Below are 72,089 nucleotides of genomic sequence, written 5' to 3'. Positions count from 1 at the left end.
AATAATGGTAGACCCTAACTATCAACCTCCTACTGTATGGCATCTGCACAAAGCCTGATATAATTTGGGACAGATGCCAAAAATTGAAATATTGCTGTTATACACTGAGAAAATTGTTGGTGTTACAGTGTTGTAACATATCGTTTCTGAGGGATATAAAGTCTGAAAAACAAATGGATGTTAGCATTTACTGATTGCAATCACCAGAGTATGCTACTGATTTGCCAAGGACAACACCTGTCTGGGGAACAGACCAAACATAACAGGCAAACCTCTGGCCATTATATGGATTGCCCTACATTTGAGAGCTATGCAGACACAGAACTTTGTCAGACTGAAACCCATGCAGAAGTAGCATGTTCAGGCAAACCCTGTTAAACAAGCATTATTCAAAACATATAATAGCAATACTCACATTCTACCCCTAAGTCTTGAATCTTCTCCACCATTTAGTTGGCTTGTCTCCACAGGTCTTGTTCTAAGAGGTATTAGCTCACACACCTCCAGGATGTCTTCCTCACAGGTAAGGGAAAGGGCCAACACCCACATGGAGTACTCAATTATAGGAGTGTGTTGCCATGACATTCATTATTGGAATAACTACACAGCTGCATGCAGTCATCAACTGGGGAACACCAATTAGTGCTCAGGCTATCACATGCTCATGAGCATTACCTACAAAAGACAAGCTGCCATCTATTCAAACCACCTCTGTCATAGACAGTCCAGTGCAAAGCTGAAGTAGTGTGAAAAAAAATGATATACCTGTGAAAAATCCAGAAAAAAAAGAAAAAAAGAAAAAGGGTATGTGAAACAAGTAAGCATGTAATTGAATGCAGTAGGTCGTCTGTAATAATGGAAAATAGGGGTTTGAAAGCATATGTCTTAACAAGACTTGCTGTACTGATGTACTGCTGAACAACACAGATGGCCAGAGCATGTAGCTCTGTCTGTAGTGACTAGGCCAGCTACTGGGATGTTGTACATATCCATATGTTACCTGTGCATATAACTATGATGCACATTTTGTCTTGCAAATATAAGACAACTATACAGAGTATGTACAGAGTAAAATACTGGTGCAGATGTGTGTGTTTAACTGCATGTTATATACAGAACTTATATCATTCAACTGTCCAGTGTTCTGCAAACTCACCATATGTATACATCTGTCAAATCCTTACCAAATCTGTGAAGACAGACATTACAACATTCCCATTCATTGTCCTCTAGCTTTTCCCATTCAGGATTGCTACAGTGGGTCACCTGTTGCCATTTCTGCCTGTCCTCTGAATCTTGATCTCTCACACCAAACACCTGCATGTCCTCTCTCACCACATCCAGAAACCTTATCTGAGGCCTTCCTCTCTTCCTCTTACCTGGCAGCTACATCCTTACCATCCTTTTCCCAATATACTCAGCACCCCTCCTCAGCACATGTTCAAACTGATGTAATGCTGCCTCTCCAACTTTGTCTCACATCCGTCCAACATGGCCTGAGCCTGTCATATACACATTTCTAATCCTTTGCACCTGTGTCACACTCAATGCAAATCATAACATCTGTAACTCTGCCATGTGCAGCTCTGACTTCTCCCTTTTTGTCAATGCCTGTCTCCTGCCGATATAACATAGGTGGTCTCACTACCCTCTTGTAGACCTTACACAGCACATTTACTTGTACTCGTCTGTCACATATCACTCCTGACACTCTTCTCCACCCTCTCCATCCTGCCTGTATTCTCTTCTTCACCTGTCCTCCATAGTCCTCATTACTCTGAAATGTTGATTCAAACATTTGAACACATCCACCTTTGCCAACTGTACCCCATACATCCTCAACATTCTGCTGTCCTCCCTGTCAGTCACACACAGATATTCTGTTGCTGACCTTCATTCCTCTCCTCTCAAGAGTATATGTCCACCTCTTTAGGGTCTCCAAAAGTCATTCCTTACTCTCAGTACAGATCACAATGTCATCTGCAAACAACATAGTCAGCAGGGACTTCCGTATGAACTTGTCTGTCAACCTGTCCATCACCATTGCAGATCAGAAAGGGCTCACAGCTGATCCCTGATGTCATTCCACCTCCACCTTAAACACATCCATCAATCCCAATGCAGACCTTAATGCTGTCACACCACCCTTGTGCATATCCTGTACCACTCTTACATATATCTCTTCCACTCATGACTTCATCATACACTACCACAACTCCTGTCTAGGCACCCTGTCACATGCTTTCTCTAAGTCTAGAGAGACACAGAGCAACTCCTGACCTAGCCTGTATTCAACCAGTAACAGTCTCAGAGCAAGCATCACATTGGTAGTGCCCTTTCCACGTGTGAAACCATACTGCTGACTAGTACTCCTCACCTCCCTGCATAACCTAGCTTCCACTACTCTTACCCATAACTTCATGCTGTGACTGGTCAATGTTATCCCTTTATAGCTATCACAGCTCTGCACATCAACCTCATTCTTAACACCATTCTTAACACCATCCCTAAGCACTTTTTCTCCACTCCTCATGCAACCTAACACTTCCCAAGATATCAGTAAGCAGTCTGGCTAATACACCACTGCTATTTCCCCTAAACAACCCCATGCTTCCACATATGTGTAATGTGGACTGACAGACTTGCCAGTATTCATCCTCTCCATAGTTTTCCTAACATCCTCCTTGTAAAGCCATTGCACTTCCTGATTCACCATACCCACATCATCCAAACCTTTCTCTCATTTCTTCATTCATCAGCCTCTCAAAGTACACTGTCCATGTCCTCAACACACTCTCCTCAATTGTGAGTACATATACCTCATTATTCTTTATCACCCTTATCTGCTGCACATATTTCCTAGCTCAGTGCATCTGTTCAGCCAATTGGTACAATTCCTATCATCATTCCTTAGTGTCCAGCCTGTCACAGAACTCTTCATATGCCCATCCTCAGCCTTTGCCACCACTCTCTTTGCCATGCATATCATCTCCTCGTACTCCGGCCTACTTTCTTCATCTCTCTGACAAACCCACTCTTTCTTCCCCAAACTCTGTCTCTTAATACTGTCTGGTACTTCCTTAGTCCACCAACAGGTGTCCTTGTACTGCTTCCTCCATCCACATGTCAACCCAAGCACCAGTCTAGCTGTCTCCCTTACCAGCTCTGCTGTACTTAACCAGATATTTGTTAGATTGTCACTGCCTCCCAGTGCCTGTCTCAACTTTCCCCTGAACTCCACCTCAGAAGCACACTTTTCCAATTCACACCATTTGATCCTTGGTGCTGTCCCCGCACTCCTCATCTTGATCACCAACATCTTCTCACATACCAACATTCTCTGCTGCCTAAATACACTTTCCCCATCACCACTTTACAGTCTCCAATCTCCTTCAAGCTGTTCCTCCTACATTGATATATTCCACCTGTGTGCATCTTACTCCTCTCTTTTATGTCATCCTATGCTCCTCCTTCATGTTATAGTGCATATTCACCACAGCCATGTCCATTCTTTTTACAAAATTCACTACCATCTCACCGTCTTCACTCCTTTTAACACCATATATACATTCCCCATCCCCTCTGTGCCCTTCACCAACATGCCCATTGACATCTGCTTCAATGATCAGTCTGTCACCCTTGGGTACAGTCACTATATCATCCAACTGATATAATATTTCTCTTTCTCAGCCATCGCACAACCATCTTGCATAGCATATGCACTAACAACAGCCATCATTACACTATCAGCTTACAACTTTAGAAACATCACTCTATCAAACACTTATGTCATCCTCCAAAACCACTCTTGGCATACATTTTCCTTCAGCAGAAGCCCTACCCTCTTCCACCTCCAGTCCACACCTTGATAGCACAATTGTGACCTGCCTACCATACACCCAGCCATGATTCCCTTCCATGTGGTCTCTTGCACACACACAATATATCAACCATCCCCTGGTCATCATATCATCTAGCCTGGTCCCTATACCATGCATGCTACCAACATTAACAATTCTTACCCTCAATACCACCCTCCTAGCCTTTCCCCTCTCTTCCTGCCATATGACTGTTGAGCATACTCCAGGGGATGCCTGTCAGTGCAAAGGCTACTGTGCTATTGAATGACTCAAGTATGTTACAACAATATTGAGACACTGTCACTGATTTTGTCCCATTGCACCCATTTATGCATGGTATCTTACAGATGTCCTGCTGTAACAGGTTGAGAGGGATGACTGCACTGGTTCCCATCAGCATCTTGAATGCCAACAATATCAAATCCGATATTGTCACCTCGAGAATGCCAAAAGTGCAGAACGTCGAATGGGTAAATGGAAATCTTCATAAGGGGAGATTTCTGTTTACCTCAATATAGTGCGACCTCAGAGTTGGTATATTTAAGTAGTGGGGGTGTGGGGGGTCCGTGGGGGGGGGGCTTGCTCCCTGCCTACACCCTTTAGTACAGTTTGATCATGTCAGTTCAACATTTAGTGATTTGAACTATTCATTTTTCGAAATGCTGATATCGACCTGACTGCACAGCATGAGTATGAATTTAGTGTGTCATACTGACATAGAACAGACATGTATGCGAGGCATTAGCTATGCACATGTCAGTGTAAGTAGGTGTATGTGTCCACCTCATGAAAACAGACATGAGATGCAAAATGTCAGTTAAAACAGCTGTACATGTTGTACGCATGTGTAAACTAAGTTACTGTGCACCCAAAAGAGTGACATTTCTACAGCTACTTGTTGTTTCATTGCCCTGACACAGCCATGGTTAGTTCAGTAAGCATGATTATCATGGCTAAATTGGAGAGGTGTCCAACTATGTTATGACTTTGTGGCTATGCCCACTACAAGTTCAGTTGTGTTTTGGCAATACCCCAGGCATGTGGAGGGCATGCAAGTTACCATGTACACAACTATAACTAATAGCCATATTGCTTTATGTGCAAGTTAACTTGTGGTGGGGTTAATTGTATTGCATCACAGTGGTCAACACAGGGGCCTATCTGAAGAGAATGTAACATTCCTGTAGCATACCTTACAACCTGTCAGTACAAGATGTCTGGACAGACACCAGCAAAATGTGTTGGACAAACAGACTAAGGTAGGGACATGCGTGAAACATTACTGCTATATAGTGGATATAAAATCCATGCACACACCTGTTAAGATGTAATTTGTTTCTGAAATATACTGATTGAGACCGCAATATGTCAGCCCCCACCATTCCCAACCTTTAATGTAACCCATGACATCAACAATTCACTTATAAAACCATGCATCAGGACTCATGTATTGCACCTACAAGCCTGGACAAATGTGAGGGTAGCAGACATTGTATCAGTATGCTGTTTCAGTCAGGTATGATACCTGATGCTGCCATATGTGTCAGTACACTCACTGTGGCCTACTTGGCAACTATATCACATACATGGGCATTGTTAAGGCAGACAGAGCACTAATAGGTTCCAAACATCTGGATTTTCCAGACACAACTGTAGAGAGGACTGGTATGGCCTGTACAATGGTTTCACATGCTGCATGTGAGGCAGATGCCATTACCACTTTATATAAAGTAATGACATCAGGAGGTGGTCACCTGCCATGTATGGGACACACATACAAATGGTATCAGCCACACAAGATATCACAGACACACACACACACACACACACACACACACACACACACACACACACACACACACACACACACACACCAGTATTCAGATTAGAACTCCTAACTATCTATTTGTCTACTATAGTGTTGCGCAGTTATCAGTCGCATCACGAAGCTTACACAATTTCACCTCATCCAAAGGTACTTGTAAGGTGAATGACATCAACAAGACTACTAAATTAGGATAAGTATAGTGTTACACAACTCAGAATGGTATAACCTTCACAGTACATGATTCTCACACAAACAGTTGCCAGTACTGAGGTTAGAACTCCTGCCTATCTAGTCATTTGTATTATGGCATTACACAGTTAGCGCATCTGCCACACAACTTACACAAGCTAACCTTGTCCAAAGGTACCTCTAAGGTGAATGACAACAACAGCATTAGTAAAGTACGGTGGAGGAAGTATAATGGGTGGAACATAAATCAAAATGGTATAAGTCACATAGTATTTGATTTGCACACACACACACACACACACACACACACACACACACACACACACACACACACACACACACACACACACACACAGTTGCCAGCATTGGCATCAGAACTCCTGCTTATCTAGCTATTTTTACTATAGTGTTACGCAGATGCGCCACAGAGCTTATACAATTTCACTTACTCCTAAGGTAATTCTAAGGTGAATGACATCAACAGGACTTCTAAATTGGATTGAGGGAAACTGTAAAGGGTGGGACACAAGTCAAAAATGATATAACCCACACAGTACATGATTCTCACACACACTTGCCAGTATTAGGACGAGAACTCCTACCTATTTAGTTATATCTACTATAGTGTTACCACAGATACAGCATGTGCTACATCATTTACTGGACTTGCAGCTGGCCAAAGGTGCTGATAACATGCACAGCTGAGGTAAAGTATTACAGGTGGCAGGAAGTCTGCCTTCAGTTTCTACCATAGATCTTGCTAATTCTTTCTGTCTTGCACTTCATAGCTTTGCACTTCAACAGGTTATTGTGTCAATAAGTGTAACACACCTGGGAGCCATCAGAAGTACTCATTCATCATGAAATTAGCCCCAGCACTTACTACTTATGACCACCACTCCTGGCATAATTGAAGTACAGTTTTCTGTGCTTTCACCCATTAACCTGGTGCACTTGTCCATTTTGATGCACTGTTGCAACTGTCTAATGTACACAGACAACCCTCTCCTCTAAACTCCAAACACTCAGACCAGTGAGAGTTACCCCTATATCACCAAATGTGGAAATATGCACTCTCCAGGAAAGACTGGACTAGCTGGTCAAGAGGATGAGATCAACACCTACAATACACTATGTGGACCACATAGCTCATCACAACATCCACTATGACAGCCCTGACATACACTGAAAAGCCACACACGCACCTTCACAGAGGCACTCAATGGACATTTACACAAACAGCACAGACCAGCAAGACAGAGACATGCTCAGACACCATGACCTAACACATGCCAAGGGACACATATGTCACCTACACATTGTGCCCCTCAACCTAAGCTCCTAAGGCTGACCACCTTGCACAATATAATGATCATGGGTGACTCAGTACTGCAGCACACAGATGTCCCACTCACTATGTTGATTATGGAGGAGGTAACAGCCAACTGTCTATCACGTGCCAGCATCCAATATATGACACACCCAGTCAGGCCACTCCACAACAGCTACAAGTATCACTCCGTCATCCTCCATGTGGGTATGATTGACCTGAAACACATCTCTCTGGGCTACATGACAAGAGACATAGTTGAACACTCGGATTATGTGGTCCAGGCAGGTGTGTCAGTAGCCCTGTGCAATATACTGCCATCACCCAGACTGATGCTGCAGTACTATCAACAGATATTGACTGCAACACTGACTTACATGTTGTGTGTCATTCTCAGGGGATCCAGTATCTCTCTGCTTGGGATAACATGATTGATAGACCTCAATGCCTTGCCAGAGTTTGCCAGAGATGTTCTAAATCTGTCAGCCCTGGGTTTCCAGGTACAGGGTAAATGTCTTGCCACCCCAATAGTGCCTTATTAGGCAGTGTTCCAAATCAAATTACCACTGTAACAGCTAGCCATGTATGCAATCTGAGGGTCATGCTGCACAACAGTAGACATCTAACTGTCAAGATGCAGTCACTCAAAGCACTCCTCAGACTGCAGGGTATTGACAGTTGTGCTGTAATGGAGAGGTGGTTCACAGGTGCAGACAGCAGCACTGCAGTAACAGGCTATGATGCATTCCACAGCTGTCAGTGTTAAAACATGAACCACACCTCCACAGGTGGTGGTGTCTCCATATCCATTATGGATATGCACAGCTCCAGACTAGTATCCCAGCATACTGTATCAGAGGTACTTCCTGTAAAACTGACTTTAGGGAATAGTGCAGTCCACACCATAGCTGCTATTGGTCCCCAGCTAGGTCCCTAGACTGTCAATGCACATTCCTCAACACCCTGGCATCTCCTGGCAAAAGTAGTCAAGCACCAGTACACTGGCCCAACACTTCATGACATTCATCAGTTCCAATAGCCTGGACCGGCTCATAGTGACCCTCAGTAGAGGATGCAACAACCTTGACCTGTATTGATTACTTACATATGGGACTGTTGGCTCAACCACAGTTGTCAATCCCTACCTGGTGAGATCCAAACATGATGTAATCAGCATGGAGCCGAACATCTCATCCACCTCCCCATAAAGGTAACCACCTTACAAAACCTCTCCAATCTTGACATTGCAGTCATAAAAACAGAGGTGGATGACTTCACTGCACCCATGTCAATGGGAAATAGCTGCATGACTGTTGCATCATTCACATATGCACTGCAGAAACATGTACATGGATGTATGGTGCTAGTCATAGCCAACAGAACACAGACACTGTCTTCCAAACACTGGAAGCCATTGTAATGGTCCCCTGGCATTACTAAAGAGTACAACAGAAGGAGGACACTGCTGCAGAAAATGGTGGTGTCCCAAGACTGGTGAACCCACTTATTAGCCTCAAACACAACTTGGAATCCCTCATGGAATCACCTACAGGCAGCTTTGAAGGCATATTTGCAACAGACACTGACAACAATCACAAAAGCCTTTGATAGTTATATCAACAACCTCCACAGCAATAACCAGAAGTGCTGTGAGTTACTGCACAATGCCGATTCCTATCCTGACACAATAGATTCTGGCCAGAGTCTTGCCAACACAGTTAATACCAGCTTTACCCCTCTCTTCCCCCCCAAAGGGGACAATCACAATGGTAGATGAATGCCAGACACCCAGCATTACTACAGGACAGGTTAGACCTGCATTGTCCACAGGCAGGATACAGCTTCCAAGGGACCCCAACATATCTGTGGCTGTGGTCTACATGACATACAAGGAGACCAGGCACCACATCTGTGTGCCCTGGTCAGTCACAGCCTCACCTCAGGCTTTGTCCTTCCAAAATGGCACACTACTACAGTCATCCCTCTCCATAAAGGAGTAGCATCTATACACCCTGGGGATTATTGGGCCCTTAGCCTGACAAGTCTACTATGTACGGGTATGGGCGCATCATCAGGGGCCTGATTGACCAAGATATGCATGATCTCCTAACTCTGGACCCCACATAGTTTGGCTTTGTGAATGGAATATCATGCCTGCTCAACCTGGTTGATGTCTTTGAGTGAGTCACCAGGGCTGTGTATGACAGTAAGGCACTAAACCAGCTGGGTCAGACATGGCTTTGTAAGTCAAGCACAGATATCTGCTAATTAGGTGATATGACACAGAGAATAGCTTGGGTCTGCTAAGTCTGTCTGTGTAGGATGTGTGTTTAATGTCTAGGAACCTCTTTGTGAGGTGCTTCTGTGGCTTCTCCAGCTGTAGCAGGTGTCTAGTGAGGTCATGACAAATGGGCCATAATACTTGAGGAGTGGTCTAATGAGGGAATAGCAGACAGAGATCATTACCTCTGTCTTACTGGATGCAAAACCCTTGGTAATGCAATGTGCCATATAGAAGGACTTCCTGACCACAGTGGAAATGTGGTGCTTGAAGGAGAAGTTGCTGTCAACCTGTGTCCCCAGAGCTCTTATAATGCCTACAGTGTTCATCAAGCTCTCATTGATGTGGAACTTACTGGGAACTGAGTGCTTTACCAAAGGGGCTGATGATGCATTTTGTGGTGTTTATGGACATGGTATCCATACCACTCATTGGTCTTAGTGAGGCCATTCTGTAGGATGTCTGCATCACTTGTGGAGTTCATGATAGCTCCCAGCTTGCAGTCCTCTGTGAACTTGTTCAGCCAGAGTTCCTCTGTGTTGGGCTGGACTCCTGATACATAGATGCTAGACAGGATACTATCCAGTCCTGATCCCTGTGGGACCCCACTCATGACTGCTTGCCAGTCTGACTTGGAGTTTGCCACTGTCACACTGTGTGTTCTGTTAACCACTTTGCAAACCACCCACTGATATAGGGGTTGATGCCTAGTTTATTGTGTTTACCAATAATTCCTGACTGAGAAATGGTATCCAACGCCTTGGCCAGATTGAGGTAGGCTGTATGCAGTGCCTTAAATGCTACAGTTAAATCCATCCATACCACACACTGTAGAGATCTCTACCTCAGTGCTGCAATCACCACAACATGCTGGTGAGATATGTCCTTCACCAAGAGACTACACATGCCCTGGAATACACTTCCCATACATGTCATGCAGAGCACCTAGCTGACCCTGTTCCAAAGAAATCTTGATGACTGGATGGGTAATAGACAGTTCAACCCAAGGATCACTTCAGTGGCTATACTTGATACTGGCACTAGGATGTAACACCGGGTGGCACAATGGCAGGGCTCTTCTATGTGTTAGGCTTGTTAAGGCTCCTGGGCCATTATCTACTACACACTTGTAAACCTATAATGGGAATGACATCAGCAGGACTGATAAAGTAGTCCAGTGGCTATTTAACCTATCAAAATACTTTGTCCTGCAAACAAACACACATACACACACTTGCCAGATGTAAAAGTAGAACCTCTACCTAACTAGTGATTTGTACCATAATGTTACACAGTTACGGCACACACTACAGAGCTTACTGGGTTGAGAGTTGGCCAAATGTGGTGATATGGGGAATGACATCAGCAGGGCTGATAAATGTAGGGCAGTGGGTGTGAAATGTTTCAAAATACTTCTACTTACAAGCATACATACCCACACACACATTTGCCGGATACAAGAGTAGAACCCCTGCCAAACTAGTCATTTGTACTATAGTGTTAAGTATTTATCATGCACTACTGAGCTTACAGGACTGACAGCTGGCCAAGGTTGCTGATAAGGGACTGACATCATCTGGACTGATAAGGTTGGGCACTGTGAAGTGTCGTGGGTGGGAATTACATAACACTGTATCACCTATAAACAAACACACAACTCCCTCAGTCTTGCACACACAACTGTCACACACATACTTCTACATTTGCCAGGAGTGAACTTAGAACTCCTATTTAACTAGTTATTTGTGCTACCATGTAATGCAGTTATCGGACACACCACAGAGGTTATGAAGCTAAAGCCTGAGAGAAGGCACTTCTAAGATGACTGATATCTGCAGGACTGCTAATGTGGGGAAAAGGGAGGTGTACTCGGTTTGAATGGACCCAAAAGCTTTTAGTTGTGAACACACACACACACACACACACACACACACACACACACACACACACACAGACAGACACACACACACACACACACACACACACACACACACACACACACACACACACACACACACACACACTTTACGTTTGACAGAAATGAGATTAGAACTCCTTTCTAACTAGTTATTTGGACTATCATGTTATGCAGTTAGTGCACATGCCACAGAGTTTATGGGGCTGAGGCCTGATGGAAGGCACTTCTAAGATGATTGATATCTGCAGGACTACTAAAGTATGGAAAGGGGAAGTGTACTGGCTTTGAATGGACCCAAAAGCTTTTAGTTGTGAACACACATTATTGTACTATAGTATTATGCAGTTATCTCAAACACCACAAAGCTTATGGGGCTGGGCTTAAAAGTGACTTCTATGGTGACAGGCATCTTCAGGACTGCTAAGGTGGGGTAATGGAAAGTACACGGGGTGGGGAAGGCCTGTTGATTCCTAGATCTGACTGACATTTCTCTAAGTGTATGAGCATGCCCACTGTGTCCTTTTATAGTACATGTGGGACTCCATTCCAGGGATGGATGTACTCCAGTCTAGTTTGTTTTGTGCTACAGCCATACCTCTCAACCTGTTTTTTCAGGATCTCTGGAGATAGCCTATCAAAATGTGGGGACAATGGGCCATACAACGAGTCTGACAATTTATTTCAGTAATGTGTGGGTTGCAAGGGTTACAGGGCTGGTTTTAGCAGACATCTGTCATATATGCCATTTGACACTGTCATGTACTGTTTCAGTACCTGGTGATATACCTCCTCAGATCATCACAGTGATTTACCAGAGGAATACAGGATGGATGATGCACACATAAGATTTATGGGCCAAATGCTTTGCATTCTTGCACTATCCAGCATGTTGAACAGTGTGCCTACAAGCAATTGCTTGCAGGTGCTGTGAAAATCATCCAGCACCTTGGTGATATATTACAATGGTGGAATCTCTATGCATTTATGTTCTGGCCTGGTCTGATTTCCAGTCCACATTTGGGTAATATAAGTCAGACATGATCAGGGTGACAGGCAGACTCCATATAGAGTTGTAGGGGATAGGATATGTGGGAGGTGTCCTGGGCAGATATGTTTGCCTATAGCTACCAGTACTTTACATTGGGCTCTCCTCAATGCTTGACTGCACTTGGAGGGTCTTGTGTGTGTGTCAGACTGTTTGACCAGCCTGGAGGTGTGTGTTTGTCACACATATATGTATGGCCCACCTCATTTTGCTTGGATGACCACATGTTGGGGTCAGGATGTTGCATCGGATGAGTGATCAGGGAAGGGTGTGTTACTCTCCATGGCTGTGACCCAGGGATCTGTGGGTGCAGACATGTCACCATATTTCAAGGATAAGCCTGCCTGCAGTGAGTGCATTCCCATGTTTAAACACCTGGACCTGGCTGCCGACTGTACAGAGTATAACAGAATGTCCATATCCATGACTCATATATCTTGTTGGTTACCCAATAAAGTGTGGCTTTCTGGCAAGTGTTTTGCAAGTCAGTCAGGGTTGAAGTCAGATATTATTGACAGCTGACATTGCAGTTTCAGACTTCGTACCCATCAGACATTCCATGCTACTACAAATCATTCCATCAACTTTATAACATAATTAGAGCAGTATTTCACAGGTGCCCTTCTCTTTGTACCTTCATCACCCCATTATTCAAGGCTTTGTCATGATTTCTAGCTTCCTGAGGCTGGCAGATTTGCTCCTAGCAGTTGTCAGCATGGCCTTTTTTTGCATTATGTGGAGTGTATTACGTTGGTGTTATGGACCCCATGGCACTCCTTAAACAGCACTGTTGGTGAGGCATAAGTATTTGCCAGAGGCCTGTAGGTCAGGTGTGACAGAAGCAGGCCCTCTATAGCAAGGAAGTGCATTCTGATGATCATATGTTCTCAGGCGGCTGGCAGGAGACACCCCTGGGATGGCACCAGTAAGTTGACTGTGGGTGTTACTGACAATTGGTTTCTGTTAATATTGTGCCATCAGTCTGGGTGATAGCTGGATGCTGCTTACATCTAGGAACATGTTACTGAATTTCTATGAGACTATGGGGGGGGGGTGACACGACTGTACATGATACACATCTGCAGAGACTGTGCTATTTGCTTAACATTTTGGTCCCATGTAGCATAGTGCTGTGCTCTATCTTTCAGACTGCAGGCATAACAGTATCAACCACAGGTCAGATTGTTCTGACATAGACATTTGTAGTTTCAGACTTCTTACCTTTCAAAGCCATACTGCCACTGCCAGACCTGCTGCAATATCACTGCGTAATAGTCTGTGGAAAGGGATTTCATGGATCTCGCCATGTGAGGGCTTTTGCCAGGCATTTCTGTATGGTTATCTACAGCTGATCTGCTGTGTGGGGATGGTTGTGGGTATGGGGACCCCCACTTTGACATCCATGCATGTGACCTATGACCCCCCCCAATTATTTGTCTTACCACATATACTGCAGTAGTATTTGTCAACTAGGGTAGTACTGCATGGTGTGGGTAGGGCAGTACTGGGGATACACATCCGGCTGTCCCGCAGAACTGTCAATTGTCTGCTGCTATCCCAGTTAGTCACCCCCATTCCCTTACATGCTTGAGCAATACCATAGATATGCTATCAGCATATTCCACCCCATTGTTTTAATTTGTTACAGACACTAGCTTACGTTGTGCCTGCAGCTGTTGTGAGGGTGGTGCTTGAGGGATGACTATGTCAGATGCAAACAATACACTGTCTATACATGGTCAGGTATAGGTGGTATAATGTTTGTCATCCATTTTACTGTCTGTGTGCGTCTGACAGAGAAAGAGATCAGTCCCCAGGGCCCAACAGTGTCAGTTTATGTGCTATGCTTTGCCTGTTTGCCAAGGCCAGGGCATACTAAGCACGCCTCCATCTGCCTAGAGGGGGAGGCTCAAGATGTTCCTCCTCCAGGTCCCTCTGTGCCTGTGGAGGCCTTAACAATTGTGGGGGGCTGTGTGACCCTTCCCCATTTTGTTCCTGCTGTTTCCACAGGATCATATTGTCTAGCATGGCACATACTATGGCCATGTGTGCACATGTGGCTGGAGCATATTGTAAGGTTCCACCGGATATGTCAAGGCAGTGGAACCATGACTTGAGCATCCCAAACACATACTCTATAATGATCCTGGTTTGTGCGTGTGCCTCATTATGGCATTCTTGTGTAGGTGTGTGTGCATTTCTGATGGGTGTCATCATCCACGGCTCCAGTAAGTAGCCAGCATCCCCCACTAAATGGCCATACGGGATGTCCCCCCTGGCAAACCACTGATACAACTGTGAGGAATGCCAGAGTTGGGAGATGAGATAGCTTTCAGGGCAGCCAGCACACACATTCATGATAATGCCCTGGGCATTGCACATGACCTGGCAGTTGATGGAGTGGAACCCCTTGCAGATTATGTGGACCCTACCCTATCAGGTGGTGCTTGATGTGGATGTGCATGCAGTCTATGACAGCCAGTACCTTCAGGTAGTCTGGTACATGATGGAAGAGAAGCATGTTGTGGGTCCTCTCCTCATGGGTGGTGGGAAATTTAATGTGCTCCTCGTCGTGTGGTCCCATGGCATCCAGGAAATTAGTAACTAAACACATTTTTGCACTGACACTGTTCCTGAACTGAGGCCTGGCAGATTCCTGAATCACTAATTCACCTCATTTACATGTTGTTCACCAGAAAATGAGGTGATTAGCATGCCGCATGATCTTCTGTGCAGGAACAATGTAGACAGCCTCGTGCATGTCAGATTACCTGTTTGCTGAATCGCTCGGTGGCCAAGCACCATGCAGGAGCTGCTACACTGTTCCTGCATAGAGTTTTACCTTTCATGAATTCCAGGGCAAGTTTAAATAAATAAATAAGACATAGATGTTTGAATGTTTAATAAATAATTAAAATAATTAATTAATATAAAAAGCTAATTTAAAAAAAAAAATGCATATTATATAGATATGTAGTCATTTATCCCCAGTGGGGATGTAACATTTAATCTGAACTGTCATATATATTACTTAAATGCAATTCTGGTTTCCCATTGAGCAAGACAAACATCCCCAGATTTGCATCTACTTCCAAAGAGAGAAAGGTTAAAACCTTGGCTGGACCATTCTTATAAAATAATGGTACTTCAGCCTCTTTACACAGCTCAATAAAGTATTACATACTAACAGTTATGACCTGCAGCCCCTCCCCACCCATCAGGAATCATCTAAATAAGTTTCTGCCCTCTGAGCAGGAGTATGCCTCAGCCATAACAATGCAGAACTGTGCTAAACATTCTGAAGCCAACATACACCACTGCACAACTCATTGGCATTACTTTATCAAAATAGAAATTATCATTCAAATACATACCTAACAAAACCCATCTAACTCCCAAATGAGGAGGAGCCAGACACTGCCTCACTGCCTAGCTTGGCTACCCAACAGTCTTTAAAACTATGTATCACTCTGATTGTGTTGCCAATAGAGGCATGCTATATGTTTACATCTTCCTAGTCTATATGGTCATTTACTGAACTACTTTCAAGGAAAGAAATATTGTGAATTAGGAAAAACTCACCTGTTCTTCCATTAGGGTCCAGCTCCAGTAGGGAAATCCTAAAGTCTGGAAAAGAAGGAACATCAACTGGACCTAAAACCCTACCCACCTTTACATCATTGTCATGCAAAGTCCAAGATATCTGTTCCCAGGGGCATGGCCAAGATGGTAAGCATTTACCAGCACATTTTTTTTATCTCTGCTACATTTTAATATCGCTGACAGGATTTTTATTAAAAAACTTAAATAGAATATTGCAAAATGTTTCAAAACATGACGGATTCACATCTGCTGAAAGATTTATGACAAAAATAACAAGAATGAAACTCTTTTAATTATTTTTTCCTGTCCAGAAAACTAGAAACAACTAATTGTCTCAGAATGAGTTACTGTAAACCGAGTGTATAGGACAGTACAATGAAAAAAGACATACAGGCTATATTACGTAACATCAATGAGTTACCTATAAAGACAGATACATTTAAAAGCAAAATAGACAATTTTAAAGAGGAATGTAAAGGACAAGTTCAAGTGCTGAGTGAATCTCTTAAGAATTATCACAAATCTCAAGTAGAGAAGGGGCAATATCTGATTCTGATGGTAGACTACTTGAAAATGGGAATAACACTGAATTTCTTCTGAAACAAAACAACTTATTCCAGGAAAAAAAGAAGACTTAAAGAACAGATCTAGAAGAAATAATATCAGGATTTATGGGATTCCTGAAAAAGAAGAGGAAGACAGTATGATTCAGTTCCTTAATACCTGGCTACTTAAATTTTTGAACCTCTCTGAAGCTGTTTCCTTTGACATCAAAATGACACATAGATCATTTTCCAACTCATCTTTAAAAAACATCTTCACAAAGGTTAGTGATCATAAGATTTTTCTCAAGCCAAGATAAGGATTTAGACTTAAAAGCTGCATGGACTAATTATCCAGTTAAAATTAAAGAAAAAAAACTGCAAGATTTGACGATGACTGTTCAACATTAGTGATGTCAAAGAGAAAAGCATGTTTGCCACTTGTTAAAAGTTTAAAGAAAAACAATATTAAAGCACAAATCTTGTTTCCAGCAAAAATAACATTCACCTTCCAGAAGGAAAGAAGATTTTTACACCTTGGAAGATGCAATGAACTTTATACAGAAAGAACCCTAGATAAAACAGAAGAAATGGACTGGAATCCATCAACTTCTTTGAAGTGAAATGCAACAAGAGATGGTTGTTTAATAAAAGACAAAAACTGTAAAAATACTGAAGGACAAATGAAAATCAATGTATTTCATGATTATGAATCCTTATTAATTTAAAGAAGAGCTTGAATACATATGAACAGGTACTTTTTATGAGGTAAATCATTTCTTTCTTTCTTTCTTTCCCTACTTCAAATGGTTACTAGGTTCCATTTTAAAATGTTAGAGTTCAATTCTTTAAGCTATAAATGAAATTAAAGCCACTTATTTTCATTAGAGTATAAAGGGTTAAGCTATTAATTTTATTAAAAGTTAATCATTATTGTGATGAAATTCATGTTAGGTGACACACTTTCTTATATCTTGGCATAGCTGAGTTATGTACTATTAAATATAATAGAAGATGCAACAAATGACGCTGAAAAGGTGTGTTAAGTACATTCTGGGTTTTTAAAATGGTCTAGTAGTGTGCTATTAATAGTATAGTTGACATGCAATATCACCCAGGAAAGATATGTTATGTTATAAACAAAGTATAAAAATATAGCTTTTTACATATATAAAAGTCATTATTGGAGTGATATCAAATAATTAGAGTACCATTCATGTTTTTACAAGTTAAATCTGGATCACACAAAACTGTCATTCTTTTAATGCAAGTTTATATGCTATGTCTCCTTTAAAAATGACAGTCTGCTTTATATTAAATATCTCATACAAATAGTGCTTACTAAATCATTAAATGTTATTTCTTTAAATAAATAGCTTTTTTAATGGTTAACATACTTTGAAATGTTTTTGTTTTTTTTAGTGGTTTGGAAGGGTTTGAAGGATTGATGTGTAATGTAGAGGTGACCTGGATTCATTCATGAATTCACCATTTCTTTACAGAAACAATTCAAGCCTTAGCTAGCCAACTACCTCCCAGCTCCCCTGGTCCTGATAGTACCACCCCTATAAACCTACTCTCATTCAGCTTCCAACCAGTGTCCATATCACTTATCCATACCTTGATCAAAAACTTAAAGCCCACCACACTCTCAGCTGACCAACTCTCTGCTGAGTACCTTCAAAAATCAGCTGATGCCATTGCCTATCCAGTATCAATACTAATTAACTGCACCATAGCAGAGGCTAAAATTTCCACCATTTGGAAAACATCCTATGTAATCCCACTACATAAAGGAGGTTCCCCCACTGAATTCTCCAACTATAGAACAATAGCTATACTTTCTCCGCTAGCTAAGATTATGGAAAAATGTATAAAGAAACAACTCATGGACCACTTAATTCAGAATCACCTCATGGCCGATACTCAACACAGCTTCCATTCACACCACAGCACAACTTCAGCCCTACTAGCATTTACCAATACCATAAATAATAATCGTAACAATAATCAAATATCCTCAGCCCCCTTCTTGGATCTTTCAAAGGTTTTTGACATGGTGGATCACCAACTTTTGATTCACACCCTGCAACTTTTTTGTCTAACTGCCAGTGCCATTCAATGGTTTAAATCCTACCTCAGTGGGAGGCAGCAGGCTGTTCTCTGGCAGAACAAGCTCTCCAACCTATTACCTAACACCCTTGGAGTGTCACAAGGCTCCATATTAGAAACCCTACTGTTTTCCATCTTTATAAGCAACTTATATACAGTCATCCCGAATGTCAGCTGCATCCAATATGCTGATGATTCCACCCTGATTTGCTCAGCCACATCTCCCTCAGACTTAAGGTCTGTTACCCAATCCACCTTCAATACCATAAAAACTGGATCTCCGAACATCGATTGTTGCTAAATCCCCCCCAAAAAACTAAAATACTGTTATTCTCTCCAACACAAAGGTCTACACCGTTTACCTTCACCATAAATGCAAAAGATGGCACAATAATCACCTCTGACTCCTCTACAAAACTATTAGGTGTATATATTGATAATAACCTAAAAGTTGACCTTCATGTAAACCAAACAATCAAAACCATCAATAAAAAACTTGGGTCACTGTATAGAATAAAAACCTTTCTAACCCCTCCAGCTAAGGTTGCCATAGCTCACTCTTACCTGCTTTCAACACTTTTATATGCATCCCCCCTTCTCTCTAATCTAAGTAAAAGTGTACTTAATAGACTCTCAATCTGTTACAATCACATAACCAGGTTTGCCACTGGACTGCGTTTTAGAACACACCATTGCATCAACCTAAAACAGCTTGGGTGGCTAGAACTTCCCAGTCTAATCCAATATAACCTTATGATTATGGCTAATAAAATCCTCTATTATCCAGATAACACACCAGCTCTTAAAAATATTATCACCCCTTGCAACAATCCAAAACTGCTCTTCTCCTCAAACAGACTACAAATTAAGACAATTAAAATTAACAATGTAGCCGGTGACTCCCTCTTTGCAAACTCTGCAGGCAGAGCATGGAACCTCCTTCCAGCTGAAATTACTTTGCTCTCCTCCCTATCCCAATTCAAAGCTAAACTCAAGCAACATCTGACACTAAACTGGCTTTGCCACTGTAACAAGCCTGGCTAACTCTCACCATGATTGTATATAATCTATTAATCACTTTACTGTTTATTTTTTCCCCTGACTGTTACCAGGGGTAACTCAAACTTATGCTATTGTCTATTCATGTCTGCTTATGTTGTTTGTAAATATCTTGTCTGTAATATGTCTTATTTGTTATTACTTATCTGTCTACCTTGAAGCTTTTCTCCCTGGGCCTCCACTGAAAATGGCCATTAATCCAGTTGGACTATCCCGGTCAACAAATGTAAAATAAAAAAGTAAATAAATAAAAAAATAATGTTTTTGTGTAGATTGTAGCTGATGAACTGTTCATTTGCAAGTCCTTATCATGAGGAACAGCTTGAAACAACTTAATTAGAGTCATGAGCACTTTTGTGATGCTGTGGGAGTTTGAAAATTCTAAGATCTGTCCAGGTTAATTCTTCCTGTCTAAAATTAAAAACAATCACAATATTTTGAATCATATGCTAATATGTCAATGAATGCAAGAGATATAATAAACAAAAGACAGTGAATTGCATTCTAAAACATTGTTAGTTATTAAATAGTTCTAAATGCTTGCAGTATACCAAAGGGATAGTTTATATACTAACCTATAGAAAGAAACTTCTGATAAAAAAACAATTGTGTTTCTCTGTTATTGTGTCTTTTTAATGATTTATCTCAGAACAATTTATTATTGAAAGTTTGAATCTTAAAAGGGAATATTTTTTCAGATATTTGTTCAGATACAATTAGACATAACATTTAAGGAAAATATAGGGCTGATTCTAACAGTAGTACCAGATTAAACAGTATCAGATATATAAGGGTAAATATAAATGTTCTATTATATGATATTCTACACTAGGGTTATAGCTAAAATAAAAAATCTAGGAATATATTAATAATACAGCACATAGTATACAAACAGAAATCAAAAGTGATCCAAATTTTATATATATATATATATATATATATATATATATATATATATATATATAGATATATAAAGAATATAAATATGTCTACAATGGTGGGAGGTTGGCGTAGTAGTTAAGGTGTTCATTTTATAGGCACATGGTGCAGGGTTTGATTCTCACATGGGTAATTGGCTGGGCTTGGAATAGCCCATAAGGGCAGTTAGCCTGATACTAATTTATGAACTTATGATCCTATGAACAACTTTACACATAGCAAATAAAATAGAAAAATATAAATCACCTGACCTATAAATTAATAAATATAAAAATAACAACTGACTTCCTCCCTATAGTAGACCAGGGAAATAATGTGAAGTACAGGGAAAGATGATTGTAGAGATATTTGGTTTGGTAAACTTATAGTAAAGATTCTGAGCACCTGTTTAACTTTTCTTATTCATAATAACTCACTGACAGGCTTTTTAAGATGATGCTTACTAAAAATATGAGACACATTAATATGAATCAGAAGCATGGGCTAAGCATTGTTAGTGTAATAGAGAGTTTGACAGGTAGAATGCTCATCTTTTTCAATAAACTAGGAATACATTATTCCATGGTAGACTGTTTTAGGGTTAAATCATTAGATATTTTTTATTTGTTTCAAAAGTTTTGCCCATAGCTGAAGATTTCATATTGTTATATATAAAGTATATAAGTTCCGTATATAAATGTGATTTCATTATACCTGTGCTGTTTTCTCTCTTATATACATGTCTGATTTTAAATGCATGTCTATTAATATTAATGAATTAAATAATCCAGTAAAGAGGGGGAGTCTGTTCAAATACTTGCAATTACATAAAGCTCAAATAATTTTTCTACAGGAAACACGTTTATTTAAAAAAGATAAATGAACTTTCATTAAATAATTATTTGGTTTTAGCAAGTTCTGGCTTTCAAACTAAAAGAAGAGGCACCCTAATTTCATGGAAGAACTCACCAGTAATGCCTAAAATAAAAGATTCCTATGTTGATAAAAATGGGATGTAAGTCATCATTATAATTGAGTGGAACAGAACATTATATACATTGATGAACTTTTATTGGATTCCAGGGGCTGGAGCTAAAGATGCAAAATAAATAAATAAATACATACATAGACACTGTAGCCTATTACATGAAAGGTGAAGTCATAATGGCTGGTGATTTTGATTGTATTTTATCAGACAAAGATTTCACTGTAGACAGAAAGCTGAGAATCACACATTAAGCCAAACACAACAATTTTTGTAAATCGAATGAATTTAAGGTATATATATATATATATATATATATATATATATATATATATATATATACAAGCTAAGGAAAACAAATTCACTTCAATTTTCACATTATTCATATAGACATGGAACACAAACAAATATTGATATTTTTTTTCTCAAATAGTCTGTTATCACATATCAGATATGTTTCAATAGTTTCATGTCCATTATCAGACCATAATGCTATAATATTTAATATTATTTTAAAAGGTGACAATTTAATACATCACATGATTTTGCCACCATACATTATTAAAATAAAAGGATTCAGTGATTGGTATGTTAAAGAGATCAAAAAATTCCTAGAAATAAACATGAATGAAGTAGCTGACATTGTCCTGTCAGATTCATTAAAGGCTGACTTAAACGGAAGAGTTACAAGCTGGTATATTAGTAAAACTAGAGAAGGGGACAAAGAATTAAATTAACTATGGGCCAAAGTTAAATCTAAAACCAAATGACATTATCAGTCAGTCTGAGCTTACAAACTTAAATACAAAATATGTTGAAATTCTAAATCGTAAAGTTTCAATAAACCCAGAAAACTTAAATTTGAAGCATATTCAGTAAACCCTTTAAGTTTGCTTAAGTTTGCTCTTTGATCAAAGGCAATGAATAAACTAAATCATATCAAATAAATTCTAACACATATAAATAATGAAAAAGAACAGATATTAAAGGCATTCTTGAGAGCTTTAAAATATTTTATGAAAATATAGATAATAATAATAAAAATAAGTTAGATAATGACAATATAGTTGAAACGTACCGAAGGGAAAATATAAATAATAAAATAACAAGTGAACAAATAAAAAACATTGATAGACCATTCACTTTAACAAAGATGAAAAAGTTAATAAAATAATAAAGTACCAGGTTTAGATGGTGTTGTATCAGAACTACATGAAATACCACTGGATGATGCAGTTAAAATATTAAATAAGGTCTACAGAGAAATAAAAACAACTGGTGAAGTTTCCCTATAATGGAAATATTCCCTTATATCACCTATTTAAAACAAGATAAGGATCCTACAAACTATTCATTATAGAGAGCCATTTAACTTTTAAATGTGGACTACAAGATGTTCATGTCCATTTTAGCTAACAGAATTAATCTACTTATACCTAAACTAATTAACAATGATCAAACTGGGTTTATTTTAAAACACGAAGTATAGACAAACTTTAAACACAAAATAACTGGGTAGAGTGAAAGAAGGCACACAAATGAGGCAAATAAGGTTAAGCGCTTTTCGTTTATGTTAATCCACAAACTTCATCAGACAATACAAATTGTTTCAGACACATTTAAATACATAAAAATGCAAATAATTAACCAATCAACAAAGAAGAAATACATCAATGAAGCACAAAGTCACCACCCCCTAACTATGTATATGAACAATCTAGTTAAAATTTAAATGGGCAACCCCACATTTTCCTAAAACAAATCCTATTAAACACAAAAACACTTATTTTAAATATATTAATAATTAAATACATATTAAATTAAACTTAACGTGTTAAACTTTTAAGTTTTAAAATACTACTTAAAACACAGCCTTCATTTAAACCAGGCTGATTGTACGCATTCAGCCTGATTTGCCAAGTAAGTTCTAATTCATCTAATTTAAGGCGTCCGGACCACCTCTTGGATTTTTGCTCACCTGATCTAAAATAATAAATTTAAAAGAATGGTCAGAAAATTGGTCTATATGTTTTGCTAAAGCGTTCTCAAGCTTGTGTTTCTTTATTGCATACAGGTGTTCATAAACACGTTCACAAAGCCTTCTTTCAGTTTTGCCAACATAGAAAGCTGGACAAAACTGACACTTGGCAAGATAGACCACCATCTTAGAATTACAATTATTTCTCAGTTTTAAATTGTAATAAAAATTGTTAACAAAAACTCTGTTGGATTCCAATATATAAGCACAATAATTACAAGCTTGGCATTTATACATGCCTGGAGTTCTAACAGGTTTTACTCTGATATTCTCACAATAAGTTTTAAGATTTTTTCCTTTTCTATAAATTACTAATGGACGGTCACCTACACTTGTGTAGACATTATTGTCTCCTTTAAGTATATCCCAATTTTTTCTCAAAATCTTAAAACAGGAATTACTATTTATATTATAAGTAGTTATAAAAGACATATTGAACTTAACAGGACTAGGGTGTTGCTCAACAGATACATCAAGAGACGTATTGAAGGAACCATTTAAGATAGATGAATCATTTGTAATGCTATTCAACAATGGTGTATAGAAAAAAGACTGTCGCTTAGATGTAACTTCATTAATTATATCATTAATCATAGATAATGGATAACCACGTGTTAGGAACATTTCTTTGATAAATTCACATTCATTATCAAACACACCATCCAATGTAATGTCGTGCTGCGTCAGTTGACCTTTTATAATAGCACGTTTCTGATGGTACGGATGACAACTTGAATAATGTAACATTGAATTGCAATATGTGTTTTTTCTGTGAATTGAAGAAATAAATCTCTCAAAGACAGTGTCCTTAGTAAGTGTGATATCTAAGTAATCAATAGAGGTAACGTCAAAATTATGTGTGAATTTTAAGAACGAAGTAGTTGAATTCAGGTATTTTACCAAAGATTCACTATATTCTATATCACCATCTACTAAAATAAAGATGTCATCCAAGAACCGAGTATAAAAAACTATGTTATCCTTGAAAACGTTGTTATTAAATACATACATAGATTCCCAAAAAGCCATTACCATGTTGGCTACACTGGCGCCACAGGGTGAACCCATGGCTACCCCCACTTTTTGTAGGAAGAAATCACCTTCAAAAACAAAGAAATTATTATCTAAAATTAAATCCAACAATTCTACAACTAGTGAGATTTCATCCAAGGGGCTGCCTAGATGTTTTAACATTTCACCTACCCATTCTATGGCAATGGTATGGGGAATACATATATATAAATCTTTTACATCGATAGTCAAAAAGTTGTAAGAAGATTTATATTTAAGTTCATTTATGTTCTTTAGAAACATCCATGAATCTTTGCAAATTTGTTTGATGTTAACCAAATATTTTTGCAGAATTGAATCAACAACTTTTGCACCTCGAATAAGTGGGGAACCCCTACTATCCACCAATGGACGCATAGGTGGATTCTCTATATTTTATGTATTTTGGGGATCCCGAATAAACAAGGAAATCTAGGAAAACTTGTAGTCATGTAATTATACATATCTTGAGTAATCCTTTCCTCAATATATAAATCTTCAATCACATTCTTGATAGACTTATAAGCTTTATTAATTTCAGAAAGGAGCTCTCAGCATAAGAATGGGAGTTCAATAAGCTCACCATCCTACTGACATAGTCAGCATAATCAAAAATAACAACCCCCCACCTTTATCAGGTTTACATATTCTTATATTGTTCAATTTAATGAATTTCAAGCTATCCCTTTCTTTCTGTATATCCCTATGCTTATATAGATTAGTGTATTCAAGATAAGAAGACTGCGCCAGATTCCGTATATCAAGTTCACAAAACTGTTCAAACACCTTAATCAAAGGGTTAAGCGGTGGATTAAATGTACTAGGTATGCTAAACTGATTAGTTTCACACTTAGTAGAATTACCAAACATCAACTTTAAATTCAATTTCCTAGTATACAGTTTTAAATCGATGATAGTCTTCACTACATCTAATCTTTGAGGTGGAACATAGGTGTAACCTTTAGAAAGTAAAGCTACTACATCAGTTGGAACATCTACTTGAGAAAAATTTTAAACTGTGTAATCACCACTATCATTAAAAAGTAACACTGGACCATTGTATTCCGTGGCACCCTCAATAGGTACTGTGTTAACTTCAAAATTAACAATAGGGTCAATAGGCGCAATACTGTCTTCTAATGGTAAGATAAACTCATTCAATCCATTTAAACAAATGGTATTACTAGGTTCTACAATATCACAAACATCAATAGTGTTAGAAAAAACAGATAAATTTGTAACAGCATCAATGTTCAGTTGCTCTTCTGTTTTCTCTTTTGATTCAAGTGCCCTGGTTGTTGTTGCTTCTGCCTTGCCCCTAAAAATTAGGGTTGTTAGATCTTAAATTATAATGGCCAGTTTGGTTAACAAGTTGACCTGAAACATTGTTACTGAAACTAGGTTCTATTGTACCATCATGTGTTGGCCCATTAGAAGGCAATTGTTCTCTTTCACTTTGATTGACACCTAGAACAAAACTATTATTATTTTCATTTCTGAAAAGACTTGGATTTTACCCTTTTGCCAAGTCTGAGAAATAGAGGGCTTAGGGTAAGCCAAACCCTCATTATAGGCTTTTAAGTCTCTATCCAACTTCTTGGCCTTGTTTGCCTTAAGTTTATTAAGGTACGAATCAATACTTGTAAATATACGGTTGTACTCATATTTATATCGAGAAAACTCGTTGTCAAACCTAATTCTCTTGTCAAGGTCACACACTAATTCAGTCAATTCCTCCACAGCAGCACCATAATGTTTGCACATAAGTTCAATAAGTTCAAGACCTTGACGATCAAACAAAGCTATTATTTCAAGGTGGAATTGTGAATTAGCTTATAATCCAGTTGGATATTGCCAACGCCTTAGCCCTTTAGGCGCAATCTTGTTTTTCAAACATTCGTTAAAATAGGAAACCTCGAGTTGGGTTTTCCTTAATTTAACTAGAAGTTTGTCCAATTCTTTTAAATTAGTTGAAATACTGGATGTTTCCGTACCAGAACAAACATTCATATGCGCATTGTTATTATTGGCGCCAAAAAATGAAGTATCAGCGAGCCAGGAATTTAAATTAAAGTTATTACCTGTTGGTGAAGTGCTCGGTTGAACACTGTCACTATTAGAGAATCTTACATTCGAACTGACCCCTGTATACTGGTTATCAGGTCCAGTAAACTTTCCGTTGTTAACACCACTGTTGCAATTGTCAGTATTATCAAGACCTGAAAATGCTAGACCGGGTGTTGAAACTGAAGATGAAATAACACGATTAGTCCCCGAACTGCTTCTCTGACCGCAAGGAAGGCTTACAATAGTATCGTTGTTGTTACTAGAACCACGGCTCACGTCGTGGTTAACTGCATCCAAATCATTCACTCTCCCTACACTAGAGAGAGCCGGAAGTGGGACCTTTTCAGCGTCGAGTCGGCGTTCGAGTTCATCTAGGCGTGTGAGCAAACAGTCAAGACGCAAAATGACAGTCTCGTAGTTGGTTTTGTCTCCATTTGAGACATTAGAAGGTGGTAACTGTTTAGAATCGATACAATCCTTTAAAATAGCAGGAGTATGCTCAAATGGTGTACCAATATCTTCACGCTCCACTCCAGAAGCCATGACAAACTTTTAAAACACAAAGTATAGACAAACTTTAAACACAAAATAACTGGGTAGAGTGAAAGAAGGCACATGAATGAGGCAAATAAGGTTAAGCGCTTTTCGTTTATGTTAATCCACAAACTTCATCAGACAATACAAATTGTTTCAGACACATTTAAATACATAAAAATGCAAATAATTAACCAATCAACAAAGAAGAAATACATCAATGAAGCACAAAGTCACCACCCACTAACTATGTATATGAACAATCTAGTTAAAATTTAAATGGGCAACCCCACATTTTCCTAAAACAAATACTATTAAACACAAAAACACTTATTTTAAATATATTAATAATTAAATACATATTAAATTAAACTTAACGTGTTAAACTTTTAAGTTATCATAATTATCAGTCAGTCTGAGCTTACAAACTTAAATACAAAATATGTTGAAATTCTAAATCATAAAGTTTCAATAAACCTAGAAAACTTAAATTTGAAGCATATTCAGTAAACCCTTTAAGTTTGCTTAAGTTTGCTCTTTGATCAAAGGCAATGAATAAACTAAATCATATCAAATAAATTCTAACACATATAAATAATGAAAAAGAACAGATATTAAAGGCATTCTTGAGAGCTTTAAAATATTTTATGAAAATATAGATAATAATAATAAAAATAAGTTAGATAATGACAATATAGTTAAAACGTACCGAAGGGAAAATATAAATAATAAAATAACAAGTGAACAAATAAAAAACATTGATAGAAACAAAGATGAAAAAGTTAATAAAATAATAAAGTACCAGGTTTAGATGGTGTTGTATCAGATCTACATGAAATACCACTGGATGATGCGGTTAAAATATTAAATAAGGTCTACAGAGAAATAAAAACAACTGGTGAAGTTTCCCTATCATGGAAATATTCCCTTATATCACCTATTTAAAACAAGATAAGGATCCTACAAACTATTCATTATAGAGAGCCATTTAACTTTTAAATGTGGACTACAAGATGTTCATGTCCATTTTAGCTAACAGAATTAATCTACTTATACCTAAGCTAATTAACAATGATCAAACTGGGTTTATTTTAACTAGACAAGTACAGGATAATATAATAAGAATACATACATTAATAGACTAGGTAAACAAAAATAAAAAAAAAAAAACTTTCCATCATTAGTCTCGAGTTAGATAAGGGTTTTGACTCAATTAATTGGTCGTACTTGTTTAAAACATATAAAGTGTATAATTTCTCACCTGAGCTAACTGCATTAATTTCAAAGTTATGCAATAACTCTTGTGCTTATGTTTGAATAGGTTCTTTTCTTTCTAATTACTTTAAATTACAAAAAGCACAAAACAAGACTGTCCATTATAACCTTTACTTTTTACATTAGCTATAAAACCATTTTCTAATAATATTAGATCTAATAAGAGGATTAATGGTATCAAAATAGAAAAAAAATAATTTGAACTAAAGATTCATCTCTTTGCTGATGACATTTTACTAGCAATAGGAAATATAGAGAATTCATTTGAACTTATAATTAATTCTATGAGTCAGTTTGAAGAAATCTTAAACTTAAGATTTAATCATAAAACAAGTAAATTATTGATTAATAAAAAATTTCATACAAAAAGTATTCTAACTTCAATTGGAATAGCAATCAAATTAAATACTTTGGTATAACCATTATGTCTAATAATAAAGAAATAATAAAAATCCAACTTTTAACAGGCTATTGATAAAATTGTAAGTTTAGTCAAAAATTGGAACAAATTCTTCTTTACCACGGAAGAACGATTAATGCTAATTAAGATGGCAATTCTCCATAAAATATTATTTTATAATCTTTAATACTATCTTCATCAAAAAATTGATGAAGAAGATAAATAATATTCTACTTAATTGTTTTGGCATCCTAATAAGCTAATAATTTCCTTTGATTGGCACAGAAAAAGTTGGGATAATGATAGAATAGGACTCCCTGATATTCATTTGTATGTTACTTCAACAATTGTAAAAGTTATAGTGTTGTGGATAAATTCTATTATGAAACAAATACATCAAGAAATATTATTAGTAAATAATAAATATATCACAACCAGTCATAAATGAATAGTCCCTAATAGTTTAATCTGGTCATAAAAGATTTTTTTGTAAATGGAATTATACCCTCTTCTCAAATCTCCTATTTAAATAACATAATTTTCTCTTCCCAAAAGTTCATATATTCTAACCATTGTACTTAAGACTTAGTATTTTCTATGTTTCCAATTGCATATACAAATGACTACTTAAAAACTCATAACTTCAGCAAAATGCTAATATTGAAACAATAAAGTAACTTAAATTATTGGCATCAATTTTTAAATGGTACTGATATTGATAATGTTGAAAATTTAAGGTCCAAATGCAATCAAGATTCAGAGAATTTGTTATTTTTACAAATTTTTAGAGACTTTGTAAACACAGAGATTAATAAGATGCAACCTAGGTCATAAATTGTTCCCCAAATTATTGGAATTCTTAATTAATATCAGTGATAATGCAATTATAAATAAATCATATCTGTCACAAATTTATAAAATTCTCAAGTTAGATTTCATATATTTAAACTTTTCCTATTGGCACTATCCTCAAAAATTAGTAATGAAGACTTCTCTGAAGAATACAATAAAATAATATTACAAATCTGCATTTTTATTATAGTGGAAAATTTTCACTTGGAAATTTTTACACAGACATTTTTTCACACCTATCAACTATGTATAAATCAAATAGAATTAAATGCTGGGGATGTGATTCTGAAATAACAACTGATCGGACACATATGGTATATGAATGTGAAGTCAACTCCCCTTTTTGGAAAGAAATTAATAACTTTATTCAAGCTCTATGGTCTGATAGATGCACCACTTTTAAATCTTTAGTTTTATTTAATGTTCCAATTCCTGAGATAATTCCAAAAAACCAAGTGTCTCTTCTTTGGTATATTCTTCCTATAGCCAGAAAAGTGATTGCTAACTAGTGATGAATTTATTAGTATAGCAAAAATTGTTTGCAGTAGTGAATTGTATACTATAAAGATGAGAACTTCTAATATTACACATTCAAATAAATATTGGCTTAAACTTAACGACTTGCTTGAAAATTATTAATTATTGTTGATATGTATAAAGTTTATGTATTGATAAGCTGTGGACCTGTGTTAATACTTATTTGTTTTATAACTGATTTATTTATTGTTTTAAAACCAAATAAAAAATATATAAAAAGATATCTCTTAACTCCTTCTAATTTCAAATTCTGATACACACATTTCTAATCCCTATATCCCATAACCTACTATAAATACCTAATAAAAATCTTTGTAGGCATTTCAATTGTTGCATATGCCTGGTCAGCTACATGCCAAAAGGGTCATTATATTTAATGATGGGTCTGATAAGGGATGAATGAAGTGGCACTATGTCTTACTTGGACCTGGATGCCATGCCCTTACTTATAAGTTGGGTGACATGGAATTATTTTCTTACTACCTTGATCAAATGTTGGTCAAAGGCCAGATCACTGTCTACACATATTCCCAGATCTCTGACTACTGAGTCCACTCTTAGGGGTGCCATATCAATGGAATAATTAGCCTGGGCAGTTTTTTTCACAAAAGGCACAATAATTTATCTCTTGGTATTGAGTTTTAATAAGTAACTTCGGTAGCATTTATTTGTCTATGTTAAATCATCTTGTAAGATGTTTGTGTCATGGGAGAATCAATGATAGCTCGCAGTTTGTAGTTATTTAAAAACCTGGCCCACTAAAGGCCTTTGATATTAGCTTTTACCTCAGAAAAGTAGATGCTAAATAGGATCTGTCCCATCAAGGTGCTGTGCGGTACCACAATGGTGACCATTGGTATCACCAATCCTGTGTCCTGTCTGTGAGCCAGCTGGCAATCCAGTGAGTTGTGTAGGGGTTTATGAACAGTTCAGTGATTTTTGTCAACTATTCCCATGTGAAGTATTTTATTGAATGCCTTAGCCATGTCCAGGTAGGCATTATGCACTGTTTTCTAAAAAAAGTCCACCAGGTTTGGAAGGAATGATCTTCTCTTACTAAAGCTAAACTGGGTTGGATCTAATGTGTGTATGTTGCCTATGTAGTTGTTCATCACTTCCATGATAATTCATTCCATGGCTTTGCATATTACTCTAGTCCAACTAATAAGTCTGTAGTTTCGGAGTTCAGTTGATGATCTACCCTTGAGAAGTGTAATAACAATTGCAGTCCTCCATTCCCATGATACAAAGTCTGTTTTGAGTCTGTAGCTGAAAAGTGACTTAATTGGCCCTGAGAGGTCATATTTAAAGCTATTTAGGAGGCATCCCTAGATATTGTTGTGGCCCACTGAGGCTGTGTTTTTGGCCTTAGTGAGTGCCAGAAGGACTTGCACCCTGCTGATAGCTGGGGGTTATGCTAGTAGGTATTTCATGCAGTGCAAGGGGGTGGAGAAGTTTAAACTGAATTTGTCAGCAGCAAATTTATCACATCAGTCTAATCAGTGATGATGGCACCATTAACTCATTCCTTCCAATACAGCTCTTTTGAGTGTATACCTTTAACTCCTACTCCTAGTGAGTGTGGCTTGAGCCTTTAAAAATGAAGTTATCACATTATAGTTCTAACAAATCCTCACAGAGGTCAAATATCAATACAACTGTGTTTGCTTTCATATATGCTTCAAGATAAAACATTCTAATACTTTACATGTATACGGTTTTAAATTATCAGTACAAATATGAACAAGTAATGTTTGGTGCCTAGAGGTGCAATAGGAAATAACTCCAGAAATGCCTGGAGGTGCGCTCAGCTGTAATGAGTTAACCATCAGTTTGGAACACTGATTTGTGCTGCCTTTAAGGGTTTGAACATAGCTGTAGAAGGTATTGTAGTTTTCTTTAGTCTGCGAGGCTATCTTGACCACATAATTGGCCTTGTTGGACTTAATTAGACCTTTCAGTTTCCTAGTTAGTTTAATTAGTGAGCTGTCATCATTATGGGAGTTGAAAATACTGAATCTCTCTGGAAAGACATCAGAAGCTAAGCCAATTATTAAAGTCAATTATCTTTTCTTCATAGTATGGCATTATCCTTGGTAAAGGTAGAATGCTGCTCAATGTAAGGCACATACCTGCTTGAGACACATATTCTGAGAGCTCAACAATGCCTGTCTTCATATACTCCAGGGAAGTGTGTCTCAGGTCATTAACACTCACATAAACTATGACAGACTACTGATATCTGTGGTTTAGTGATTTGAGCATGAGCATAACTTAGCTGATCCTGGTTCCAGATAAACAACTAACCATTATCTTCTCCTTGTTCTGTCTGGTGAGTGGGGTATCTGTGTGTCATACAATGGAGTTCCCTGTGACAAGATTTTTGGGTAATTTGCTTGCCTTATCGGCTTTGCTGTTAGGACTCCCCACTGGGTGTATGCATATATGTGGAGTCTGGTGTTGCCTTTGGTGCATGCTTTATAGACTGTTGAGGATAGGTGTTGCTGTTTATAGACTTAGGAGGTATTTGAGGTTTGGGAAGATTGCTTTTTAGTGCCTCAGCATAAGTAGGTCTTCATGTGTGGTGGACACTATATTCAGTGGATGTAGAGTGTCTGTGTTCTTAACAACCTTGTTTGTATGAAAGATTTTTTCCTACAGTGAAATTGGGTATGTACAACTCTCACACACTATGTTTGTTTCTTTAAGGATTACATGAATGCTTGTGAACAAGATATGATTGCAACAACATCTCAGGATGCCCATATCTACCAAGGTAGCAAATGAGACATCTTCAAATTGCATATCTATGTTATATGGAACTGTATTTGGGTGGGCTACTGTAGGTCATGGATTGGGTTATATAGAGGTCCCCTTGGGTAGTCTGTGAGGCTTGTCACTAGACTAAGATTGATTGTGCCATGACTTGATAGCAGTGCTGTTTAGTATGCAAACTAGCCGCTCTAAGCTTGTCTCTGCAGAATGGCTTTGCTTTAGTCACAATAAGTTATAGTTTTCAGTTCTAATGGAAGTTTTATAGATAATATTTACTTTCTGGTGATTTGTTTCTATACAGGGCACTGCTAACATCTTATTTATTTATTTATTGTTATTTGATATTGCATCTTGATCTAATAATACCATGAAAATTACTTGTGAATTTAAGGGTACAAAAACAACTTAAACAAACTACCTTGGCAAAGAAATTTCAAGTTTTAGGGATATTTAGAATGATTTAATTTGGCAAAATACACAAATACAGAAAAATAAAGCAGTAGCACTCTAAACAGTTAAATGAAGCAAAGACAATAAAATAAATATCATACTGCTAATGATGGACCATGATTATCTCAGGATTTATTCAGAGTGTGGCAAGGGTCCCAAGCAGATGAGAGCTCTGGAAAAATGAGCAGGAGACAATTTTAAGTGAGGTAGTTTTACAAAAATCAATACTACTTTGCTAGGTGGGCACAACAGGTAATGCCAATCAAAGAGGGAAGGGACGGGATTTGTTAGTCAGATTACCATAAGTATTGGAAGCCAGAGACACAGCCCTTTGAATCCAAAACAAAGAGAAAGGTGGGAGGTTGTGGAAAATTCAAAATGGATTGTTACTTCTATAATTAGAATTTCAGAAATGTTTGGTTCCCCCTTTTAAAACAAATCCTATTAAACACAAAAACACTTATTTTAAATATATTAATAATTAAATACATATTAAATTAAACTTAGCGTGTTAAACTTTTTAAGTTTTAAAATACTACTTAAAACACAGCCTTCATTTAAACCAGGCTGATTGTGCATATTCAGCCTGATTTGCCAAATAAGTTCTAATTCATCCAATTTAAGGCGTCGGACCACCTCTTGGATTTTTGCTCACCTGATCTAAAATAATAAATTTAAAGAATGGTCAGAAAATTGGTCTATATGTTTTGCTAAAAGCGTTCTCAAGCTTGTGTTTCTTTATTGCATACAGGTGTTCATAAACACGTTCACAAAGCCTTCTTTCAGTTTTGCCAACATAGAAAGCTGGACAAACTGACACTTGGCAAGATAGACCACCATCTTAGAATTACAATTATTTCTCAGTTTTAAATTGTAATAAAAATTGTTAACAAAACTCTGTTGGATTCCAATATATAAGCACAATAATTACAAGCTTGGCATTTATACATGCCTGGAGTTCTAACAGGTTTTACTCTGATATTCTCACAATAAGTTTAAGATTTTTTCCTTTTCTATAAATTACTAATGGACGGTCACCTACACTTGTGTAGACATTATTGTCTCCTTTAAGTATATCCCAATTTTTTCTCAAAATCTTAAAACAGGAATTACTATTTATATTATAAGTAGTTATAAAAGACATATTGAACTTAACAGGACTAGGGTGTTGCTCAACAGATACATCAAGAGACGTATTGGAAGGAACCATTTAAGATAGATGAATCATTTGTAATGCTATTCAACAATGGTGTATAGAAAAAAGACTGTCGCTTAGATGTAACTTCATTAATTATATCATTAATCATAGATAATGGATAACCACGTGTTAGGAACATTTCTTTGATAAATTCACATTCATTATCAAACACACCATCCAATGTAATAATACGTGCTGCACGTACCAGTTGACCTTTTATAATAGCACGTTTCTGATGGTACGGATGACAACTTGAATAATGTAACATTGAATTGCAATATGTGTTTTTTCTGTGAATTGAAGAAATAAATCTCTCAAAGACAGTGTCCTTAGTAAGTGTGATGTCTAAATAATCAATAGAAGTAACGTCAAAATTGTGTGTGAATTTTAAGAACGAAGTAGTTGAATTCAGGTATTCTACCAAAGATTCACTATATTCTATATCACCATCTACTAAAATAAAGATGTCGTCCAAGAACCGAGTATAAAAAACAATGTTATCCTTGAAAGAAAACGTTGTTATTAAATACATACATAGATTCCCAAAAAGCCATTACCATGTTGGCTACACTGAAGCCACAGGGTGAACCCATAGCTACCCCCACTTTTGTAGGAAGAAATCACCTTCAAAAACAAAGAAATTATTATCTAAAATTAAATCCAACAATTCTACAACTAGTGAGATTTCATCCAAGGGGCTGCCTAGATGTTTTAACATTTCACCTACCCATTCTATGGCAATGGTATGGGGAATACATATATATAAATCTTTTACATCGATAGTCAAAAAGTTGTAAGAAGATTTATATTTAAGTTCATTTATGTTCTTTAGAAACATCCATGAATCTTTGCAAATTTGTTTGATGTTAACCAAATATTTTTGCAGAATTGAATCAACAACTTTTGCACACGAATAAGTGGGGGAACCCCTACTATCCACCAATGGACGCATAGGTGGATTCTCTATATTTTTATGTATTTTGGGGATCCCGAATAAACAAGGAAATCTAGGAAAACTTGTAGTCATGTAATTATACATATCTTGAGTAATCCTTTCCTCAATATATAAATCTTCAATCACATTCTTGATAGACTTATAAGCTTTATTAATTTCAGAAAGGGAGCTCTCAGCATAAGAATGGGAGTTCAATAAGCTCACCATCCTACTGACATAGTCAGCATAATCAAAAATAACAACCCCCCACCTTTATCAGGTTTATATATTCTTATATTGTTCAATTTAATGAATTTCAAGCTATCCCTTTCTTTCTGTATATCCCTATGCTTATATAGATTAGTGTATTCAAGATAAGAAGACTGCGCCAGATTCCGTGATATCAAGTTCACAAACTGTTCAAACACCTTAATCAAAGGGTTAAAGTGGTGGATTAAATGTACTAGGTATGCTAAACTGATTAGTTTCACACTTAGTAGAATTACCAAACATCAACTTTAAATTCAATTTCCTGAGTATACAGTTTTAATCAGTGATAGTCTTCACTACATCTAATCTTTGAGGTGGAACATAGGTGTAACCTTTAGAAAGCAAAGCTACTACATCAGTTGGAACATCTACTTGAGAAAAATTTTAAACTGTGTAATCACCACTATCATTAAAAAGTAACACTGGACCATTGTATTCCGTGGCACCCTCAATAGGTACTGTGTTAACTTCAAAATTAACAATAGGGTCAATAGGCGCAATACTGTCTTCTAATGGTAAGATAAACTCATTCAATCCATTTAAACAAATGGTATTACTAGGTTCTACAATATCACAAACATCAATAGTGTTAGAAAAAACAGATAAATTTGTAACAGCATCAATGTTCAGTTGCTCTTCTGTTTTTCTCTTTTGATTCAAGTGCACTGGTTGTTGTTGCTTCTGCCTTGCCCCTAAAAAATTAGGGTTGTTAGATCTTAAATTATAATGGCCAGTTTGGTTAACAAGCTGACCTGAAACATTGTTACTGAAACTAGGTTCTATTGTACCATCATGTGTTGGCCCATTAGAAGGCAATTGTTCTCTTTCACTTTGATTGACACCTAGAACAAAACTATTATTATTTTCATTTCTGAAAAGACTTGGATTTTTACCCTTTTGCCAAGTCTGAGAAATAGAGGGCTTAGGGTAAGCCAAACCCTCATTATAGGCTTTTAAGTCTCTATCCAACTTCTTGGCCTTGTTTGCCTTAAGTTTATTAAGGTACGAATCAATACTTGTAAATATACGGTTGTACTCATATTTATATCGAGAAAACTCGTTGTCAAACCTAATTCTCTTGTCAAGGTCACACACTAATTCAGTCAATTCCTCCACAGCAGCACCATAATGTTTGCACATACAAGTTCAATAAGTTCAAGACCTTGGACGATCAAAACAAAGCTATTATTTCAAGGTGGAATTGTGAATTAGCTTATAATCCAGTTGGATATTGCCAACGCCTTAGCCCTTTAGGCGCAATCTTGTTTTTCAAACATTAGTTAAAATAGGAAACCTCGAGTTGGGTTTTCCTTAATTTAACTAGAAGTTTGTCCAATTCTTTTAAATTAGTTGAAATACTGGATGTTTCCATTACCAGAACAAACATTCATATCGCATTGTTATTATTGGCGCCAAAAAATGAAGTATCAGCGAGCCAGGAATTTAAATTAAAGTTATTACCTGTTGGTGAAGTGCTCGGTTGAACACTGTCACTATTAGAGAATCTTACATTCGAACTGACCCCTGTATACTGGTTATCAGGTCCAGTAAACTTTCCGTTGTTAACACCACTGTTGCAATTGTCAGTATTATCAAGACCTGAAAATGCTAGACCGGGTGTTGAAACTGAAGATGAAATAACACGATTAGTCCCCGAACTGCTTCTCTGACCGCAAGGAAGGCTTACAATAGTATCGTTGTTGTTACTAGAACCACGGCTCACGTCATGGTTAACTGCATCCAAATCATTCCTCTCCCTACACTAGAGAGAGCCGGAGTGGGACCTTTTCAGCGTCGGTGCTCGAAGTTCATCTAGGCGTGTGAGCAAACAGTCAAGACGAAAATGACAGTCTAAGTAGTTGGTTTTGTCTCCATTTGAGACATTAGAAGGTGGTAACTGTTTAGAATCGATACAATCCTTTAAAATAGCAGGAGTATGCTCAAATGGTGTACCAATATCTTCACGCTCCACTCCAGAAGCCATGACAAACTTTTAAAACACAAAGTATAGACAAACTTTAAACACAAAATAACTGGGTAGAGTGAAAGAAGGCACATGAATGAGGCAAATAAGGTTAAAGCGCTTTTTAGTTTTATGTTAATCCACAAACTTCATCAGACAATACAAATTGTTTCAGACACATTTAAATACATAAAAATGCAAATAATTAACCAATCAACAAAGAAGAAATACATCAATGAAGCACAAAGTCACCACCCACTAACTATGTATATGAACAATCTAGTTAAAATTTAAATGGGCAACCCCACATTTTCCTAAAACAAATACTATTAAACACAAAAACACTTATTTTAAATATATTAATAATTAAATACATATTAAATTAAACTTAACGTGTTAAACTTTTAAGTTATCATAATTATCAGTCAGTCTGAGCTTACAAACTTAAATACAAAATATGTTGAAATTCTAAATCATAAAGTTTCAATAAACCTAGAAAACTTAAATTTGAAGCATATTCAGTAAACCCTTTAAGTTTGCTTAAGTTTGCTCTTTGATCAAAGGCAATGAATAAACTAAATCATATCAAATAAATTCTAACACATATAAATAATGAAAAAGAACAGATATTAAAGGCATTCTTGAGAGCTTTAAAATATTTTATGAAAATATAGATAATAATAATAAAAATAAGTTAGATAATGACAATATAGTTAAAACGTACCGAAGGGAAAATATAAATAATAAAATAACAAGTGAACAAATAAAAACATTGATAGAAACAAAGGTGAAAAAGTTAATAAAATAATAAAGTAGCAGGTTTAGATGGTGTTGTATCAGATCTACATGAAATACCACTGGATGATGCGTTAAAATATTAAATAAGGTCTACAGAGAAATAAAACAACTGGTGAAGTTTCCCTATCATGGAAATATTCCCTTATATCACCTATTTAAAACAAGATAAGGATCCTACAAACTATTCATTATAGAGAGCCATTTAACTTTTAAATGTGGACTACAAGATGTTCATGTCCATTTTAGCTAACAGAATTAATCTACTTATACCTAAACTAATTAACAATGATCAAACTGGGTTTATTTTAACTAGACAAGTACAGGATAATATAATAAGAATACATACATTAATAGACTAGGTAAACAAAAATAAAAAAAACTTTCCATCATTAGTCTCGAGTTAGATAAGGGTTTTGACTCAATTAATTGGTCGTACTTGTTTAAAACATATAAAGTGTATAATTTCTCACCTGAGCTAACTGCATTAATTTCAAAGTTATGCAATAACTCTTGTGCTTATGTTTGAATAGGTTCTTTTCTTTCTAATTACTTTAAATTACAAAAAGCACAAAACAAGACTGTCCATTATAACCTTTAGTTTTTGCATTAGCTATAAAACCCTTTTCTAATAATATTAGATCTAATAAGAGGATTAATGGTATCAAAATAGAAAAAAAATAATTTGAACTAAAGATTCATCTCTTTGCTGATGACATTTTACTAGCAATAGGAAATATAGAGAATTCATTTGAACTTATAATTAATTCTATGAGTCAGTTTGAAGAAATCTTAAACTTAAGATTTAATCATAAAACAAGTAAATTATTGATTAATAAAAAATTTCATACAAAAAGTATTCTAACTTCAATTGGAATAGCAATCAAATTAAATACTTTGGTATAACCATTATGTCTAATAATAAAGAAATAATAAAAATCCAACTTTTAACAGGCTATTGATAAAATTGTAAGTTTAGTCAAAAATTGGAACAAATTCTTCTTTACCACGGAAGAACGATTAATGCTAATTAAGATGGCAATTCTCCATAAAATATTATTTTATAATCTTTAATACTATCTTCATCAAAAAATTGATGAAGAAGATAAATAATATTCTACTTAATTGTTTTGGCATCCTAATAAGCTAATAATTTCCTTTGATTGGCACAGAAAAAGTTGGGATAATGATAGAATAGGACTCCCTGATATTCATTTGTATGTTACTTCAACAATTGTAAAAGTTATAGTGTTGTGGATAAATTCTATTATGAAACAAATACATCAAGAAATATTATTAGTAAAATAATAAATATATCACAACCAGTCATAAATGAATAGTCCCTAATAGTTTAATCTGGTCATAAAGATTTTTTTTTTGTAAATGGAATTATACCCTCTTCTCAAATCTCCTATTTAAATAACATAATTTTCTCTTCCCAAAAGTTCACATATTCTAGCCATTGTACTTAAGACTTAGTATTTTCTATGTTTCCAATTGCATATACAAATGACTACTTAAAACTCATAACTTCAGCAAAATGCTAATATTGAAACAATAAAGTAACTTAAATTATTGGCATCAATTTTTAAATGGTACTGATATTGATAATGTTGAAAATTTAAGGTCCAAATGCAATCAAGATTCAGAGAATTTGTTATTTTACAAATTTTTAGAGACTTTGTAAACACAGAGATTAATAAGATGCAACCTAGGTCATAAATTGTTCCCCAAATTATTGGAATTCTTAATTAATATCAGTGATAATGCAATTATAAATAAATCATATCTGTCACAAATTTATAAAATTCTCAAGTTAGATTTCATATATTTAAACTTTTCCTATTGGCACTATCCTCAAAAATTAGTAATGAAGACTTCTCTGAAGAATACAATAAAATAATATTACAAATCTGCATTTTTATTATAGTGGAAAATTTTCACTTGGAAATTTTTACACAGACATTTTTTCACACCTATCAACTATGTATAAATCAAATAGAATTAAATGCTGGGGATGTGATTCTGAAATAACAACTGATCGGACACATATGGTATATGAATGTGAAGTCAACTCCCCTTTTGGAAAGAAATTAATAACTTTATTCAAGCTCTATGGTCTGATAGATGCACCACTTTTAAATCTTTAGTTTTATTTAATGTTCCAATTCCTGAGATAATTCCAAAAACCAAGTGTCTCTTCTTTGGTATATTCTTCCTATAGCCAGAAAAAGTGATTGCTAACTAGTGATGAATTTATTAGTATAGCAAAATTGTTTGCAGTAGTGAATTGTATACTATAAAGATGAGAACTTCTAATATTACACATTCAAATAAATATTGGCTTAAACTTAACGACTTGCTTGAAAATTATTAATTATTGTTGATATGTATAAAGTTTATGTATTGATAAGCTGTGGACCTGTGTTAATACTTATTTGTTTTATAACTGATTTATTTATTGTTTTAAAACCAAATAAAAAATATATAAAAAAAGATATCTCTTAACTCCTTCTAATTTCAAATTCTGATACACACATTTCTAATCCCTATATCCCATAACCTACTATAAATACCTAATAAAAATCTTTGTAGGCATTTCAATTGTTGCATATGCCTGGTCAGCTACATGCCAAAAGGGTCATTATATTTAATGATGGGTCTGATAAGGGATGAATGAAGTGGCACTATGTCTTACTTGGACCTGGATGCCATGCCCTTACTTATAAGTTGGGTGACATGGAATTATTTTCTTACTACCTTGATCAAATGTTGGTCAAAGGCCAGATCACTGTCTACACATATTCCCAGATCTCTGACTACTGAGTCCACTCTTAGGGGTGCCATATCAATGGAATAATTAGCCTGGGCAGTTTTTTTCACAAAAGGCACAATAATTTATCTCTTGGTATTGAGTTTTAATAAGTAACTTCGGTAGCATTTATTTGTCTATGTTAAATCATCTTGTAAGATGTTTGTGTCATGGGAGAATCAATGATAGCTCGCAGTTTGTAGTTATTTAAAAACCTGGCCCACTAAAGGCCTTTGATATTAGCTTTTACCTCAGAAAAGTAGATGCTAAATAGGATCTGTCCCATCAAGGTGCTGTGCGGTACCACAATGGTGACCATTGGTATCACCAATCCTGTGTCCTGTCTGTGAGCCAGCTGGCAATCCAGTGAGTTGTGTGGGGTTTATGAACAGTTCAGTGATTTTTGTCAACTATTCCCATGTGAAGTATTTTATTGAATGCCTTAGCCATGTCCAGGTAGGCATTATGCACTGTTTTCTAAAAAAAGTCCACCAGGTTTGGAAGGAATGATCTTCTCTTACTAAAGCTAAACTGGGTTGGATCTAATGTGTGTATGTTGCCTATGTAGTTGTTCATCACTTCCATGATAATTCATTCCATGGCTTTGCATATTACTCTAGTCCAACTAATAAGTCTGTAGTTGGAGTTCAGTTGATGATCTACCCTTGAGAAGTGTAATAACAATTGCAGTCCTCCATTCCCATGATACAAAGTCTGTTTTGAGTCTGTAGCTGAAAAGTGACTTAATTGGCCCTGAGAGGTCATATTTAAAGCTATTTAGGAGGCATCCCTAGATATTGTTGTGGCCCACTGAGGCTGTGTTTTTGGCCTTAGTGAGTGCCAGAAGGACTTACACCCTGCTGATAGCTGCGGGTTATGCTAGTAGGTATTTCATGCAGTGCAAGGGGGTGGAGAAGTTTAAACTGAATTTGTCAGCAGCAAATTTATCACATCAGTCTAATCAGTGATGATGGCACCATTAACTCATTCCTTCCAATACAGCTCTTTGAGTGTATACCTTTAACTCCTACTCTAGTGAGTGTGGCTTGAGCCTTTAAAAATGAAGTTATCACATTATAGTTCTAACAAATCCTCACAGAGGTCAAATATCAATACAACTGTGTTTGCTTTCATATATGCTTCAAGATAAAACATTCTAATACTTTACATGTAGCACGGTTTTTAAATTATCAGTACAAATATGAACAAGTAATGTTTGGTGCCTAGAGGTGCAATAGGAAATAACTCCAGAAATGCCTGGAGGTGCGCTCAGCTGTAATGAGTTAACCATCAGTTTGGAACACTGATTTGTGCTGCCTTTAAGGGTTTGAACATAGCTGTAGAAGGTATTGTAGTTTTCTTTAGTCTGCGAGGCTATCTTGACCACATAATTGGCCTTGTTGGACTTAATTAGACCTTTCAGTTTCCTAGTTAGTTTAATTAGTGAGCTGTCATCATTATGGGAGTTGAAAATACTGAATCTCTCTGGAAAGACATCAGAAGCTAAGCCAATTATTAAAGTCAATTATCTTTTCTTCATAGTATGGCATTATCCTTGGTAAAGGTAGAATGCTGCTCAATGTAAGGCACATACCTGCTTGAGACACATATTCTGAGAGCTCAACAATGCCTGTCTTCATATACTCCAGGGAAGTGTGTCTCAGGTCATTAACACTCACATAAACTATGACAGACTACTGATATCTGTGGTTTAGTGATTTGAGCATGAGCATAACTTAGCTGATCCTGGTTCCAGATAAACAACTAACCATTATCTTCTCCTTGTTCTGTCTGGTGAGTGGGGTATCTGTGTGTCATACAATGGAGTTCCCTGTGACAAGATTTTTGGGTAATTTGCTTGCCTTATCGGCTTTGCTGTTAGGACTCCCCACTGGGTGTATGCATATATGTGGAGTCTGGTGTTGCCTTTGGTGCATGCTTTATAGACTGTTGAGGATAGGTGTTGCTGTTTATAGACTTAGGAGGTATTTGAGGTTTGGGAAGATTGCTTTTTAGTGCCTCAGCATAAGTAGGTCTTCATGTGTGGTGGACACTATATTCAGTGGATGTAGAGTGTCTGTGTTCTTAACAACCTTGTTTGTATGAAAGATTTTTTCCTACAGTGAAATTGGGTATGTACAACTCTCACACACTATGTTTGTTTCTTTAAGGATTACATGAATGCTTGTGAACAAGATATGATTGCAACAACATCTCAGGATGCCCATATCTACCAAGGTAGCAAATGAGACATCTTCAAATTGCATATCTATGTTATATGGAACTGTATTTGGGTGGGCTACTGTAGGTCATGGATTGGGTTATATAGAGGTCCCTTGGGTAGTCTGTGAGGCTTGTCACTAGACTAAGATTGATTGTGCCATGACTTGATAGCAGTGCTGTTTAGTATGCAAACTAGCCGCTCTAAGCTTGTCTCTGCAGAATGGCTTTGCTTTAGTCACAATAAGTTATAGTTTTCAGTTCTAATGGAAGTTTTATAGATAATATTTACTTTCTGGTGATTTGTTTCTATACAGGGCACTGCTAACATCTTATTTATTTATTTATTGTTATTTGATATTGCATCTTGATCTAATAATACCATGAAAAATTACTTGTGAATTTAAGGGTACAAAAAACAACTTAAACAAACTACCTTGGCAAAGAAATTTCAAGTTTTAGGGATATTTAGAATGATTTAATTTGGCAAAATACACAAATACAGAAAAATAAAGCAGTAGCACTCTAAACAGTTAAATGAAGCAAAAGACAATAAAATAAATATCATACTGCTAATGATGGACCATGATTATCTCAGGATTTATTCAGAGTGTGGCAAGGGTCCCAAGCAGATGAGAGCTCTGGAAAAATGAGCAGGAGACAATTTTAAGTGAGGTAGTTTTTACAAAAATCAATACTACTTTGCTAGGTGGGCACAACAGGTAATGCCAATCAAAGAGGGAAGGGACGGGATTTGTTAGTCAGATTACCATAAGTATTGGAAGCCAGAGACACAGCCCTTTGAATCCAAAACAAGAGAAAGGTGGGAGGGTTGTGGAAAATTCAAAATGGATTGTTACTTCTATAATTAGAATTTCAGAAATGTTTGGTTTAATGTCTCAGTGGGATTTGACAGACTCAAAGAAAAGTGAAAAAAAAACAGTAGCAATGTAAAAAGAAAGGCAATGTAATGCTACTTTAAGCAGATGTATAAAGCTATAAAATGTACTGAAGCTCAAGTCCAGGAGTAGAATTCACATTACTGTCACAACTGAAATCCCACCACAGACTTAGACACCAGACTACTGGAATGCAACTTTATGAAGGTACATACAGCTATAAAAAGTACTTAAGCAGAAATCCTGGAGCAGAATTCACAATACTGCCACTACTGCAATCCCACCACAGACTAAGGCAACAGACTATAGGAATGCAGCTATAATCAGGTATATGCAGCTATAAAAAGTACTGAAGAACATACCCTAGAGAGTTTACATGAACTTTGTCTCTTGCTGTGATCTAGCAGCAAACAGCTCAAATTTGCCACTTTGACAGATAGGGAGGGGAGGTGTTTAAGGGGAGAGGAGATGAGTTTAAGGACTACAACTTAGGCATAACAAAAGAATGAAAATTGGCCACTTTAGAAAGAAAAGGAAGTAACAGGCACTAATAATACTGTTCCATGTGATTATCCCTGTTTGTCTTTTAAGTATTCATTGAAAGCAAGAAATGGTAATTAAACCTGACTGACTAAAAGAAAGCATGGTATATGTGAAAATACATGCAAACTCAATGCATTGACAGGAGCTTAGGGCTATGATGTAATATTTTAAAGCCAAACACTGCATTGTGGGATACCTAGAGGTAGACTAAAAAATCAAGATGCCTGACCCCATGTAGGTAGTCCCTGGAATTACATTTAAAAATATGAAAAAGTATATATAATCTAAAATGGTGTTAATATGTAGGAAACATCAAGACATGATGAAACAAACATGGTTTTTTTTCAGTCAGTGGGTATGGTTCTCATTTAATTTATGTTATATAAACTAAAATATACCAAAGGCAGTAGAATAAATTTAACTATAAATATATCACAAGCAATGTAATATATATCAATTTTAAGAAATCCAATAGATTGTAGCAGAAATTACTTGAATAATCAGTGATAAAGCAATAAAATAATATAAATATCATCTAAGATTTATTCATAAAAAGAGTATTAATTTTGCTTAAAGTTTAAATAATTAATATATTCTCATTTCATTTAATAATGAATATAATGTATGTATGTGTGCATTTTAATGTATGCATGAATGTAAAAGTATGTGTGTATATGTGTGTGTGTGTGTGTGTGTGTGTGTGTGTGTGTGTGTGTGTGTGTGTGTGTGTACAAGTGTGTGTGTGTGTGTGTGTGTGTGCTTATATATATATATATATATATATATATATATATATATATATATCGAGAGAGAGAGAGAGAGAGAGAGAGTTTATTGAATATTTAGATAGATACTTATATAGAAATAACTGTATTTAGTTATACAAACATGTAAGTGCAAAATATGAATACATATATATATGTTCAGCTATCTTAGACTCACCTTGTTCATTAAAAAATAAATTATAAATCATTATTAATTTGTTTAAATAATTGATATCCCTTTAAGTTCTTTAAGAGTATTCTTTCATTCATGCAGTTTTCTGATACTTATAATTCATTTAGTTTACTTTAACAAGGATATAGGTAGGGATTTGCTAAGGCAGGACAGTCTAGTGGAAATATTTCTTCTAGGCTAGAAATTATAGTTAATTCTATGTGTAAAGTCACTATTTTAAAATATATATTTAATAATACTTTTATATATTTATGTGTATATATATAAATTTATCAGTCTTACAAGAAATCTATACAAAGACAATAAAGCTCATGTTAAATTTGGGCCTTTACTTCAGAATATATACATATAACAAGAGGTACAAAACAATGTTTTCCTTTGTCTCTATTACTCTTTTGCTTTAGCTATAGAAATATTAGCAAAATACATAGGGCCGGATTCACGAAGGCTTGCACGGAGTCTAAGAGTAGTGTAAGACTCCATGCAGCCTTCGCAATCCAGGAACAGCCCAAAGTCCGTGTAAGAGACAAGCTAAACGCTCTTACACGGAGTAGTGGATAAGCTAATCACCTCACTTGCAGCCAAATAGCATGCAAATGAGGATGATTAGCGATCCAGGAAGCCCAGAACAGCCCGTGTAAGAGCTGTTTTAGCTGCAGAAATGTACTCAGTTGACAACTGAGTACGTTTCTGCAAAAACTGCAATGGAGCCATGTCAGCTCCAAATAAAGGGTGCATATGTGTAAGGCAGCATGCCAATGGCCAAATATGTGGCCATTGGTAAAGTAACCTGATGCAAATATATTAAAAATATCATTTTTTTTTTGGCGATTGCCGATGTTTAAACCCAGGGCAGCCCCGCGCAAACGGGCTGCGCTGTATAAAACATAGAAACGAAGGTTTTAAACCTACAAATGTAGGTTTTATGCAATACATGGAATGTCAATGCAGGGACCAGCAGACCAAAACCAACATGGCCACCGTGTAGTGGTTGCTAAGGGGGGAAGCTGAGTCTAAGACATGTAACTAAGCATTAGTAGGCAATCTGATGCAAATGAGTGTAAGGATACTGAATTCCACTGTCACATAGCAAATGAGCACAGTCTGAGTAGTGTAAGAGTTACAGAAGGGGAGGAACAGAGTAGGAGATAGGTGACATCACAGGGGGGAATGGTAGAAAGAAATGCAGTTCACTGGAGGTCAGAGTTACATGACAGATGTCAGACAGATATCATGGAAAGAGGTGTGCCACTAACTAAGCATGAGAAAGTCAAGAAATGGAAGGTGTACACTGTTGCCTACACCAAAGTTTCTTGCTGGATGTGTATGCGTATGTGCGCCATGAAGCGAGTAAGGCAGTGTGCAGCGTGTAAGGCAGACTGAGCATGTGGGAGCGTGTTGGGAGATGTTTAACACTGTTTGCATGGGCGTGCACGCGTTTTAATCTGAATAAGCAGATTCTGAACTGTGTAAGCATGTGTGTGCGCGTGTAAGCCACTGTGAGCGTGTTTCTGCTGGTTTACACACGGCTCCACCCTGAGGAAACAGAAAGGAAAAAGGAAGCAACAGATATAGTAGGAAGCTAGCAGGGAATACTGCTGGAGCTAGCAGGTGAAAACAATTAGATGCAGGCAATTACACAGGCAGAATAGTAGCCCAGCCCAGCACTTAAAACTCTGCAAACAGCAGTGCAGGATGTTTCTCTCAAGAGACACTGCAAGACAGGAGTTAAGTTATCAGAAGTGAAAACTGAAAAAGCTGAACTCAGAGCAGAAATGTTAGGGGCTGCCGTAGCTGTCATAAAGAGACATAAGCGACTTGCTGAGGGTGGTGACAATGCAGATGGTGCCAGACAACCCACAGTGAAAAGACGGAGAAGAGTGTACATGCCCAGGGTCACCTACCACGGGTTACATGAGCTGGAGATAGTAGAGCGCTATAGAGTGGACAGAGACCTCCTACAGCAAATAGTGGAGCTGTGCAGGCCACACCTCATGCACAGAACCAACAGAGGGGAACCCATCCCAGTGGAAACCAAGGTATGTGTTGGCCTAAGAATACTAGCAACAGGTACCTTCCAGAGACCAACTGGTGATATGATGGGGATATCACAGGCATCAGCCTCCAGGGTACTGCACCAGTTCCTGGATGCCATGTCAGCACATGTCGGTGATCATGTATATTTCCCCAATGCCCGTGAGGTATTGGCCAGCAATATGCGTCTCTTCCAGCAAATAGCGGAATACCCTGTGGTAGTGGGTGCAATAGACTGCACGCACATACGCATCAAAGCACCAGCCGGTGAGCGGGTGAGGGCATATATCAACCCCAAGGGCTTCCTCCATCAACTGCCAGGTCATGTGTGATGCCCAGGGCATAATAATGAATGTGTGTGCTGGCTGTCCTGGGAGCTACCATGATTCCCACATCTGGCATTTGACGCAGCTGTACCAGACATTTGCCAATGGGGACATCCCGCATGGACACCTAGTGGGGGATGCAGGTTATGCACTGGAGCCGTGGCTGATGACACCCATCAGAAACGCACACACACCTGAACAGGAATGCCATAATGAGGCACACGCACAAACACGTAATGTAATAGAGCGTGTGTTTGGGCTGCTCAAGTCACGGTTCCAGTGTCTGGACACATCTGGTGGAGCCTTGCAGTACACACCAACTACATGTACCCAAATTGTCATGGTATGTTCTATGCTACATAATATGATCTTGCGAAAACAGCTGCAGCAGGACCAGCATAGGGCCGGGCCAAACAGCCCCCCACCATTGCCAAGGCCATCACAGGCAGAGCGTGACTCGGAGGAGGAACAACCTGAGCCTGCCCCAGTAGGCAGAAGGAGGAGTGCCCAGTATGCCCTGGCCTTGGCAAAGAGGCAACGCATAGCACATACACTGGCTCAGTAGGAACCCTGGGAATGATACCCCACTCTGACTCACTCATATAGTAACAGGAATGCCTAACATGACACAACCTGCTCTCAAAGATGTACAGGGAAGTGTAATATGCGCATCTGACAGAGGCAGCCCTGCAGCACCACCTGAGGCATGAATGCTATGTGTTAAGTAATGTAACACCATGTACTATATGCACACCTGAGGACCCTGACTAACATCCTACCCTCACCAAGCATCATGCCACAACATGACAATGAGATGATCAAGTGCAATAATTAACTGAAGTATCGCAGTTAGTCAAAGGGGATCCAATGTGTGCCAGTCTGGGATGACATGCTGAGCATGACATGATGCACCACCTGCTAGGACTGGCATGCACCTATCAGTGCAGGCCATATGGATACTGGCAAAGGCTGTTGTTACCCACAGTGTGCCCTGAATAGGTAAGGCTCAAAACACAAACCTATCTCCATAGGTATCAGAAGGGATAAGAATAAGATAAGGGATAAGTCGAAACAGCAAGATGCATGCAGTCTAAACTCACCCAGTATGGGAATGTTGATATCTGCACTGTAACAGAAAACTGAGTCAAGGCTCACAACAGCACCCTAACACTACCAGGTTACACCTCATACTGTGCTGTACAGCCTCAAAACATGGAACAAGCTACAAAAGGAGGGTGACTAGCAAGAATTGTCAAGGATAACCACACCACCATGTTGGTACCACAACAAAAAGCAGCATGGACTAGCCATGGTCAAGTAACAGTGGCTAAAACTGCCACCCAGTTTATAGCCTGCTACAGACTACTGTCCCAACACCAGGAACTGCACCTGGCCTATGCTGGAATACATGAATATATCAAGTCCTTCAAACCACATTATATTGGGTGACTGAAAATATCCAGACATAGACTGGGAGCATTATACTAGCTCCAACAGTGTAGGAAAAAAGTTCATAGAATCCATAAACCAAAAGGCCCAGGAACAATGTACCACTCCCACAAGAGGGGTAAGCATACTGGATGTGATAATCAGCAACATGGGTACTGGATGGCAAGGTGAGAAGTGTATTGCTCACTGGTAAAACCAGACCATAGAGTAATCACACTGGATATACACATCCTGACCACAGTCCCTGGCCAGAAAACCACAGTGGAAAACATGTGTTAAGCAATATTTGTACTCCTCCAGGAATGCTTGGATTATGCAATCCTAAATTAAAACAAGACACAATGCCATACACGCAGGAATCTGGCATGGTGGACACCAGCCATAACTAAACCATGCAAGATAATGAGGAAGCTACTACATGATAGAGCAAACATAAACAATGAAGTAATCACTGATCAGTAGTATGGCAATAAAATCTGTCCACACATACAATCCACTAAGGCCAGCCACACCAAGTTGAATCTGTGAATCCTGAGGCAATGTTACACCTGCCCCAAGTACACAGACAACCCCCAACTCCACCCAAGAAATACAAATATATGTGACAGATTCAACCATCTATCCAAACTGGAGGCTGAGCTCCCTCAACTCAGTACTCCCAAAACTAGTCAGGAGGAGAAGGTAACCACACACACCACAAACACAGTCCCACATAGACCTATCACAACTGCAAACCAAACACATAAACACAGAAAAACATTCCTGGAGGCACAAATTACAAACACAGCACACCAACAGAGGCCTCTAAAGCAGACACCCAATCAAACAACCTCCAAACATAGCACATGCAACACATAGTACACAAAGCTGGTGTGCCAAACAGTCACAGGCCAGAAGGAGAAACAACATGCCTGATACAGTTGTAATAGGTGACTCCATAGTCAGACACACTGCTGTCCCGCACACCAGACTGAACAAGGGAAAGGGTACAGTAAGCAGGCTGTAGGCTGCCACAATACTCCACATAACAGAAGTATGTAGGTCACTCCAAAGCAAGTAGAAATATGATGCAGTCATAGTCCATGCTGGTGTGAATGACCTGAGATGTACCTCCCTAGACTACATGAAAAGAGACATAGATGAGCTCTCTGATTATGTAGTCCAGGCCGGTATGACACTCACCGTTTGCAGCATCCTACCCTTACCAAGAATAATGCCACAGTACAAACACGGAATGATCAGTCATAGCAAGTGGCACACTTACTGGTGTCATTCCAAGGGGATCCAATGTCTGTCTGCTTGGGATGTCATGCTTGACAAGCCACGCAGCTGTTCTTGGGATGGCTTGCACCTGTTACCCCTGAGCATCTGAATATTGGATAAGGCCTTTGCCACCTCCATAGAGCCTTTTGTAGGCAAGGCTGAAAAGACTGACCCACCAACCTAGAAAACATAAGTAGAAAGAAACATAAGGGTAATGCTGACCAATGCCAGATGTGTAAACCCCAATATGCATGCTCCCAAGGCCATCCCCAGTATGGAGAACATCGATGTCTGTGCAGTGACAGAAACCTGCTGCAAGCCCCCTGACAGCACACCAGCACTACCAGGTTATACCACGTATCATGTGTCATGGCCCCAAAACCTGGAACAAAACATAAAAGGAGGGTGAGTATCCATATTCAGCACAGACACCCATACGCCCAGGTAACTGACAATGCACAAGGCATTGGAGTCCACCCATGTGCAACTAACTGTAGGCAAGACTGCTGTACAGTCTGTAGCATGCTACAGACCACACTCTCACACACAGGAACCCCACCCAGCCGTCCTGAAGACACTGGACAGTATGAATGCCCCACCAAATACCAAACAAGGTACCACAAATTACCACATAGGTGGTAAACCATTATGTATGGAAGGAGTAACCAGGGACCTAGGGACACAAGTGGACAGTAACCTGTTATGTGACACCCACATTGCCAATGTGGCTAGGAAGACTGTCTACATTTGACACCGTATCAGGAAAGGATTCACATCTACGTCAACAGAGGTCATTGTGCCCCTATACTGTTCTCTAACCACACCCATAATCTAGTACAATGCCTCATATGGGATGTACCTGACCTGACACCTGCAGCAGTTAGAAAGACCTCAAAAGTACCTCACCAAGAGGATAAAGGGTCTCAAATATATGTCATATGCTGCCTGGCTGTAGACACCCCAGCTGAATGCAGTCACATACTGCCTACACAGAGGCATTGCATGCCTGTTGTAGAAGGCCATGCCCAACACAGGAGTAATGGACATGCTCCACCCCAGAAAACTCAAATCCATCGGAGCTGTGAGAGTGAGAGATGTCAACCTCAACAAATCATGAAATAGGATGTGCTGGTGGGACAGATACATAATCCAGAGGCTCCCCACACCCTGGACCAGAATCCCACTCCATGTTAGGCAGAGCCCCTCACTGACACTCTTCAACAGGAATCTTGCCAAGTGGATGGATGATTGTAGAGTTACACTGGGGGTCTTCACTGTGTCATGTCCAGACAGAGGCACAGCAAAGCAAATCATAAATGGCCATAATATTCACATAGCAAGGGGTAGCAAAAGCCACACACACTCTGGCTAGGCTAACAAATGCCCTAGGGTGGATAGCCTAGTATGAACCTATGAACCTATGAAGATACAAATTGTACAGGACACTAAGGATAATCCCAAGGCTTTCACAACTGATGGTAGGAACCATGTTGGGAATTCACAGATATGCTCTGAATCACACAAATATCACAAACACACACACATATTGCCAACATACATCCTGACAGGTGCAGTGCAACCCCAGATGCAGAATAGCTACCCCAGCAGACTGCTGGCCCCTGACATTGCAGATGCTGAGGTAACAGCCAACATCTACAAAGCAAAACACACAGCAGCAATGGTATGAGATGGTGTCCTGGGCTTAGTGCAACATGGACTCCAAGATGAATGGAATACCAAACCACACTACTGCTCAATGTCAGCCTTACCACAGAATATGTACCCAAAGAGCAGTGTACAACAACAGTGGTCCTTCTCAACAAAGGTGTTGCCTGAATGGATACTGAAAACTACTACCCCAGAATCCTGAGAAGCTCGGGGTGCACAGCTAAGGAAAGGATCAGCATGTACCACAGACATAAAGATATTGGGGACCTACTGACACCGGACCCTACCCAGTGTGGCTTTCTTAAGTGCAGATCCTGCCCCTAAACATGTTTGACTCAATTGAAACAGTCATTAAGGTCATTGATGAGGGCAATGTGGTCCACACAGCGTAGCTGGACCTTGCAAAGGCTTCTATACAATACCCTACGTGTTCATTATAGATATGCTCACCAGCTTAAATATAAACCCCTATGTCAGTAGAGGGTTGCAAACCAGACCAAGGACAGAACAGACATGGTCAGACATGCTGCAGCCATGTCAGACTACAAACCAGATATAACTGGCATCCCACAAGGCTTGGTCCTGGGATCTCCCTCATCTGGTATATATGTCCCATAGGTACAGGCAAACATGGAAGGACTGTGTCCGAACATGTTTGCAGAGGACTACAAACTGCTCAGCACATATGATCCACCAGCTGACACAAGCATCCCACAAAAGGGCCACACAGAAACAGACAACTGGTGCCATAGCCATGTCAGCAAGCTAATTGTAGAAACGTGTATAGTCAACCCCCGTGGATATACAGTAAGTGCCCACCAATTACCACATAGGTGTTAACCCATTATGTAGTTAACATGTAATGAGAGACCTGGGGACACAAGGTGATAGATATCCTGCATTGGACAAACATGTGCTGTAGTGTTTACAGAAACATACCATATACCCACCTAATCATGAAGGTTGTCACATCTAGATAAGGGGAGGTCATCGTGGCTCTGCAGTCATCCTTCATCAGCGGTACAATTGACTACAATAGCCCCTGTGGGATGTACCTCAGCAGACACCTCCATCAACCGTAAAGTCCCCAACAGTACCTCACCAGGAGTATCAAAGAGTTTGCACAGATGCCATGTGTTGCCTGTGTTGCTGGTATCAATAAACATGCTGCACCTTGTACAATCTGAATGGCAGTGAGCTATGCACATGAGAGACCTGAACCCCAGCACTGACTTACATAGGACAAGCTGTACTGCATGATCCATAACACAGAAGCCACCCCCACCCATGAGTGAACCCCCAGTACAGGCTACCCATAGAGTCACTTATCAATCTTCCTCAATAGGAATCTTGATAAGTGGATGGGAGATGGTAGCTTTATCCTGGGTATCACTGTCATGTCACAGGTAGACAGAGGCACATTATACTAACCATGACATATGTCATGGCAAACTCCACTTAAAATGTGTGTTGAAGGACAAACACACTCTCCAACTAGCATTAGACATGGACTAGGGCACATCGCTAGTGTTTGCAAATGTACACCTATGTTGTGGAATACACTACCAATGTTGGACAAGCCTGGTTTAAGTAGTTCATATCTGAACAGAATGCAACATGGTCAGATGTACACAACTGGCCCCTAACCAGGCTGTTGTGCCCACTATCGAAATGTAAAGCAGTGATAGCACTAAAGCCCAGGATACTGTCCACCACAGTCAAAGTACTACCAGTACACTATACAGTACTACAGTGTTAGGTCAGTGTGAAAGGATGTTGACAACTGTATGCAAAGTATCCCATGCAAACACTGCAGGCACAGTATAATCCTGTTGTGTTCACACACAAAGCAGTTGTACAGTAACTACACAACATGACACACAACACACAACTATAAACGGGTGATATTTGTTGAAGTTCACACTCATCCACAAATGTGGTGGGCTGCAGAGTCCAACATATGGAATGCTCACACTGGGCATGCTCATACACTTTGATAAATGAGACATATGTCAGACAACATGCCATGGGAAGGCTGAACTGGGCATGCTCACACACTTAGGCCAAATCTCAGTTTAACAGTTGGACACACATATCTGGTATTTTTATGTGTTATTCCAGGAACCAACCACATTACAGCAGTCTGCCCAGTGCACACAGTTAAATGACTACAGAGACATACGTGATATAGTGGATCCCTCCCATATGCAAACATCTTCCACAGATGCACAAGTTGTTCATACAAACAGGGAATGCTATGGCAATAAAGATGTGTAAACAGTCTATCAGCAACAAATAATGTGCATTTGACAATTAAACATATGGGTATAGAGGTCAACACTAGGATGTTTGTCCTAGGGAATGACAGCTTAGCCAGAGTGTGCTTGGTGTCTGCCTCCCCACAGGATGCACATTCCCCTTTCTAAACACCGATGATGTCAGCACCCTATAAATACAGCAGGAGAAAAGAAACTTTCCAGTAATGTGAATAGCGCGCTCTGCTAATGCGTCCGTCACACGTGTCATAACATAGTTAGGTAGGGGTTTGAATCCTGCAAATGCTCAGTGTGTGATTCGGGCTTGTGTGTGTAAGTCTGTGGGAGAGAAATGTCCCTTTTGGCAACTGGGAAAACACACTACAGGATGCACATTCCCCTTTCTAAACACCGATGATGTCAGCACTCTATAAGTACAGCAGGAGAAGAAAAGCCTCCTAGTAATGTGAATAGCGTGCTCTGCTAATGCGTCTGTTTCAAGTTTCATAACATAGTTAGGTAGGGATCCAACAAGTGTAGAAAGGAGCGATGCTGATCTTTTTGGTACAAAAACCAAAAACTGTATTGTAACAGAGTATTCAAGTCCCAAACAAAAGTAGTAATCCAGTAATGTCCAAGCAAGTGAACCACAACCACTAGTGGCTTAAAATCTTTATTCCATCAGATAAGCTTTTCTGCTAAGAGCTTCTTCAGATCTATTGAATGGTACACAAGTTAAAATTCCCCATTATATATGTGGGTGTAACAAGAGAAACAATTAACACAATTGACACAATTAAAAGGGAAATGTTAAAAATCTCATATACTTGGCAATACTAAAAAATGTAGGTATATGAGTGTAAGTATTTATAACTAACATTCAAAGGTAAATGAAAAATAAATAAATAGTATAATACACATATGTATAAAAAGTCAAATAGATCATAAAATGCAAAAAGTTAAGTATGCTAAAATGTCATGTCATGGGCTGCAGGAAAAATTTTACTTACATCTAAATACTGAAAACATTTGTAAGTTACTTGATTATTCATTCAGAACCTATACACTTAAGTGCAGCAAAAATGTGTGGATATGATCATTTTATATTCCTGCGTCTCCTTAATCTAGGTTTAATGGAGGCTCTCTCATTCAGGCCTAATCCACTGTCAGCTCTTAATCGGACAATCCATTCACTTTCCTTTCTTTCAGTTTGACTACTAATGTCACCTCCTCTTTTGTTCGGTGTTATAACCTCTAAAACCCTGAATAAGAATGTGTGTGTGTTGTCATAAAGGCTCACATGTTTAGCTAAGGCATTATGGCTGGAACCCTTCCTGATGTGGTATATATGTTCCCTCATTCTATCTCTGAGCTTACGGTTTGTTTTGCCCACATAGAAACTAGAGCAGGCTTGACAAACCCCAAGATATACCACGTTACACGTCATGCAGTCTGCAGTTGTATTAGTTCTAAACACTTTGTGTGAATCAGGATGTGTAAACTCAGTGGCTGTATCAATATAAGAACAAAAGTTGCAATGCCCACATGGCATAGTATTCCCTGTCACCTCGTCTCGTCTAGTGTGTCTCGGATAGCATAACATCTGTTTAAGGTTACTCTTATTTCTATATTGGAACCTTGGAGTATCCTCAACAATCTTTCTGAGATCATCATCTATCTGAAGAATGGTCCAAAATGTGTTAATGATTATCTCTGATCTCGTTATGGTCAGATGTGAACGTAGTAGTAAATTTCATGATACGTGGGGTAAATGTACCCCTATCAATAACACTTACTTGCTCCATGGGTCCAAAGTAAGGTGTAGCTATAGTCTGTCTTAAATCTTGTATGTTTTCTAAGCTCTTACTGACTTCTGCAGTACTATAGCCTCTATCTGTCAACCTTCCCTTCAGGTTGTCTAACTCTGATAGGAAACCTGCTTGAGTTGGATTTAGTCTGGAGGCTCTAATGGCCTGACCTTTAATAATATTCCTAAACACAAAAGCTGGGTGCATACTAGATCTCATTAATAAGGAATTACAATAGCATGATTTTCTAAATACGCCAGTATTGATGAGGCCATTAGGGAGCTTTTCTATATATAGATCTAACAACTCAATGCTGTATAATGAGTGATTCATATTAAATGTAAGATAACTGGTCAACTCATTCATTGCCTCTAGCAATAATTGCAGTTCATCTATTGAACCTTTTCACAGAATAAAGACGTCATCCACAAAATGTCTGAAAAACATTACATGCTGTTTGAAAATTTCAAGATCAAATGGGACTTGCTCCTCCCAGTGAGCTAAAAACATGTTGGCATAACTATTCGCGCATGGTGTCCCCATTGCTACACCATCCACTTGTCTGTAGATCGTTTCATCAAAGACAAAAATGTTATTTTCCAACACTAGTTCTAAAAAATGTACCAATAGGTCAATCTTGACCAAGCTATAGTCACTGTGTGTCTTCAAGTAATCATATATATATATAAGACCAACATTGTTGGGAATAACAGTAAACAGTGATTGTATGTCAAGTGTAACAAAGACACAATCTCCTATCGAATTACTTTGTTCAGTACATCCATAAAGGTCCAACAAAAACTGTTTGGAGTCCTTTAACACATATCTGTTGTCATTAAGGATAGGTCTTAGATTTTTCTCTATATAGACTAAAAGATGCTCAGTGACCCATCCACGACCAGAGACTATAGGTCTCATGGGCGGGTCATGGGCATCTTTATGTATCTTTAGGAGACCGTGCATGATAGGAATCATAGGGGCCTTGATGGTAAGGTACTCATAAAGATCTTTATCAATCAAAAGGCTCATATGTATATCAGATAGTATATCTTTAATGTGCCTTATGATCTCTAAGGATGTATCGGATGTAATAGTTTCATAAAAGCTGTCATTCAACATATTCTTCATTGATTGATAATAATGCATGATATCCATGACAACAACTCGGCCACCTTTGTCTGCCGGTCTAATAATAATGGTATTGATGTCCTGCAATTTCCTAAGATTAATCCTCTCTTAATGGGTTAAATTATCTCTCTTATAGAATCTCTTGTTCGGACCTTTATCATAGTATTTGTAAAGTTCCTCCTCTGTGAGCCACTGGAACGTCTCTACTAATGTATGGTTGACAGGTATATACTCACTTAGGTTCTTAAAAGCAAACTGCCTATCTTTTGATTCACCTATATCAAAGCCTTTGTGTATAAGCTTAAGCATGACGTTTCTGCAGAACAGTTTTAAGTCTGTCATGGTTTCAGTCAGGGTACTAGTGCTATTGGGGATGAAATTCATTCCTCTACTCAACAATTTCACATCATCATCTGTTAACATTATACTAGCTACATTATATACTAATGTTTCTCCCTGCTGTTCCACATTCTCTTCAGGGTTTGATTCTGAGGAAATTCATCTGAGAGCTTCCTCTTCTGACGTCCACGGCTCATAGAGCGTGTGCGTCTCGGGCCCTTCTCTAGTCTTACTGGAAGAGGAAAAGAAACATTCAAAGCAGGGTCGGGACAGGCACCTATGTTATGACATTGTGTTTTATGTCTAACAACTACATCTGTACCTTGTTCTACATTGACTGGATTGTTCTTAGTAATCCGTACCTCATGGTAAAGGTTCACATCAGTGTGCATACTGGAATGTACTATATGTATAACATCATTGGAATCGCTATTAGTCACAACATTGGTTACATCACTGGATTCTATAACATCTGTGTGTACACTAGTATCTATCAATGACACCCCCTTCTTCTGTTTAGTAATTGCAGATGGACGGCTACTGGTTTTAATAGCCTCCTCTATTACACATTCATTGGAGACATTGTTGGAAACAACTTGAGTAGTAATTTGAGATGATTGAAAAGTATCTACTGAGTTCATACATACTCTATCATACGTCTCATTAGTGCCATTACATTCAGTTCTAACACTATTAGCATTGTCTTCATTGATAACAGTGCTCACATTATCAAAATGCCTGTAATTCCTATTGAAATTACTATCAACATTAATAACATTATTAGAATTTACAGTATTACTAACATTGTTATAATTATTCCTAGGCCATGTGAAAAGATGGCCTAATTTAAAATCGTTCAAGTCTCTGATTATTTTGTGTCTTTTCTGCTGAAATAACTTGCGTTCCAATGCAAGAACACTATCAAGTAAATTTTCAAAGAGTGGTTGCACTATGTCATGTTCAAACTCACTAAAAATTAGATTCTGCTTACTATTAATGTTTTCAGTAAGTGCAGCTTCCTCAGGTCCAAAATAAGTTATAAGAAGTTCCAAATACTTGCGACTAGCATCTAAATTCAGTTTCTGCCAAGCTGTCAGCAAGTCAGGGTAGTCGCGACCCTGGCTAGGCATGTTAAAGATTCGTAAGCCTCGTGGAACAATCTTCATATCCAGACAATACTGTAGGTGCATCCACTGCACTTGTAATCTCTTTAATTTAAAGAAATTCTTCTCGACATCGTCTAGAAGCTTGTGTAGCTTCTCCATGTCAACTGAGTGGTGACATCATCTTTGGGCGCTAAACCTTCCAATTGCCAACAGGAAGCAGCAGTACCATCAAGGTACTGCTTAAATCTATGCAGTAAGGCTTCATTCCACTGGTTTTCACCTCGTGGAACGTAATCAAGCTCGATGTTGGCCATAATTGCACTGTAATCCCTGTAGATAATAAATAACCAGTGCAAAGTAAGATAGTTCCAAATATGAAATTGTAGATAGATCCGCTCCTGCAGGTGGATGTAAATATAATGTAAGAAGAAATAAAAAAGTTACAGCCTCCTGCCAGGTAAACACTCCTATTCAAAAAGCAAATATAAAAATCCAACAAGTGTAGAAAGGAGCGACGCTGATCTTTTTGGTACAAAAACCAAAAACTGTATTGTACCAGAGTATTCAAGTCCCAAACAAAGTAGTAATCCAGTAATGTCCAAGCAAGTGAACCACAACCACTAGTGGCTTAAAATCTTTATTCCATCAGATAAGCGCTTTCGCTGCTAAGAGCTTCTTCAGATCTATTGAATGGTACACAAGTTAAAATTCCCCAGTATATATGTGGGTGTAACAAGAGAAACAATTAACACAATTGACACAATTAAAAGGGAAATGTTAAAAATCTCATATACTTGGCAATACTAAAAAATGTAGGTATATGAGTGTAAGGAGCGTTTACCTGGCAGGAGGCTGTAACTTTTTTATTTCTTCTTACATTATATTTACATCTGAAGAAGCTCTTAGCAGCAAAAGCGCTTATCTGATGGAATAAAGATTTTAAGCCACTAGTGGTTGTGGTTCACTTGCTTGGACATTACTGGATTACTACTTTTGTTTGGGACTTGAATACTCTGTTACAATACAGTTTTTGTTTTTTGTACCAAAAAGATCAGCGTCGCTCCTTTCTACACTTCTTGGATTTTTATATTTGCTTTTTGAATAGGAGCGTTTACCTGACAGGAGGCTGTAACTTTTTTATAGTTAGGTAGGGGTTTGAATCCTGCAAATGCTCAGTGTGTGTGAGTGGGGTTGGTGTGTGTGTAAGTCTGTGGGAGAGAAATGTCCCTTTTGGCAACTGGGAAAACACACTACAGGATGTACATTCCCCTTTCTAAACACCAATGATGTCAGCACTCTATAAGTACAGCAGGAGAAGAGAAACCTCCCAGTAATGTGAATAGCATGCTCTGCTAACATGTCCGTCTCAAGTGTCATAACATAGTTAGGTAGGGGTTTGAATCCTGCAAATGGCAAGTGTGTGCATTTGTCTGAGGGGGGTTAGTGTGTGTGAGGGAAATGTCCCTTTTGGCAACTAGGAGAACAGACTACAGGATGCACATTTCCCTTTCTAAACACTGATGATGTCAGCACCCTATAAGTACAGCAAGAGAAGGGAAACATCTCAGTAATGTGCATAGCACACTCTGCTAATGTGTCCATCTCGAGTGTCATAACATAGTCAGATAAGGGTTTGAATCCTGAAAATGGCAAGTGTGTCTTTTGGCTGAGGGGAGATAGTGTGTGTGAGGAAAATGTCCCTTTTGGCAACTAGGTGTACAGACTACAGGATGCACATTCCCCTTTCTAAACACTGTTCAGCTGAAGGCCATTGCTCTGGCACAAGTTGTCTGTTTCTATGATGCCGCTTTGGAAGATGCTTGTGTCGGCTGGAGAGTCGATTATGGTGGCCAGTTCGCAGTCATCTGCATATTTGGTCAGCCACAGTCCGTCCATGTTGGCCTGTACCACCAATAAATATATAACAAACAAGAGAGGTCCCAGGACTGAGCCTTGTGGGACACAACTTGTAACTGGTTTGGAGTCTGGCATGGCTGCAGCAATTCTAACCATGTGGGTTCTGTCCTTGAGCCACTGTGCAATCCATCTAGTGACATAGGGGCTTATATTTAAGCTGGTGAGCTTCTCTAGAATGCCCAAGTGGGGTATTGTTGTGAAGGCTTTTGCAAGGTCCAGGTAGGCTGAGTGAACCACCTTCCCATCGTCAATGGCCTTGGTGACTGTTTCAGAGAAATCAACCAGGTTAAACCTGGTAGTGCTGGTGTGCTCTCAGTAGCCCTGAACCAGGCATCTGTTACTGCACAGATATCGATGTTCTCCATGCCAAGGAGTGTTTTGGGTGCATGCATCTGGAGGTTTAAACTTCTGGCATTGGGTAGCATTACTCTTAGTTTCTTATCCCTTGTGATACCTATGAAGGTGGGTTTGTCATTTGAGCCTTGCCTAACATAGGCACTATGGGGGGAGGAAGAGCCTTTGCCAATATCTGAAAGCCCAGGGCTGACAGGTGCAGGCCGTCCATAGCGAAGCAGGTAGTTCAACAGAAGATGAATATGTGAAGGTGTAGTGCCTGTGATTAGTTAGCAGTAGCATATATGACTGCTCACGTGGACACATGCCAGGTAAGTCATATACACTGTGTCACAGGCAATGTACATGTGAACAGGACAAACAGTGACATCCTGTCAAGTGGGACATGGACATACATATAGTAAGCTATGCAGATGGCACTAGGAGTCCACAGAAGCTCTATAACTATGCATTGCAGGTATGATCAGTATTCCAGGGTAATTGCAAGCAAACATGCATGCAAACAAAGCTACTGTAAACAGGGCTGCATGTAGTCCATTGTACAACAAACAAGCTGTACCAGTTCCAGTAGGTAACACTGCAAATATGCAGGCACTATGCACATGTACATGGAAATACATGGGTCAGATGGCTAGGGTCCAGTCTCAGTGCACACAAGTGTACAGACCATGTACGGTCAGGATGTACAATAACTGGATGGAAACCCATGTGCTCATACCTGCAGTAATACACATGTCAAATAACAGACACTGAGCCTTCACTCAGTGGTTCCATACATAGTAGGATGTATGCTACCTGGCCTGCCACCACAGTATCCCTGACATATATGGGGACTCTCCCTCCTGTGACAGTTAGTTTTGTGTGTTGGGGCTGTTTAGCATGGTATGAGATGTGAGCATGCAGTGCTAGGGTGCTCATGTGTGTCCTGTACCAGTCATGTAGTACTGCACACATATCAACATCCTCAAACATCTGCATTGCAGAGTCCAGTGTGGGCAACATGCCACTTGCAATTTACATGTCCATCATTGCGTATTACTACATTCATTACCTTATCCCCTGTGCTACCTATGTATGTAGCCTTCTGTTGACATCATTACCACCAGTATGCCAACATGTGCAGATGATACACTATGGTACTTACCATGGGTGTAGACAACAGGACATGACAATCACACACTTACTGCATCAGGCATGCTGTGATATACCCACAATTAATTCAGCACACAGTACTGTTAACAACATGATACTATTACTACACATCTATGTGGTCACCCTGTGCATCAGCAACATGTTAACCTGTACCTGCACAGTTGTTACAGATTGCAGGAGGTGGCACAGTTTCATCATATGCACAGGGTGTGAACTTGGTATGCCTGAGTCAGCCACTGATACCACCAATTGACATGTATGTGTATGTGTGTTGGTGAGGGACAGCAGTAGAAGGTGGGGCAATGTTGATGCAGTGTGTGCGTGTATGTGGTAGCCCTAGGTGTTGTCAATTTGCATGTGTGTAGGGATGCACACAGTTCCACCTCATGGCTGCCATATACTGGTGTTTGTGGACAGCCACAGACTGTACCTTCCAGGTCATACAGATCAGTGTCTCTGGCCATGGACACGGTACCTGTGCCTTGCAGGGGTGCTACGGACCGTATCCAGTACCAACCCAGACTGGGTATTGCCATCAGAAGCAGGTGTTCATTGACTGGACACAGATCCCTGTTGGGCCCGACCAGAGCCACGTGCACGTGGTCTCCTGGAGTGGTCTGACGACAGCACAAACCCAGCATTGCTGGGGCTGCTGCTGGCACTACTGGGGCGGCCGCGGCCCTGTTGTCGTCCGCGATGACTGCCAGCTGCTGCTGTTGCTGGCATACGGCCACATCGATGCCTCAACCGCCCACCATCGCCCTGGCTCATGGACATGTAGTTGTGGAACCGATCTAATATGTCCCCACAACGTCTGTCTATGACATCGGTGAAATCACGGATGGCAGCCGCAATGTCACGCATACTGTCAGTCATGGCTGTGCGACATGCTGTCAGCTCCCTCAGACCCTGTCTGGTGTACCGTTCCATACGTGACTGTGCCTGCATGACAGCCCGAAACATAGCTGAGGTTGTAAGACCTGTGTGGGCACGTCTGGCAGGGGCAGTACACCCATGGATGCTCCCACGAGAACCCCTGGACATCTGTCTGTGTGGTACCATCTCTGGGCCATGCCCATGGCTGCTGTGTGGGGAGGCATGTGCCACAGATACCACATTACCCTGGTCAATGCCCACTGTATGCTGTCCATCACCTAAGGACATTGGTGACAAAGGATGTATTGGCAGGATAACTGTGAGCATTGATGGGGTCGACAGCTGTGTACTGTCAATCGGCTGACCACTGGCAGACCCTGGCATACTTTCCTGTGCCATTACACAGATGTCATCATTATCAGTACCCACGGCACCTGATTCAGGTTCCCTGCTACATGACACCAGAGCAGCAACAGAACCTGTGGGAGGGAAACAGGAAACACAGTTTACAATGTCTACACATTACCAGTGATGCACACATGCACACATGCACACATGCACACATGCACAGGTGCACACATGCAATCTACCAAAACAGCAGAGGCCACCAAAGCAGACACCCAAACAACTACCACCTCAGGACACAACACATGCAACACATAAACCACACAGTCAGTGTGCCAAACAGTCACAGCCCTTAAGGCCAAACACAATGCCAGACACACACGTCATTGGTGACTCCATAGTCAGACACACTGACGTCCCGCTCACCAGATTGAGTAAGGAGAAGGTCACAGTAAGCTGCCTGTTGGGCGCTAGAATCCACCACATAACGCAAGCACTCAGGTCTCTCAACAGCAGGTACAAGTACGACTTGGTCATTGTCCACACTGGTGTAAACGACCTGAGACGTACCTCCTTGGACTACATGAAAAGAGACATTGAGGAGCTCTCTGATTATGTAGCCCAGGCAGGTATGACCCTGACCTTAAGCAGTATCCTACCTTCACAAAGAATGATGCCACAATACAGAGATAAGATGATCAGCTTTAATAATTGGCTTAAACTCTGGTGTCATTCAAAGGGGATCCAATGTCTGTCTGCCTGGGATGACATGCTGGACAAGCCACGCTGCTTCGCAAGGGACGGCTTGCACCTGTCACCACTGGGCTTCCGGATACTGGCAAAGGCTCTTGCCACCCCCATAGTGCCTTTTTTAGGCAAGGCTCAAATTCTAAACCTACCACCCTAGAACACAAAAAAAGGAAAAAAACTACAGGTAATGCTGCTAAATGCCAGAAGTCTCAACCTCAAGATGCACGCACTCGAGGCCCTTCTCAGTATGGAGAACATCGATGTCTGTGCTGTGACTGAAACCTGGTTCAAGGCTCCTGAGAGCACCCCAGCACTATCAGGTTTTACCTCATATCATGCGTTCCGGCCCCAAAATCCGGACAACACCAAGAAAGGAGGGGGGGTGTCCATATTCATCAAGGACACCCACACCTCAAGGTTGGTGGCAACGCACGATGCATCGGAGACCATACAGGTGCAATTAACCATAGGCAAGACTGCTCTGCAATTAGTAGCATGTTACAGGCCACCCTCTCTAACTCAGGAACCTCACATAGCTTTCCTGAAAACACTGGGAGGATAAATGTATCTCCAAACACCATCATACTAGGTGACTTCAACTACCCTAATATAGACTGGGATCACTACTCAAGCCCAAACACTCTAGCCCAAAGGTTCCTGGAGTTCATAAACTCAAATGCCATGGAACAACTAGTCACCATCCCCACAAGAGGTGAAAACATACTTGATCTCATCATCACGAACATGAGATCACAATGTTCAACACTGGAAGTATACCCCTCACTGGTGAGATCAGATCATAAACTAATCTCACTGGAGGTCCTCATCCTGCCCCCACCTGAGATAAAAAAGACCACAGTGAAGAACTTCTCAAAAGCTGACTTCACACTTCTAAAGACTAGTGTGGTCTCCTTTAAGGCCCCAGAGCTGGCGATAAACATTACTCAAGCCGCTAAATCACTTACAAATGCCTTCTACCAGCACCTACAGGACTGCATGGATCAGGCAATCTCAAACAAAACAAAGACTCTTTGTACCAAAGGCAAGCGTCCAGTCTGGTGGACCCCAGCCATAAACAAGCTCTACAACAAAAGGAGGAAGCTACTACATGATAGAGCAAAATCCTTAAAAGGTAAGACACCTTTGATCATTATAAGTAAAAAACTAAGAGCTCTCATAAAATCATCCAAGGCAAATTTTGAGAGAAAAATCGCAAAGGACTCAAAAGACAATCATAAGGCCTTCTTTAGCTATGTTAGAAACCTGGGAGGAAACTCCCAGATATGCTCAGACTTAGTTCAAAATGATGTAAAAATTACTGAAGCTACAGACATTGCCAACATACTGGCTGACAGGTTCAGTGCAAACTTCTCCCCTCCCCAAAAAGGAGATATCTATACCAGAGGATTGTAGCCCCCAAACATCTCTAATGCCCAGGTGAGAACTTCTCTCCAAGGCGAAAAGACAGCATCCATGGGACCGGATGGTGTCCCCGGCTGTCTGCTCCACTTAACTCAACGAGGAATTAAACCCGCAGTTAGGACAGCTGTTTAATCTTAGCCTCACCTCAGGATACATACCCAAGGAGTGGCACACGGCAACTGTGGTCCCACTTCACAAAGGCGGTGCCTCCACCGACCCTGGAAATTACCATCCCATCAGCTTGACAAGCCTGATCTGCAAAGCCAAGGAGAGGATCATAATGGAACTCATAAATAAAGACATAGGAAACTTGCAGACTTTGGATCCAACCCAGTTTGGCTTTGTCAAAGGCAGATCATGCCTATTAACCTTGGTTGGCTTTTTTGAAACAGTCACCAAGGCCATTGATGAGGGAAACGCAGTCCATACAGCCTACCTCAACCTGGCAAAGGCTTTCAACACAATACCCCACTCAGGTATCATTGAAAAACTCATCAGCTTAAATGTAAACCCATACATCACAAGATGGGTTGCAAACTGGCTAAGTGACAGAACCCACAGGGTCAGAGTTGCTGGCGCCATGTCAGACTCAAAGCCTGTCACAAGTGGTGTCCCACAGGGCTCAGTCCTGGGCCCACTCTTGTTCGGCATCTACTTTTCTGAAGTACAAGCAAATACAGGAGGGTTATGGCTGACAAAGTTTGCAGATGACTGCAAACTGGGCGCCATAGTCGAAAACACATCTGACACAGATATCCTTCAGAAGGGTCTCACAGAAATGGATAACTGGTGCCAGAGCCATGGCCTAAAGTTAAACGCCAAGAAATGCATAGTCATACCTTTCGGGAAAAACAAGGTTACCCCTAGCTACCATATAGGTGGCAATCCACTGAGCACAGAAGAAGTGATCAGGGATCTGGGGACCCAGGTTGACAGTAACCTTTCATTTGACACTCACATTGCTAAAGTAGTTAGGAAGACCTTTTACATCGCCCACCTGATCATGAAGGGATTCACATCTAGATCAAGGGAGGTCATCATCCCCCTGTACTCATCACTCATCAGACCAATGATTGAGTACAATGCCCCATTCAGAATGTATCTGACCCGACACCTGCAGCAGCTGGAAAGGCCCCAAAAGTTCCTCACCAAAAGGATAAAGGGTCTCAAAACTATGTCTTATGCTGCCCGACTGAAAGAACTGCAGCTCTATTCAGTCGCTTACCAATTGCTCAGAGGTGACCTGTGCCTGACATACAAGGCCATGTCAAACTCAGAATTGATGAACATGCTTCACCTCAAAAAATCTAGATCCCTCAGAACTACAAGGGTGGGAGACTTAAACCTTGACACGGTTATTAATAGGGCGTGCTGGAGGGACAGATTCATCACCCAGAGACTCCCTATGCTGTGGAACAAAATCCCGGTACATGTGAGGCAGAGCACCTCGCTGGCCTTGTTCAAGAGAAATCTTGACCAATGGATGGGAGATCGCAGATATACCCCAGGGATTACCTCAGTGTCACTGCTTGACAGAGGCACAGCAAAATAATGGGCATAGTTTTCTTCAAACTAAAGGGATGGCGAAAGCCACAAAACTCTGGGCTAGCCTTGTAAATGCCCTTGGGCAGATAGCCTAGTATGAACCTATGAACCTATGAACCTATGCACAGGTGCACACATGCACAGGTGCACACATGCACACATGCACAGGTGCACACATGCACAGGTGCACACATGCACATATGCACACATGCACACATGCACAGGTGCACACATGCACACATGCACACATGCACAGGTGCACACATGCACACATGCACAGGTGCACACATGCACACATGCACACAGTTTCATAAATTGTACAGAACTCAGTATGCGTGATATCAACACACAGACACAGACACACCTACATGCATACAAAGAGCACTACTAAGTGAGCCAAATAGTACTATTACTATCAACACTATTACAGGAATTGTTAATACACACTCACCAGCATGGATAGGCTGCATTGCTGTTATACCAAAGGGTCCTGCAGATGTGAAGAAACTAATGTCAGTGGGCACAACTGTGCCATTGTTACTGAGTATGATACAGGTCAGTAGTACAACAGTTGTCTTTCACAGGTCAGCTGCTAATATTGAGGATATCACACTTGCACATTAAATACTATGGTGACAGCTACAAACCAAGGACACACCTCACACATGCATTAACTACCAGTGCACACAACAGTCAACTATACATATGGCATATTACCTGCACGTTCACTGTCTTGCTGCTGCGTGGCTCCAGCCTCCATCATAATGCATGTCTGCTGCTGTTGTTGTTGCTGGCAGACTGGAGCCACTACACTCATGAGTAGTCCCTCCAGTCTGGTGAGTGGGGGATGTGTAGCCACCCCACCTCCTGTGGTGACCTGTTGCTTGTGGATATCCGACGCACGCTGACGGACATGCCTGATTAAATCACTGCAGTGATGTCGTACCTGCTCATATGTCCTATTATGCGTGCCTATGTCATTTACCCGACGGACAAGGTCTTGCCACAGTGCAGCCCTCTCCTGCTGATTCTGGCTGGTGCGGGAAAAGAGTATTGCATAATCCCGCACCAGGCTCTGGTGTATCTCCTCATCCTCAGCTGTGGAGTAGGTGGGATTCCGCTGGTGGGCCATGTACCTGAGAAAGAAAATAACCTGGTATCAGCAATATATGTCAGCAGAATTTGGCACACATACTACACATGCTACTCGACTGTTATGATACAACATATCTCACATATGTAGCATCTGTCTGTCTATTGGTGGATACACATGTAGATGGCCAGGTATCAGTGCTCAGCCAGCAACTGTGCAACAGTACCTGGCACACTCCATACGACATACTACCAAACCCCAGCAGTCAGAACACTGATTCAGGTCAAGAGCACCTCCTCAATCTGGGGGTTTGTATCTAGGTACTGTATGGCCTACATCATCAACTACTGTGAGCTGACCACACACTGATTGCCCTGGATATACATATCCCACCTCCACCACCAGCACAAACGACTATAGTGCATAACATTACAGATACAAACTTTACACTTTGTAACAGTGACATGGTATCCTTTCAGCCCACTGGGCCAGTGGCAGATACAACCCACAATGCTGACCCCTACACAATTGCTTTCTACAGACATCTCCGAGAATGCATGGATCATGCAATCCCATATATGACCAAGACACTCTCCACAAAGGGACAGCATCCTGTCTGGTGGACCCCAGCCATAGACAGATTGTATTACAGAAGATGGAAGCTACTGCAAGACAGAGCATAATTCCATAAAGGGAGGGCATGTCTGAGCAGCACTAGTAAGGATCTATTTTCCATCATACAAACATCCATGGGCAACTTTGAGAGGGAAATCAAGAGGGACACTACAGATAACCAGAAGGCCTTCTTCAGTTATGTTAGCAACCTGGTCAGAATCCATCCTCTATGCCCATAGTTAGTACACAACAACAAATATTTCACTGATACCACAGATATTGACAACATTGTGGCAGACAGGTTCAGTGCAGGTGTCACCCCACCCTCTCCCCCAAAATAAGACATAGTTATCCCAGCTGACTGTAACCTCCCTGTCATCACAGATGTCCAGGTGAGAGCCACCCTCAGGACAGCAGAATACACAACATGAATGGGACCTGATGGTATCCCCAGTTGCATGCTACATAAACTCTGACAAGAGCTAAACACACATATAGAAGTGCTATGTAACACTAGCCTGACTACAGGATATGTACCTGTACACTGGCGCACAGCAGCAGTGGTTCCACTCCACGAAGGAGGCACCTCAACATACCAATACAATACAACACAATACATTACATTACAATACAATACTATACAATATGCTATTGCCCCTGGGACTACAGCAGCGTACTGTTCTGCTACCCTGACCATTGTGACACGTGGTGTGATGGTACCTGCTGCTGTCACACAGTTACACAGAGTGACTCATATGGCATATTACCTATCTGACTAACATTCAGCAGGGGTATGTGTGACATGTACTCATGGGGAGTCTTGCTTCTCAACACTGTGTGGTTTATTGCAGGGTATGTCTTATCTGTGGGTAGGAACTTTTACCTCCACATGTGCACTCTATTGCAGTGGCATGGACAACACACAGCAGACATTTAGGTTGTGGATGGTGGGAGGTGTTACTATGGTTGTTGGACATCTGTCATGGGTGTGACTTACATATGTAAATCCGGGAGTGGTAACCTCTATGTGGGTAGTATATGTGTACTCTGTGGTGTTGTCAGTCACTGTGCATTGGTAATGTGTTTGAGTGCATTGTCACAGTGTTGTACATGTCACTGTGTCCTTCTCCATATCTGTAGCTGTCATGTGAGGTCCATACCATGGCATCCATTATGTGGTGTGGAGGGGTACACCAACCTACATGTCCATAGCTGACACACCATGTCCGCTGACACATACCATGTGCAGGTATTCCAGGGATAGTGTGCCACTGTGAATATCATTGGGGCCACTATTGTACACATTTATGACCCTGTTCACCCCTGACACATGCAGTGGTGGGCAGCCAATCACATATCTGGTGGTTACTGGTGTAGGTGATCTGGAATGTGGTATGGTACTCCAGTTTTGACACTGGTGTTCACTCCATGCCTTTGTCACCAGGCACCTGTTGCAATACATCTGTACACATGTGCCTCACTCAGAATTTATATACATCTCTCTCTCTCTCTCTCTATATATATATATATATATATATATATATGTATATAGATATATCTATATATATATATATATATATATATATATATATATATATATATATATATATATATATAGATATGTCTGTATACATGTACACATATATATATTGATGTACATATATTGCTATAGATGTGGAGGGGGGACACAGAGGGGGTGTGAGTGACAGAGGGGGTGGGACAGGCTGTGTTGCAGGTCGTCATATACAGTCATACCTGTAGATAGTCAGATCAGTCTGTCTATGTATATGTATCTACATATATCTATATCTGTATGTGTGCATTACATAGATATGTTTGTACAATATTCTATCTACATCTGTCTATGTATTCCTACATCTCTCTCTATGTATGTATACATATATGCATATCATATATATATATATATATATATATATATATATATATATATATATATATATATATATATATATATATATATATATATATATATATACACATACATATGTTGACATACATACATATCCATATGTTAGACAGGTATATCAACATATTTGTCTACCATACTGTATACACACACTAACATACTGCTAAACATACATAACTGTGAAACCTACTTTGTACATGGCACTACAACCTACAATCAACCAACATTGATATGTGCACATAGATGCTCTCACATACAAATGTATGTACAGCCTTCACTGATAGTTGCTGTATGTCCCCTGCCCTTTAAACATCTTCATATACATATGGATACTGACCAATGACACATATGGAGGGTTCACAGTATGTAGACCTTTATAGTATTACTTTACATTACCTGTGTTTGTCACAGCTGCTTGTGTTGCCGTCTGGTTCTCTGTCCTGCTGCTCCACTTCCCAGTTGTCAGCTTTCAGGTAGC

The sequence above is a fragment of the Protopterus annectens genome, chromosome 7.part0, assembly GCF_019279795.1.
Source record: "Protopterus annectens isolate FY-2018-M chromosome 7.part0, PAN1.0, whole genome shotgun sequence".
Lineage (NCBI taxonomy): Eukaryota > Metazoa > Chordata > Ceratodontiformes > Protopteridae > Protopterus > Protopterus annectens.
This window is presented reverse-complemented; position numbering follows the sequence as displayed.